General features: G+C 34.4%; 1 protein-coding gene and 4 pseudogenes across 3 annotated transcripts; 2 read left to right on the top strand and 3 right to left on the bottom strand.

The window, feature by feature from the left end:
• The first annotated feature begins 418 nt into the window (after window positions 1-418).
• On the top strand, window positions 419-3,300 carry LOC145092147 (uncharacterized; annotated as a pseudogene). Of its 2 annotated transcripts, none has more exons than XR_013702437.1 (2): window positions 419-565; window positions 1,794-3,300. The product of XR_013702437.1 is annotated as an uncharacterized LOC145092147, transcript variant X2 (transcript). The 2 variants fall into 2 exon arrangements; XR_013702436.1 differs by having other exon boundaries at window positions 1,791-3,300.
• A 501-nt stretch (window positions 3,301-3,801) lies between these two features.
• On the bottom strand, window positions 3,802-5,680 carry LOC145092146 (berberine bridge enzyme-like 8 pseudogene; annotated as a pseudogene).
• A 26,378-nt stretch (window positions 5,681-32,058) lies between these two features.
• LOC145094400 (tetrahydrocannabinolic acid synthase-like) lies at window positions 32,059-33,980 on the bottom strand. Its single transcript, XM_079032612.1, has one exon. The coding sequence runs from the start codon at window positions 33,886-33,888 to the stop codon at window positions 32,272-32,274; it is 1,617 nt and encodes a 538-aa protein (XP_078888738.1). The 5' UTR covers window positions 33,889-33,980; the 3' UTR covers window positions 32,059-32,271.
• Window positions 33,981-38,961: 4,981 nt separating this feature from the next.
• LOC145095213 (uncharacterized) lies at window positions 38,962-45,772 on the top strand (annotated as a pseudogene).
• An 11,690-nt stretch (window positions 45,773-57,462) lies between these two features.
• LOC145095212 (tetrahydroberberine oxidase-like) lies at window positions 57,463-61,934 on the bottom strand (annotated as a pseudogene).
• Between the last annotated feature and the right edge of the window lie 10,155 nt (window positions 61,935-72,089).

The following is a 72,089-nucleotide window of genomic DNA, read 5'->3' as shown; positions in this document are numbered from 1 at the left end:
CAACAAATGTTGCTACAATTAAATAAAAATAAATAATTTGCTAAAACATAATACAATAGGAAGTTTGTTCACATTTAGCCATTGAACTTTTTAGAAGGAAACGAACTTTCAATTTTGTTTACATTTAGTCATTAAACTTTTTTTCGTTATCTATTTGCCACTAAACTATTGAAACTGTTCACAATTTACCCTTATGACCGGCTGTTGCCGGTCATAAGGGTAAATTGTGAACAGTTTCAATAGTTCAATGACAAATTGATAACGAAAAAAAGTTTAGTGACTAAATGTGAAAAAAGTCGAAAGTTCGTTACCCTTTCAAGTCATTATCCCTTCTAATTATTATAAAAATTAATATTTAATAGTTAACTATATTTTTTTATTTTTATTTGATAATATATTTTTGGAGATAACTTAACAAATAAAATTGGTTCCCAATCCAAATCTACTTTGCTATGGAACCCTGAAACCCTAGCAACGTTATTATCCCTTTAGCCATCTCACTGCTCGATCAGGGAATCTCTACAGGCTACAGCGTCTCAGCGATTCGGCGATTCCTCGTTCAAAGGTTAGTTCCTGCGTCAATAATTTTTTATTTCCGTGAAGCAGATTCGCGATTCGTTAAGTTTCAATGAAAATTGCAATTTAGTTGTTTTTCTGTGTTAGTTCTTGTTTCAAAAGTTTTGATTTCTGTAGATACAGATTTTCGATTCATTAAGTTCCAATCAAAATTGCATTTTAGTTGCTGTTCTGTGTTAGTTTTTGCTTCAGAACATTTTAATTCCTGTAAAAGTAGGTCACGGTTCGTTAAGTTTCAATAAAAATTGCATTTTAGGTGTTTTTCTGTGCGTGTTCGCTATGGAGAGCATCCGATAGTAGCTACTTGATGCAAGTGGGGTATTCCCTCAAGAGTTCTACGATTTGTGAGGTCGAATTACTGATTCATGTGATGCTTTTAGCTATGGAGAGCATCTGTTAATGACTTACTGATTTCAATAATACTTTTAGGCTTTAGCTATACGATTTTATTTCATTATATTCATTGAATGCGCATGTGCTTAAGAGTTAGGAATTTAGGATGTAGTGAACTACTGATTCTATCTATGCTAATTACTTGATTTACTTCAAGATTATATCTAATTTTATCCACACATATATATATATCTTGCTTCGAAGTAAAACGGGGACTATTTGATTTTCATGTATTGATTCCTGATTTTTATGATGTTTAAATTGACTTGAGATGATATTTTGACTTTATCTATTGAATGCTTATGTGGAACAGAGATATCATATTCTTATTTTGTTATTCGGTGTAGCAATTTTAATACAACAACAAACATATATGTTTCTCTTAAAGAAGTTACTGAAGTAGTAATTCTTATAATGCTTTAAGATATTTCAAGGCATCATTTGGTTTTATCCTTTCAATGCATCTGTTGCCCACAAAATATAACAGGATGATTTTTTTCCTGCTTTTAGTTTTAGCCATATTTTGTATTTGTAATCATCATGATTTGACATGGGTATGATCCTCACTGATTTATGTAATGAATGTATGCCTCCTTATTTAATTTGTAAACATTAGCACTTTGCCAATTTACATTCTTGATATTAGCAAGACATCTATAATTGGGAAAAATCTACCCAATGATAGCAACATCATTCAATACAAATCAATTTTCATTGCTATAATAGGTTAAATTTTGTTAAGTATATTTGACTATTCTTTGCAAATTTTTCCTTAATTAACGTTATAATTTCAACTAATCTCTACTTTATTTTCTTAATAGAAGATGATCACGAAACCAGCAACATCAATCCTATATTCCCTACTTAAAGATGGTGAAAAACGACCCCTTGAAGACATCATAAACGATTTCTCCTCAAAAATCCCAAAATCAATGCATAGTGAAATCTTCTCAGCACTTGTCATTCTCTTGGATGACACCCCAAAATTCCTAAAATCCACCGAACGATTAGTTGCATTTGCATTACTTCATCACACATATTCCCCCCTTAAATCATCCACCAATCCCTACCTTTCTTTGCTCAAAAACACTGCAAATGACGAAAAAACCGAAACTTTCGAACGTGCATTCATCCTTCATCTCTTATCCTCTCCGGCCACATCTCCAGTGATGAAACTATCTCCGGCGGATTTCATTACCAAATTCGATCCTTCATCTCACCGGTTCCCAGAGCCGCCACCACCGCCGCCGGAAAACCCCCTCCCCAAACCGTTCAATTCCCTCTTCAAAAACACCGCGATAAAAAACGCGATACCGGATCCCGACATCCCCCGCGGTTGTGACATCAACTCGCCGGAGTTTGAGTTCCCGCCGCCAAAAATCGGCTCCAGTGACCGGAGCGAGGCCATAACCGGTCTACTTCAAACTTTATCATTGGATGCGCTCTACCCTCACTGGACCCGTCCTACACCGCCTCGCCTTCCGGTGCTAGACGGTGAGCTCGTCTGGGTTAACCCTGACTCGACCCACGAACCGCTTTGGGACACCGGGATGTGTGCCGACACGAGCCGTGGTGCAGCCGTTCGTGAACTAATCCTAAAAGCCTTAAAAGGCCCGTTGGCTCCATCTCAACAAGAACAAGTTTTACTTGAGTTAACTTCTGACCCAAAACTGGTGTACCACTGCGGTTTAACACCACGGAAGCTGCCGGAGCTGGTGGAGAACAACCCTCTGATAGCGGTGGAGGTGCTGATTAAGCTGATGAACTCGCCGGAAATTTCGGAGTATTTTACGGTTCTAGTGAATATGGACATGAGTTTGCATTCGATGGAGGTTGTCAACCGGTTGACCACTGCGGTTGAACTGCCGACTGAGTTTGTACACATGTACATAACGAATTGTATATCATCATGTGAGAATATTAAGGATAAGTACATGCAGAATCGGTTGGTGAGGCTCGTGTGTGTTTTTCTGCAGAGTTTGATCCGGAACAAGATTATTAATGTTCAAGATTTGTTTATTGAGGTTCAGGCGTTTTGTATTGAGTTTTCTAGGATCCGGGAAGCTGCAGGTTTGTTTCGCCTTCTTAAAACCTTGGAATAATTCATGTTTTTTTTTTTTTGTTGGATATTTTAGTTTTGCATAAAGATTTGTATTTGGTTGTGGTTTAGGGATAATGGATGTTTTGGGAATAGGATTTAGAATCTTCAACTTAGTTTTAATCTATGGAAGTGTAATATAATCAATATTAGCAAAATAGTTGGGACATTGGTACTATTGATGATGAGGGTATTTATGTCTTTTGGACAATCGATAACAAGTCTCTTTCCAACCTTGTTTTCCCATTTTGGGTGGGAGAAAGAATTGCAATTTTGTCCAATTCAATAGATGCGAAATGCAATGGTAACCTTATCAGGTATTGTGCTACTTATAAATGGGTTGAAAATTATTCAAAGTGTATTCAAATACATAAAACCTAAAAATTGCTTTATTAAATAAAAGTTAGATTGTCTTTCTAATAATATCATTTAACATGTCAAAAAATAGGAAATGTACTTTCATGTTTCTGTATATGGAACTGTACTTCCATATTTTTTCTTTTTACGGCATTGTAGTTTGAAGAATATACCAATTATAAGTTATCTTTCTTAGCGAGACCTATCACGATGAAGTGTAATATTGTTAGCCCACATATTGGACCATATATCGCAGGATTTTTGCTTTGCAAAGGTTGAATAAGCTTCGTGAAAAACTTTACACAAGTTTGTTTAACTTTTTGGTTTTTGATGTAGCGTGAATATCCATTTAAGTTTTTAAAATATAGAAATTCTGATGACATTGGGTGATTTGTTTCTTGATCTTCAAGATAAGATCCAACATTGGGGGAATCATTCTACTTATTGAAACAAAAAAAGAAAAAACTAAAAAGTAAATCCGAACTTTGGATCATTTCAGTGGAAGAGCTTGACATATGGGATAGAGAAGTCTAGAAAACAGGGATACTTTGTGGGTATCTTAAGAAATTCTGTGGATCAACTTTAGCCTTGATTTGAATCAACTTCTTAAAATTACGCCTCTTCCAATATCTCTCGCCCCAAACACTTGCTTCTTCATAAGTAGCATTTCCAACACCCAAATCCAGATCAGCATAGTTGGAATACGCCTCCCTTGGGTTCTTCGACACATAAGGCGTCAGTAACTTTTCCAAGCTATCCAACCATGCTATCCTCTTGAGCGCTATAGTTGTCGTGTCTGAAGGTTGATTGTAAAAATTGACATTCTTGAATAACTGGTACAACACCCCAGCTCTATGAGGATACGGAATTGCAGTCTCAGAATACTCCGCCATCTTTCCGCCAAACGGATTGCTCCCAAGAAGCTCCGATCCATCACTTTCCATAATTTTTCTCCAAATCTTTCTGAGCCCACTTTTAGGGATCGGTGTCCGGACGAAGTCGATTTTACTTTTGCTGTTCACCTTGGGTATGCCAGATCGGTTTGTGACAATTTCGATTGGGGTGGAGCTTGGTCTCCCGTGTAACACCCAACTCTGGAAATTTTTGGTCTAGCAACCGAAGCAATGTGTCACTTCTGCCCTGAAAAACTCCTTGGAATGTAATTGCTACAGTTTTTTTAGTGGTGTTGCCGATATATTGACCGGACATCACGGTTCGTATATGCAAATTTTTATCAATAGTCGGTGCAACGTATTGATATTTATGAAAAAGTTCGGTTGCTCCTTCCTCCAAAGTCTTACTCAGCATAAAAACAGTTACTTTTTTCGGAACCCGAACCAACTTCAGCTTCCATGCAAGAACGATTCCGAAACTAGAAGCACCACCTCCTCTAATCGCCCAAAACAAATCTTCTCCCATCGACTTCCTGTTGAAAATATTTCCATTGACATCCATGAACCGAGCATCCACAACATTATCAGAAGCAGTACCGTATTTCCTCATCAGGTTTCCATAGCCACCACCGCCCATGTGTCCGCCAACACCCACCGAAGCACAAAGACCCGCCGGAAAAAACAAGGTTTTGGACTTCTGAATAATACTGTAATAGAGTTCACCTAACGTAGCGCCTCCCTGGGCCCACACCGTTTTCTTTGCTAAGTCCATGTCTACGGACCTCATGTTGGTGAGATCAATCATAACAAATGGGACATTAGCAGTGTAGGAGCGGCCCTCTGCGTCATGTCCCCCGCTTCTTATTCTGATCTCGTAGCCATGTTTCTTGGCGCAGTATAGAGCCGTTTGGATCAGTGTTTCATCCACAGGTGTCACTATGACTGATGGTTTAGGAGTGGAAAGTTTAAGAAACTTAGTGTTTTCAACTGCGACTTGCCAAATGGGTAGGAAAGAAGCATTCACAGAGGTGAAAATGAGTTTAGAGATGGAGGTGACATTGTTGGAGTTGGATTGTATGCAATGTATGAAATCTTCGGAACGTGGTGTTACAGTTACACCATGGGCGGATGATATAGCTGCCCATGAAACAGAAAATGAAAGAGTTAGAACCAAGATGAAGATGGAAGAGCTTAGTAGAGACTTCTTCATGTCTTGGTGAGTAATTTGATGTATAGCAATGTTGAATTTATATAGCGTAGAAAGAATAGGGATGACTACAAATGGGGTTAGAAAATAAGGGTGGATGCATATGGGGTTGGAAAACCCGCTGGATGGAAGGAGGTGAGTTTGATCTATCGCAAATCCTTTTGGACGAAATAGTGTTTAATTAACTTAAAGCATGCATAAAAAATCTCAAATATTATAACTAGATACATATAACACAAAATCCAAAGATTAACTAAATAAGCCAATATAGACTGTAACTAAAATGAATTTAATTCTTAATACAGAAACTGCGAATCTAAATTAGTCAAACGTTAAGAGTCGATTACAATCCATTGTCATTATTGCTCGAGATGCTTGAATCTTAAGTATGCCTGCTCAACGAATTTTAATGTTAAAAACTTGACTTTATATTATTATATGACCATACAGAGTTTAAGCATTATATACCACAGGCTGATACTGGATCATGTTGAGACGACCCGCGTGCCTTTAACAACCTCTCACAATGCGAGCTGCAGTCCATGCAAAATTACACTCTTGTCACTTCCAGTCCATTTCTCAATCCTCAGCCTTAATCAACAATCAATTGTCCTCCGATTAAGCCCCTAAAGTTACCTACACTAAACAAATCAAGTTAGAATTATAAAATGATTATTGTACCTTGGTTTAGTTTGTGGATAAATGAAATCATAGGGGGCGCTGAGGGTGTGCTGAGTGAGCAGCTGCATGAAGTCCAATTGACCTTAATTTTTTTTCTGGTTCGTCCAAAGCCTTTGAGAATATTTAATTTTTCAGGATTAGATATTTCAACATCCCCACAAGCTAAACACAAAAACATTATTCCTTTTGAAATGGAACGCTTAATCCGATTTTTTTATAAGAAAATCATGTTGCATTGTACCCAAAAGAATTGGTTAAATTATTAGCATGTTGCTCTTCAAATTCGATCTTAATAATTTTTAATACTTTTTTTGAAACTTTTTCTCTTATAAAATGTCCATTTCAAAATGTTTAATGTTTTAATTTTTTAACTTTTTATTTTTTGTATGAAACACTGGGTTTAATACCAACTTCACGGGTTCAATGCCAACTTTATTGTAGATTCGATGTCACAAAAAATACTGACTCTTCCCCATGGAAGAGTGAGAAACAAAATATATATATATATATATATATATATATATATATATATATATATATATATATATATATATATATATATATATATATATATATATATATATATTACTTTTCCATGAAATCATTGAACCTCCTACTTTCCTACATATACACAACAACCGGTAACTAAACATTTAGCCCTGCATCAACATATATCCTTTTAAAGCCATAAAGTCACTTTTAAGAATACTAATTCCTCTTACATGATTACATTTCAGAAACCTTAATAACTACAATGCAATCTTAAGATGTGACTTACGTGGACTATGCAAACTGACTTAACACTTGTACAAACATAAGAGCTAGCAGGTGTGTTAATTGTTTGGTAAATTAATTTTCTAACCAATTTCTGAAATTTTGTTATGTTTTGTAACAAATCATCTTTGTTATCAATTCTTTCAAAGTTTGTCAACAACATTAGACTCAAGTGGAGTTTTAACAGGTTTACACTAGCGCATGCCAAACTCATAATACGTCCTTTAAGTTAGGCAAACCCTCCATAAACTTCAATTACTTCAATTCCTAAAAGAAAATTTAACTTGCCTAGATCTTTAATAAAAAATTACAATTCTAAAAAATCTTTAACTTTTGCTATTCCATCAATACTATTACCACTAAGTATTATATTAGCATAAACCAATAACATAACAAAGGTAGAATATTTAGATCTAATATATACATAAAAAGTAATCAATCATACCTTGTTCAAACCCAAAATCAAATAAAGAGGAGTACAACTTCTCATTCCATTTCCTTGGGGATTGTTTAAGGCTATATTAACAGGGGCGGAGCTTCAACATTTGATTCGGGGGACCAAATATATAATATGTAAAAAAATTGTTAAGCAGGGGGGGGGGGAATGACAAAATTTTATATTTTTGGGTATAAAATGTATAAAATGAAACTATAAGGGCTATTTAGAACCAAAAAATCAGGGGGGGCCACAGCCCCCCTTGGCCCTAATAATGCTCCGCCAATGGCTATATAAGGATTTTAAAAGCGTGCACAACCTTGTATCACCCTTTGTATGATAACCTTGTGGTAAAGACATTTACACACTTTCATTCAAGGTTACATACAAAAAAGAATTATTATTTAGATCAAACTTAAACAAAGACCAATTATTATTAATAACAAGAGCAATAACAATCCTAACAGTAACCATTTTAGCAATAGGTGAGAAAGTTTCCTCATAATATATTCTTCACGTTGATTATATCCCTTAGCTATGAGCCTAACCTTATAGTTTTCTACCTCCCCATTTGACTTATATATTATTTTGTATACACACCGACAACCAATTGGTTTTCGATCGGAGGGTAAATCAGTAATTTTTTTTGGTGAAGAGCTTGCATCTCTTCGTTCATTTCTTTTACCCAATTAGGGTCTAATGATGCCTTAAAATAAGCTCGATGCTTAATACTTCAAGGGAAATCCTGATCGAAATAGAACTGCTCTAGCTACATTCAACAAATGATGATGTTTTAAAACCCATCTCGAACCATTCAATTGCTTCTTCAAAACATCATGAAAAAAATGCGATACTGGATCTCTACATCCCCCATAGTTGTAACATCAAGTTGACGAAGTTTGAGTTCACCCTTTTGAAGATCGTCTCCGATGACCGGAGCGAGACCATTACTTATCTAATACAAACTTTATCCTTAGATGGACTATACCCTTAACGGATTCGCCCTAAACTGCCTCGCCTCCCGGTACTAGATAGTGAACTTGTCTAGGTTAACCCTAACTTATCCCACGAAATGCTTTAGTCACCGGGATGTATGCGACACGAGTCATGGTGCAACTGTTCGTGATCTAAACCTTAAATACCTAAAAGGCCTGTTAGTTCCATACTAACAAGAACAAGTTTACTTGAGTTAAAAATACGATCTAAAACTAGTGTACCACTACAATTTAACACCACAAATACTACCAGAGCGAGCTAGCAGGTAGAGAACAACCCTCTGGTAGCGATGGAAGTCCTGATTAAAATGATGTACTCGTAAGTAATTTTAAAGAACTTTACGGTTCTGGTGTGAATGTGGACATGAGTCTGAATTCTATGGAGTTGACAAACTGGTTGACCAACATTGTTGAATAACCGAATGAGTTTTTCCGTATGCACATAACAAATTGTATATCGTCATGTGAGAATATTAAGGAAATTACTTGTAGAACTGGTTGGTGCAACTCTTGTGTAATATCCTAAATTTCAAACCAAAATTGTTATTTTAAAATAAAGATATTAATTCAACTCTCATTCTCAAAATAGTAATAACAATAATTTGTTTTAAGTTTGAAAACCCTAATCAAATTAGAGTAAAAATGGGATAGTGAAATCAAATAAGCAAAAGTCTCTAAAACATGGACATGGATGTGATGCAATTAGACTGTGTCCTTCCCTTAGTTGCCAGAATGATCCGGAATATTTAGACTTAAACGAGTAAACATAAAGCTTAGTGAATTCCCTAAAATACCACAGACCCTGTGTGAATGCTATGGTCCATCCATAGCCTTACACCCACTTTCGTTGCTACAATCCGTATGCCATCTACTCTTTCTCAAAACCAAAAAGCTTTTCTTTAGACTTTAAAATCATAATATCATTGTTCGCGGAAAAACCCGGTACAATAAAACATTTTGCGAAAACTATTTCGTTTTATTAAAATATCTTTGATTAAAGACGTTGTTTCAAAATACAAAAACTTCGAGGATAATACATAATATTGTTACAACGTAAAGACCCAATGGTTGTAATACTTGGTTCCTGGTACGTATTTAAATTCAAGTAATTTCATGTTTTGCTCTGGGACTTGGCGAGTTAGAGGCCCAACTCGTCGAGTAGACTCGATTTTGACCCGGAAGTTTAGTGACCTACTCGACGAGTCTGGGGACCGACTCGACGAGCAGAAGCTGTCTGGATGAAACCCTAATATTTAGGGTTTGTACCCTATTAAACGACTTATTCTGCCTTAACCCAACCCCCATCGTCCCTCCCAACTCAAAGAAACCCTAACCTTGTTTGAGTGATTCTTGAGCCATTTTTGTGCATTTTTGGTGGTTGTGAAGCTTGAGAAGGAAGAAGGAGCTTGGGAGTGCAAGTTGAAGCTAGTAGATCCAGAGGTTGTGTTTCATTTCCAACTCATTTGAGGTAAAAATCTTCAACCTTGACTTTCCATTTGTTAGATCCTCTTTAGGGCTTGAATCTTTTCATTTTTGGGGCATTTCTAAGTTACCTTCGGGTTTGGGTCATTATGTAGAGAAATAACTTCTGATCTGGAACCTAGGAGGGTTCTCATGGCATAAAGGTGCCAACTTTACTTCCATGAGAGCCCCATGCATCTTGAAGACTCCATTTTAGGGCCTTTTGAGCTAAATGGCCCTTGCATGAACGTAAAGTTTGTAACTTTACGTGTATTATGGACCCTAGGAGGTTAGATCTATGGTTTAAATGCTTTGAGACCCACTGAAATTGACTGTATAGTTTTGGACAAAGAGGGACTCGGCGACTTGTTCATGGGACTCGGCGAGTCGGGTCGTATTTCCCATAAAATCCTTCTGTTGATAGACCAGATGCTAAGATAGAAGAACACTCAGTTTTTTAGGCTCATTAGGGACCTGGAAATCATGGAACTCGACGAGTGTATGAGCGAACTCGGGGAGTTCAAGGCAATGTCCCAACCACATGAATACGGACTCGAAGAGTTCAAGGGGAACTCGTCGAGTCATAGATTGAACTCCTTTATACGGATGAAGATGAACTTGATGAGTTCAAGGATGAACTCGGTGACTCTATTGAAGAAGGTCCGATGTGTTGTTGAAGGCGGACTCGTCGAGCTCTTTCTAGACTTGACGAGTCGGGATGAAGTTGTAGCTTTTCATGGACGAGGGTACTCGACGAGTTGGTGAACCAACTCGGCGAGTCTAGTCAACCAGATGTTGACTTTGACCAGGGTTTTGACCTTGAATTTGACTTGGAATTTAGTGACCCTTGTAAGGGTTATGAGTATGAAATGGTAATGTAGAAAGGATATTGTGTAGGGATTGAGGAGTCGAGAAGAGTCGATTTTCACACCGAGGACAGTGCAGACACTACACGACATTGAGGCGAGTTACCTTCCGGTAGAGGTGGGTCTACGGCCACAATGCCGGCCCACCAGCAGAAGTTGTCTTTAGATGATTGTCTTTGTGATAATTTTCTAGGTTTGCTACTACCTGATGTGTCTTATGTGCCAGTATGATATGTTATATGCGATAGTGATAGTAGGAGGGGAATAGTCCCCCGATTCGGTTGTTAGGACTGAAGGGTAGGTTGGACACTCTAGATATGTCTGACAGCTTGATTATGATATGTTATTATGTGATAGTGGTAGGGGGTGAAACAGTCCCCGTGGCCGGTTGAGATAAACCGATGGGTAGGCAGGCATCCCAGAATGGCTTGACACGGGTAGGTCAGCACCCCATAATGGCTTGACATTGGTAGGTTAGCACCCCAGAATGGCTTGACATGGGTAGGTCGGGCACCCCAGAAATGCCCGACAGTATGTATGATTGTATGGTATGTGGTATGATGGGGGAACTCACTAAGATTTGTGTGTATGGTGTTCATTTTTGGTTTTAGGCACCTCTTCTTCGAAGGGGAAGGAGCCGGCAGGGTAGCAGCGCATCGCACACACATGATTCCGCATTTGAGATTTCTGAGATTGTACTATGACATTATTACTATTTGATGATATGGTTTTGAGACATGTAACTATGGTTTATGAATTCATATGATATCAATAATGTTTTCCTCAAACAAATTTTATAAGCAATATAATTAAAACAAAAATTTTTGGTCTCAATTTTTGGGATGTTACAATGGTCCTGAAAACTATTGCTGGTTGTCTCTTAGTCACTCAACATCCTAATCAAGTTCTAGCATCTTTAACCATGTTACTTGTGATACATATAATTTGAGTGAGTCAGGTTGGGAAACTTGGTGAAACACATAGGATTTTCAATCCCACAATATTATTATCATAAGAATTTATAATTATCAAACCTACAAAACCAACTGTTACCGAACAATATAGATATATCCCTTAACTTAGATATCTATAAAACCTTACACATATACATATCCATCCTAATTGATTCTCATAAATCCTAGTCCACGATTATCCTGAAGAATCAACTCGCCCGGTGAATCTTTTAGAACAATGGTTTGACTACATAACTAGGGGCTTCCTTGGATGATTTAAGTCATAAAGGCAATTTATGCCATCAGAGTATTGGATGAATATGGTATCCCATTTCATCTACGTCTGTAGGTTTTGAGCCCACACTAGCAACGTAATTCATAAGACCGTCTAAAATGATCAAGTGTAGTCATCTTACTATGGGAGATGACCATACATACCGTTACAGTTTCTTGATCTGGATCCACCATTTTTGGTCATCCAAAGGAATACTTTATTGTAGTCCGGTATGTAATCCGTACATAGGCACTTGATAAGTTGATAGTGTCATAGAGTAGAGATCTACTCTTCGTTCTTATCACACTACCCTTAATATAATGCTACCCAATATCCAAAGTTAATCGAACTAAGCATCCCCTTTAAGTCCTAGTGTATAACTAGACAAGATTACAAAGCCTGTAGTCAATACAATATCTTGCCTATGTAATATTTTTAAAATACAAGGTGTAACTAACAACTCCTTTGATTTAAATCAAACTAAGCATCCTTTATAAGTCTTATTTCGTTACTAGGTATGACTATAATGCTTATAATCAATTTCCAAAACATTTTCCTACTTATACTATACTATCAAAATACAATATGTGATTGTTCTTTTATCCAACTTAACTGGATCTAAATATTCTTTATATATCTTAGTTTTAAACTTAGATCAGATTACAATCCTAAAATCAACTTTTAATACTAACCCTATTTAGACTGTTGGATTAGTGTCTAAGTCCATAACTATAATTGGTATGTACTTGACCCGACTCGGCATAGTTCATTTGGGTTGCATGACATCAAAACATTTGGATAGACCGTTTGTGAGAAGAGGACATCTGTGACATATTAATATATTATAAGTTCTAATATATTAATATGAAATCATGTTATTTAATTAGTATTGATCAAGAATTAATTTGGACTTAATTTAGTGATCAAAAGAGACTAATTAAATATATGGGGATTGATTGTGTAAATCGTTCATTCTTATATATGTGGGCTTATGATCTATGATTCCTTATGTTGGGTTTAACCCATGTGGTGACCCATGGATACTCCATGGAGGTTAAAACCCATGGAGCATAAGGAATGGGTAATGTCATGGGTTACATGGTGTAACCCTAATGTGCACACTGTATAAGGACCCCTTTAGCTCAAGAAATGGGCACTAGTGGTACATATATGAGGTCTAGCCGATTTGAGCATGAGTGTCTTCTTATCATGGTTATTCCAAGTGTTGATGATGTTGTGTGAACTATTTGAGGTATCACACTAGGGGCACTAGGCTCTCGAGCTTCATGGAGTCAAGCTACATCAAGAGGTATGTATTCTAACTTGTTATATTACCCAAGTATCAAAAGATTGTATGCTAGATAGGGTAATACTTTGGAATATTCATATTTGCATGTATAATAGAGAAAAAATAGATCCAAGGTATTTAGGGTTGCATGTACACTTAGGAGTGTTAGAATGCTCATAACCCAACAGTGGTATCAGAGACTAGGCTTGTTTTCTTGTTATACTTGCAAAATTGGCTTAAAAATCGAACTTTGTTGCTGTCTGCTCACCAGAATCGCCGAGTCCATGAAGGGACTCGACGAGTCCAAGGCTAAACTCATCAAACTCACCGAGTTGGTTCATGCACTCGACGAGTTGGACCCCCAGACAACATATATTCGACTGTTTTGGCTGGAATTGGACTAGGAACATTACCCTAAGCTGTTTTTCAATTTCTAAACCTGTTTTTTATGTGGTAATGTTCATGGTAATCCAATTTCAAAGATAATTGTCAATAGAATCATGTTTTATATTAGTTTAATGGTTAGGCTAATTACATGAAAAAGTTTGATCAGATTATCTTGTTCTTATGAGTTGCTTAGATTAATAGAAAAGTTATGTGAAATTGTTGTTTTCAATCCAAATTAATCTAAGAGTTGGTTCTAAAATGTGTTCTTGTAACTTGTCCTTAAGTTATATGAAAAGTCGCATTTAAGATTCATAAAACTCATAAATATTTCCATAGGTTATGAACAAAGAAAAGTCATATTCTTTTAATAGTTTAAACTCTTCCGTAACTTGTCCTCAAGTTATGGAACTTGAAGAGTTTTTGAATTAAAACTATTTTAAACACATAAGTTATGGAATTGAATAATTTTGAATAGTTTCAAAACTTGCCCTCAAGTTTTGGAATTTGAAAAGTTTTCCCTTATGAATACTTTAATACCAAGTTAAGTCCTTAGAATTTTAAATGTTAAAATTCAACCCTTATACTTTATAATATTATAAGTTAATAATATATATATATATATATGTATATATATATATATATATATATATATATATATATATATATGTATAAGAGCAAGTCGTCTTACCATTAGTAGGCCTCATTCACGTCTATAAGGGGGGGGGGGGTATAAGGTTACTGCCTATAAAATGGTAGTTTAATGGGTGTCCACTCTCACCCACCGCTTCCTTGACTAGTGGAGGGTTGTTAGCCGAACGGGTAGGACAAGGACTACAATTCTCCCTTCATTAAAAGTATTAATGATAAATATAAAGTAACTAAATGTTTTTTAAAATTCCCAATCTTAGTTACTTTAGGAAAAAGTGAATAAGGTTCTAATCCATGAAATTGCACTTTGCACTTTGCTTAAGTCGGTTACTGGAACGCGTGTGGTTAACCGGCACACTAGCTGGACTTAACAAGATCGGCAAAGGGTAACTTAATATTTATCATAGCATCGGTGGAGCACGTGTGGTTAACCGACACATCGATTGAGGGGTAAATACTAAGGGTACCAAGTAATTTTCATGGTTACTTCACACCTTGTTTTGTGATCCTCGGCATCCCAGTCACAAAACCTGAAGGGGACACTCGAGATTGAAACATGACATTTAACAGTTCAATGAATCTCAAAAGATCTAGGAGTTTCAAATCCAAGTAAAACCTAATTATATTATTTCGTTTTCATGGTGCCAATTGGTGAATCGTCATTCCTCTACCTTCAAATATTTTATAGCTTGGATTACGACATTCCTCTTCCAAGTTATAAAAGTATTGTGTTCGGTGTTATATTAAGGACTTTAAATCAACTATCTTGAATATCTCCCAAAAGATGTCTAGTTCAGACATCTATGATCTTCCCAAATCTCTTGGAACTTCACTTCCTCCACCTCCTCCAATTATTCTCCCTAACCCACAAGTTTCAAGGTTACTCAAGCCCTAATGGCAAGCAAGGTCTATATGTGATCACATCTTGGAGATGAAGTCACATATTGACAAGCCGGGAGAGTTGGGTGTCAAAGTCTTGAGAAAGTTGGTTGTTCAATCACTTTCTAAGTCGCATAGTGAGTTCCTTTGGGACTACTATGTAAAAGACTATGACATGAACCTTAATGATCTTATCTATTTGCTTGGTGCTGCTAAATCAGCAATGATTTGGAGCACTGGTAGAGAAAATTTGATTAAGAAGATCAATTTCCCAGGCTTCCATGGACATTGACAATGGTAACATTGGATATCTAGAAAAGCCTTCTCTTCCCTAGGAAATGGATTGACCATAATCAACTCGTTGACCAAATGGTAAAGAGAAAGGCAAGTCTGCGATAGTCCCCCGTACCATTCCTAAAAAGTCCATATGTTTCTATTGCCAAAAGGAAGGGGCATTGATTTCAAAGCTGCCTATTTACCTGAAAGATCATAAGGTTGATCAAGTCAAGAAATTTGACTCTACTTCAGGTAAAGTCCACTATCTAACTCTGTTAAGTTTCTATTTTGAGATTCTTATTACATGATGTGACTGGGTCACATGTTGATGGTTGAAGAATCAAAGAAAAGTGAAGAAACTTAAAGGAAGTATATCTTGATTCTGATCGCGGAGATGGATTTCGATCGTATGGTTCGGTGATCAGAATTTTGAGTTGTTGCTTAGGAGTTATGATATATTGCTTAGGAATAGATAACAACAAGTGTTTCATATGCTTTTGCACTGTAAGGATAAGTGTTTTCGCAAAACTTTAAAATAAAAGGAAAAGTTTTGATTCCGTTTATTCTAAGTATCCTTACAATGACATCTGTGAAAAATTGTTGCTTATATGATTCCTTTGATAACAATAATGGAAATATGAATTTGATTCTTTCATTTGTGGTAGTGTCTAAATTTACCAAATAAGGAAAGATTCTCATTACCCAAGTTTTCAATTGGATAGAAACTTGGAATCATACAAGTTGTATAGTATGATGAATGAGATTTTTTTGGAAAACTAAGACTAATTTCTTGTTCACATGTATATGTGAGTCAAGTGAATGACTAAGGGATCGAGTACACATTCTTGTGCATTGGTCAAGTCCACCACAAAAGATCAATAAGACTATTCATCATGATTTACTGAAGTTTAGTAAATATGGTTATACTTACAAGTTTAATTCTAATTCTGAAACATTGGAAAAGTTTCGATGTATGGCAGAACGAATGAGAAGAATCAAATTAGGCAGAAGGATAAAAGTTTCTCAAATCTGAAAAGATGGGAGAGTACTTTAGTATCATGTTTTGTGATCATCTTAATGATTAAAGAATCATATCACAATTGGTTCTCTAAGGACATCTTAGTGCATTCTTATGGCTAAGAAGAGGAATCAAGAATTGCTGAAATGGTTAAATCAAGAAGATGAGTCACACTTCGTTCCAAAAAAAATTCTTAGAGTCATACTCCAAGATTATAACTTGGGTGATATATCATAAAGAAAGGTTTATAACACTTTTCAAATGTAAGAGTAAAAGTGTCCTACTCTTGTACATTTGAAATTGGTAAGTTGTGATGTTTTGGATAAAACAAAGACTAACTAAGGCCAACTGTGTGAAGTGTTTGTCTTGATAAAGAATCCACACTATCTCTTGAATATTTGGCAAGAGAGTCGTATATGTCAAGAAGACAGTGGGAGTCTTAAAGATCCTAAAAGAATTTCAAGATCTAATCAAGAGTAAGACATGTAGTTTATCACTAGCGCACGACGTGAGGTTTATAACCTATCGTGTTGACATAATCCTATTTCTGTGTCCATTCCAGTTAAAGTTGGCTTTGCATATGAGTTCTGAGAGTTATCAATTGGTTGCATAATAACTTGGAAGCAATGGAAGGCCCTAGGGCTGGCAGGTGGCAAGAAGTTGAGACTGCACAAGTTCAATCCATATGAGTTTGGATTTGTCATTATCCTTGTCTTGTGATTATGGTTTTTGACAAATTCACATGGATAGGAACACATACACCATAAAATCTAAGTGTCACAAGGTTTCTTTCCGATTCATGAAAATGATGGTGAGGAAACACTTTTACTAAGTAGATTTGAAGTAGATAACACTTGTGATATTTTCATTCTCAAAGTCGTTAGTAGAGCATGTGTGGTTAACCGACATACTAACATGGATTTGTGAGAAATGAAAAAAGGTCTAAACAATTGAGACTATGATTACGGCATCCCTTTTCATAGTTCTGAAATTGTTTAGATACACATGTGTGCTATCTAAGGAAAGGTTTATGATTTTGAGTAAGTTTTTATCAAAGCATCTCGTATCAGAAGTCTGAACTTTGGTAAGAAAGTCAATAAAGTATTGATTTCTAGAAGTCCAGCTGATTTATGAGTACATGTCAAATCTAGTGAGAGCATAAGTGTTATGCTAATAATCATCATGTTAGTGAGAGCATGATAATTATTATTCATATTGCAAGATAGCAATGTTAATTATAGAAAACAAAAACTTCAATTGGGAAAAAGTTGTTTTGCTATAATTAACGGAGAGGAAATTATACTTCATCTCAAATCTATAAGCTAAGATCGTGAGGTTTTAATCAAATTTAGTCAAGTATATATATGAATGTTATGTTGGAATGGCTCAACATAAGGAAATTCTATATATGGGTACATTATTTGCGTTCTAAAATTCGATTATGGTTACGACATCCTTTTTCATAATCTGAATTATGAGAACTTGGCAATTAAAAATATTGTAGCAAAAGGACTGTTCTAGTATTTATGTGAGACATCATGAATCGTGTCCCATATGCTTTGGATATAGGATCGATAGCATGTGTTATAATATTCGTCCTTTCTAAAATTTTCCGAATGCTTGGGTCATTAAGAAGGGAAAAAGTCTAGAATTGGATATGACTAAAATGATTAAGCAATTGTCGAGGACAATCTAAGGTTTACCAAAGATTGGTTGCTCATGGATAGTTGGAAGTATAATGTTAAATTTGGAAGGACCATATTAACATATTCTGAAAAAAGGCAACTCTTGTTCAGAAGTGATAGTCAAAATGGGAATATGGAGTTGTTCCCATAGGTGGAAGTTATTCATTAAATCTGTGTAAGATTAGGAAACTTACTGCAAGAAGAATGTTCAAAGGCAATGAACTTTGAATATGAGACTTCGGTTTCATGGAGTAGGTCTCCATTGGAATACTGTGTAATGTATGTTGACAAGTCTTTATGACTTTGTGCATAATCATTACAAGAGGACCAATGCATATACGTTTAGAATCTACCATATTTAGGTAAATGGCAGGAATTTGGAATTCTTGCATTTGCGATATGGATTTGGGATTGTGAAATTGGAATCATTGGAATTATGTTTAATCGATCTATTTCACAAAGTAAAGATCATATAAAAATATAATGTGCATACTTGGTGTATGGCATGACTAGTGTTTAGAAAAACATAGTGTGCATGGTTGATGTATGGCATGACTAGTGTTTAGAAAAACATAGTGTACATGCTTGGAGCATGGGACAACTATTGATTTAATTCAAGTATAAAGTTGATAGTTTGAAACAGTATGCAATGAATGATGGGTAATCAATATGGTGATAAATAAAAGATGTTTTATTTATATTCATAAGTTCTGAGACCATATTTGATTCGATTATTCTTGTGTATCACTTCACATGTTTTGACTTCCAGAATAACTGGGTCGTTTTTCCTGAATTACTAAGTTATTCAAACTATCCACAGTCGGTCATATGTTAGAAGTAGATATGAATCAAGACTGTCATGAAGCTGGATTGTAGATGTCCAAGGTATGGGACATAGCAAGTGGTGCTACAACATTCATGAGTACTCATAAGTTTTGAGTATTGGATTCAACCCACACTCATTGGAATCACTTCATGGATTTCATTGCAAGTGATCATGAGACGATAATATCTTATATTCTTCAAACCTAGAGATATGAGTTGTTACTATGAGTTGGCTATACATTAATTGCACGAAAACACATTGGTACCTCAATGTTATAAAATATGTCTTTGTGTATGATTCAACAAGTAGTAGAACAAGCCATATGAGTCGGAGTTTATCCATTCCTTTTACCTTCAGGATAAAAGCGATATCTGTGGGCCCCTCGATGATTTAGTGATGACACCCAGAAGTGCTTGGCCAAGCCAGGTTTAATGTGATTTGTTCAATTAGTCGGTCATCATGAATCGGAAATCAGGAAACAACAAATGGACAGAGAGAATGATTATAATCCATGTCTCAGTCCATATGATATCTACAATGGAGGAATATATGATCCCTTATATAATGGACAAGTCATTGACAAAGGTCAGAGTTCATCGACAAGGTCAGAGTTCAACAATGGCTTTTGAGAGCTACGATTTCTAGTTGGTTTTTGAAGTCATACACAATAATAGTTTTAGACTTATCCAAGTGGGAGACTGTTGGATTAGCGTCTAATTCCATAACTATAATTGGTATGTACTTAACCCGACTCGGTATGATCCATTTGGGTTGCATGGCATCGGAACATTTGGATAGACCGTTTGTGAGAAGAGGACATTTGTGACATATTAATATATTATAAGTTCTAATATATTAATATGAAATCATGTTATTTAATTAGTATTGATCAAGAATTAATTTGGACTTAATTTAGTGATCAAAAGAGACTAATTAAATATATGGGGATTGATTGTGTAAATCATTCATTCTTATATATGTGGGCTTATGATCCATGATTCCTTATGTTGGGTTTAACCCATGTGGTGACCCATGGATACTCCATGGAGGTTAAAACCGATGAAGCATAAGGAATGGGTAAAGTCATGGGTTACATGGTGTAACCCTAATGTGCACACTATATAAGGACCCCTTTAGCTCAAGAAATGAGCACTAGTGGTACATATATGAGGGCTAGCCGATTTGAGCATGAATGTCTTCTTCTCATGGTTATTCCAAGTGTTGATGATGTTGTGTGAACCATTTGAGGTGTCACACTTGGGGCACTAGGCTCTCGAGCTTCATGGAGTCAAGCTACATCAAGAGGTATGTATTCTAACTTGTTATATTACCCAAATATCAAAAGATTGTATGCTAGATAGGGTAATACCTTGGAATATTCATATTTGCATATATAATAGAGAAAACATAGATCCAAGGTATTTAGGGTTGCATGTACACTTAGGAGTGTTAGAATGTTCATAACCCAACATAGACAACACTATCGTAAGTTAATGTATATTTTTAAAGCATAGTATCAAGTATTTTAATATACCATAATCTTTTAAGTAATAATATTTATTTTTAAATTTTCATACAATAATATCATATAAACATTTAACACATAATTAACCATATCTGGTTCACACAATATATGTTGTCAAATATACATTTAACAAATATCTAGATAATAAGCAACTAATTCATAAATAAACTTTCAACAGATAATTACTACTTTAAATAAATACTTTGTATTAAAATCATGTTCTTGAAACTAGCTATGCACTTACCTTATGCAGGTGGAAGACTCGTAGGAAGGTCCGCTCTTTGACTGACACTTTAGATTTACCTTTAAAATGATCTAAACACAAATATTATTAAGTCTTAGTATTCGTTTGTATTTATAAACTTTAGTCGTTATAATGTTTTTCTCAGACTTATCAATAATCCCAAAAGAAATACTGAATTATAGATGATAAGAACCAACAAGGTAAGATCGTATCGGAGTTAGGATCCGTTTGACATATAAATATATACTGTTTGAAAAAATCTACTTTAAACACCTCACAAATATGGCTTAGACATCATTCCTATGCGTAGATTGATTAGTATAACGATTGGTATTACTGATAAATCTTATTTATAAGTTCATGATAACGTCTATGAACATAAATATAAGTTGTACTTAAAGCATAGTAAGTGCAACTTAACTTACCGAGTTTTCTAACAAAAGTTCAGAAAGTTCATGGGCAGAATTTCGACTTTGAAAACTTCTTTTCGTCAGCTCTCTTCGATTCTCTAATGACTCAGAGCTTCGATGACATACTTTAAAAACTAAGAAGAATCGGACAAGAAAGAAAGAAGAATTATAAATAGAGTTTAGAGGAATTGAGCAAGGAAAGATGTAGAATTTGTCCTTTATTTATAAGGGTATGATCATGGGGTAGGCCACAAGTTTCGTCAGTATAATCCCTAAAATGTCTAGGATGAATTTGCGGGTGTTACAGTCCTCCTATAGTCTTTCTTGTTATGCCCCCGTAGTCTTTCATGTAAGTTCTATGGCCCCCCATAGTCTTTCATATAAGTGCTATGGTCCCTAATAGTCTTCCATATATGTGCTATTGTCCATATAGTCTTTCATATAAGTGTTACGGTCCTTCTATAGTCTTTCGTATAAGTGTTATGTTCCTCCATAGTCTTTCATACAAGAAATTCACAAAACAATATATCATACATTAACACCTAGTGTCCTACATACTATAGTTAGAAGACTCACATGAATCACAAATTCGAAATACCAGCACTCACGTACTCAAACAGATCAACAACACGAACCACCTAATTTACAAATAAGTATCAAATCAATTCCTTAAAGTCTGAAAAAAGTCAATGGTCAACGTGCGACAACTAGCTCTTGGCCGCACCGTGTCCACTAGGAGAGAAAACTATCGCCATTAGGTATTGTGAATCGCGTTGCAGTTTCTTATTTTTTGCGTGAAGCTTCTCGGCCAGTCAACCACCTTCTCATTAAGCTCTTACAAACTCAAGTCAGGGGTTCAACTTTTAATATCTGAAACGTATAATGGTCTCAATGGATAAAGTTTCCAACTTTATCTTCAAACAAGGCTTAATCACTCACAAAAGTAAACCCTAAGTCGAACAATCCATTTAAAATGCCAAAACCAAGTGCATGATTCAAGGAAAGCACAAGCATGACTTTTTTCTCCAACAAAGCAAAGTTTAAAAGCATAAAAATGTTCTTCCAAAGCTTTGGAGTTCCTCAAAATCCAAGAACAATAAGATTAGGGGACTAAAATGACCACAAAAACCCTAATAATCTAGATCTAGCATGCAAAAGCATTAAAGATTGGATCTTAGAGACTTACAGAGTTAAAAAAGGTCACATGAAGGTAGATTACTTTAGAAACTTGCTTCCTAGGACACCAAATTGCAATCTTCTTCTTCAAAAATCACACAAAGGGAAAATCAGAACTCAAAATCACCAAGGTGCTGTTTGTTTTTTTGTCTGCAGATCTGCGTGACCACTTCTGTCTGCGCCGCGCAGACCACGTACAGACATATGCCCTCGCAGACCGTTTGTTTTTTGAAAGTGTGCGGACCTAAAAACGTCTGCGTGAGGTCTTCTTGGCACAGACATGGACCAATGTCTTTTAAAGTCTTCACAAGTGCAATAAACCTAAACCAAAAAAAAAAAAAACATACATATTTTTTTTCTTTTGGCGCCTCCCAATCCATATATTGAAAGTATAAGTGATTATAATTTTTTTATTTTATGTTTATTTAACTATTAATGTATATATCTGGTTATTGATTTTTTTTCAATAATATTAAAAGAAAAGAATAGATCATTAAAACCATGTTTCTACTTTTATGATGTACGATCAGAATTTAAAAAAAAATGTGATATGTCTATTGTTTAAGACCAAAAAAATGAGTTATATTAAAGTATTTATAAAAGCATTGCATTTTGATTCTAATATGAATTATATAAGCCATTAATAATTTTTGTATTTATAAAAGCATTGCATTTCGATTCTAATATGAATTGTTATTGTAAAACCAAACTTTTTTTTTTGTATGACTAATTTAGTTGCATGAATTTTATTTTGAGTGTTATATGACTATTATTATTAAAATTTTGGCGTTGAAAAATCATTTAAGTTTGTAAAATCATTTTATTTAAAATTCAGTTTATTTCAGCAGCCTACAGACATTAAAAAACAATCAGTCTTCTTACTGTAGACTGCAGATGTTTGGTCCACCTCTTCGGCTGCAAAGGTTTGCAGATGTGGTCCGCAGACTACAAACATTTTGGCTTCAGAAAAACAAACATCACCGAAAAGAGGCTTTGAGTTTGGATAGGAGAATGTTCTCTGGAGGCTGACAAATAATGAAACCCTAGGGATTTGTGCCCTTAAATAGGCCGAAAAACCGAGGCTTTTAAGGTTTGGTGTATCAAGCTGCCATGTTGCGGTCTTCATTAAGGGTCGCTCTGCAACATAGTTCATGCCATTTTACTTAGTCCATCGTGCCGCCACCAAGAGAAAACCCCAAAAACTTGATTAATCCAAATACATACCAACAAATGAAAATGGGTGTTACATCGTGTGTTTTTTCTATAGAGTTTGATCTGAAACAAGATTATTAATGTTCAATATTTGTTTATTGAGGTTATTGTGTTTTGTATCGAGTCTTCTAGGATATGAGAAGTTGCAGGTAGGGGTGAGTACGGTGCGGTTATTGGCCAAAACCGAACCGCAAACTGTAAATACGGTTATTTTAGCCATAAAACCGAATAGCGTTGTTATTTTAGCAGTATGATTTTTCTCTTTTATTATGCGTTTTAGTTTCATGCGATTGCCGTTAGACTTTTAACCGCGTAGATTTGGTGTAATTTTTTATGTGTTTTTGTGCGGTTTTAATCCACAATTAATCATTTCAAATTTCACATAACTTGTTTGGGCATTTGCGTCTTATTTGCGGTTTTAAGAGTTCAAAGACTATTGTTTTTTACTTGTAATAAAAAACAATAAGACAATAAATTAAAACACTACCAAATAATTTAATATTAGTCGTGAGATCGGGAGAGATTGAGAGTTGGGATCGTTAGAGTGAGGAGTTGTGCTGAGGGCTAGGGCATTTCTAGGATTAATTGATTCACTACAAGAAAAAAGGCCTTTTACGACGCTCATTGCGCGTCGTAAAAGGCTCAGACGACGCGCAAATGCGTGTCAAGGAAGGCCCTGTCATAAAGAGAGACGACGCGCTTTCGCGCGTCGTCTATAGACGACGCGCATTTACGACGCTCATTTACGACGCGCAATTACGACGCGCGTTTACGACACACAATACGTATCAAGGAAGGCCCTGTCATAAAGGAAGACGACACGCATTCGCGTGTCGTAACCTTACGACGCGCGTGTTAATGACACGCAATGCGTATCAAGAAAGCCAATGTCAAGAAAGGCCGTGTCATAAATGAAGACGACACACATTTTTGCGTATCGTAAATTTAAATGTTTAAAAAAAATAAATTTATATATTTATTAATTTTTAAATTAAATTTGCATTTAATTTCTCATAATAGAAATAAAATACCATATACAAAAAATACAATCAATTGCATAATATAAAATAAAATTTCATACTCAAAAGATAAAATAAATTGCACAAATTATAATGTCATACAAAGAATCATTCAAATGTTAAACAAAAATAATACATTGCTAACATAGGTTATACATTTCTATAAAACTAACAAATAATCATACAACTCTGTTTGTTACTGGAAAGGAATGTCGTTGAGAAGGTTACCTAGCAACAGAGAAAAACACAACATCTCTCCCACAATCACAACATCATTTACAAAGAAAGAGTTGTCAATTACTTTCATTAAGACTTTCATTCAATCACAAAAATATTAAATAAAAGGGTGAAAAAGTAACTTACTTTTGATAAGTTGATCTCCCTTAGAGCAAACACAGCTAAAGCATTGAACAAGACCCTATTTCAAAATTTTATAAATACACAAATCATGATACCTAATATTGGAATACACACTTTGAGACATGAATTAATACGATTAGATTAACCTGGATACATAGGAAGTAAAGATGGAAGGTGCCAGAACTCCGGGGGCATTGGGTTGGTTCATTCCCACTCGCACACACCAAGCCAAAACTCCACTTAATCCAGCACCAAAATAAGCCTGCATTCAGAAAGCTGCAGGGGTGAGTCACAATTCAAGAATCTGTTAAAATTTGAGGAATAACATGTTCAACCAAAACAATATTAGAAAATAGGGTTAAATGTGAAACATAGCAATGTAATAATTATCAAGGTGCTGGAATACTTGAAATCCAATTCCAAACACATTAAAAAATAAAAATAAATAATGATTATTGCAATAGATGCAGGAATCTTGATTCTTGGCCTGCAAACTACATAAAATCAGAAATAAAGACAAAGTGGAGCTTTAATCTTACCTTGAAAACAAACCAAAAATCAAGAATATACCATTCAAACCCAAGCCCAACAAGAATAAGTGACATGAACTCCCAAAATTTTATTGGTTGCATATTCGTTATAAAGTAAGCCTAGAAATTTGAAAAATAATAAAAAAATCCATATATTATATTGTCTCAAGTAAAATTGAAAACGTTTATTTAAATTACCTCTCCTGCAGCTCTCTTTGAGGCAGATCCATCTGAAGCTAGAGCTCTTTCAGCACATACATGAGCATGTGCAACATTCTCAACATATGTGAAATCATACATGTTTGTTCCATCCCCTATAATAAAATGGTAATCCAAAAATCAACCAAAGAATGTAAAAATTAAAATCAGTTTCAATTAAATAGAGACTCATTAAAAACTTATATAATCGAATTTCAGATTACCTTTGATTTCCCTGCCCTTGCTGCAGCTAAAGATGGAACAAGCAACTTATCACCAGGGCCAAAATATTATTGGATAGTCAGCCTTTGAATATTATTAGTGGTGTTGTAGATGAGATCTTGACACTTTCCCCAATCCACCAGGCCACCACGAAAGAAAAGATTAAGAGAGTGGAAACAAAGTTGAATTAGAAAATACGAAAAAGTATCAAAAAGTGGAAAAACAAAGAGAAAAGGGGGGATCTTTATATAAGAACAATCCATTTCATGTTACTTGCTTTGCTTGAAGTTAAAGTAGGACTATGAAGGACAAACTCGTCCGTTTGGGGATCAAATGTTGCAGTTGTTTCAAGACTAGGAGCTTTTTGGTCAAATAAGCTTTAGACTAAATCAAATCTCCTATCGGAAAGCTATTTTAAACCCACATCTTGTTCACACAGGTTTCTGCAGTTACAAGATCAAACATAGGAGGTTTTTCATTGTTTTTTCTTTATCTTTTATTCTTTTTATTTTATTAATTACATGTAAACATTCCTTTTTTGTTTAATTTAATGTAAACTAGTATATATTATACTTAAACTTACAAAAAGCTTTTTTTGTTATATTTTAAGTGTTAGAAATTTAGTAACATTTGGAGATACATAAATATTAGAAAACTAACTTTAATCTAATTTAAAACATAAGTATTTTATTTTAAAAAAGTGGAAAATTAGAATTTAATTTAGAAAACATATAAAACTTGTATTTTAGTTCTATACTATTAATTTATTTTGGTTGAATTTCGAATATATCTATTTATATAAAAGAGAATAAGATATATATATATATATATATATATATATATATATATATATATATGTATATATATATATATAATTAAAATTAATGGGAATCATAAAAAGGTTTTTGTTATTGTAGATATGTTCAGTGTTTTAGTTGTTGGGTTGACAATGACGTGGCACAAACAAGTTGTACTAAAAAAAGCCTCCTATGTGGACCAACTAAAGTATTTTAAGCGAAAACCTGTTGCTCTTTTCTGCACAGAGTGTGTCTTAATTCTTCCAGAGTTTGAATTAGCATATATTCTCATTCCCTGGCCTCCTTTAGGCCAATCTCTAGTTCAGTTCTAGCTTCATCATTTACTCGTGCCTCTGCTACTGCTTTTGCTTCCTTGGCTACACTTAATGCATTCAGATAGTATTCCTTTTGTATTGCAACTTCAGACTGGTTTTTCTCTATTGTTTCTTGCAGCAGTTTCTCTGTGGCTGCTTTCGTACTCTTCAAATTTTCCACTTTGTTCTCTTCAGCCTGAAAGTTATTGAAAAAGTTAAATAAATTTAATGATGAGAGAAGAAATCATAAAAATATGACAGGACATTGAAACAAGAAAGAAGAAGAAAATTCGGGTATGATGAACTATCTGTTATTCATCTTATACTCTACTTGTGGCCCAAAATAATAGAACCAAAACCACAAACATTTGTTAGATGTAATTCATCCACACTCATGGCCTGTATGTAAAATATTTTGTGGAACAAAAATATAGTCGTAGGGTAGAGAAGTAATTACCTGTAGCTTGCTTATAAATCTGTTGTGCCCCCACCACTCAAATTCACGTACAAGAGAAGGAATAACAAGAAAAAGATTCCCCATGAAGGAAGATCCACTAACCTGTCCAGCAGGTCTGCAGACGTAGTGGGAGAACAAGGGCAATTTGGGAATTCAGGGCAGTAGCTGTCATTCTAGTCTTTTTATAGGAGGGAACAATCTGAGATTAGTATCGAATTTTATTCATAGAAGTTTCTTCTATTGGAGACCGTAGCCTCTCGAATCGCTACTACTATCCTGTTCTATTACCATTGTTGTTCATCAAAGTTTCTTTTGCTAATGCATTTCTTGTTATTTTAATAATCCATTACAAAATCCTTTCTTCTCTTCTTCAAACTCTCTAATCTAGGGATCTCACAAAACAATGTTCAAATAATAAGAGAATGTACAGCTGAATATTTATAGGGTCCAAAGGAAAGATGGTATATGACATAACATACCTGTGCCCGTAGTTTTCTTATTGTAGACTCTTGAACAACTTGTTTCTTTGAAAGCTTTTGACCTATATGAATGAAAAAGGAACAACATCATCATCTGTAGTATAGAAAATGTGGTCTTTGAAAGCTTCATCTAGAACTTGGGAAACCTCTTTTCTAGCAGTTAGCTATTTCATTACCCTCTTCCATAACTTGAGTGATTATGTCATCCTTTTCCTTTAGAAGCGCAGTGGCATCACTTCTTTTATTTTGCTCTCTATGTAGTGTATCCCTTTCTATTGTAAGAGCATAAACCTTAGTCATTGAAGCTGCGTTAATATATAGCAACTAAACATCAAAAATATTAGTTATATGGACGCTTGAACATTGGATCAATGACCAAGTTATGTTTTTCCAAACAAACATCCATAAGCATGTTCATAACTAAGACTTGGGAGTTGGGAAGGAAAAGAAATTACCCAGTGGAGATTCAAGTTCAGCCATGTCTGAAATCAAACATACCGTGATTTCAATGGGCACACGAGTAGGAAATAGAAACATGAAATGAATATGACCTGTGAGGTTCAAGAAAACCCCATCCGTTTACCTTCAATCACCAAAGACCACCACTTCTTCATTCTTCTTCCTTCGATATCTCCAAACCCCAAAGGTCCTCCGATTTCTACCGATGACGGAGTCTAAGAAGCCAAGGAAGGCTCACCGGGAACCAATAATTTCCTCCTCCTCCTCATGAATAGATCGATCATCCTGATCTACCAGTCGTTACTTTCCCTACTCCATCGGACTAGTTGAGTCCCCTCCCTACATGTAATCTGCTGGCGACAAGGAAGAACGGCTAAGGAGACCGCCGGAGCACCTCCCCCCCCCCCCCCCCCCCCCCCAAGTTGTGGCAGAAAAGAGAAGCATCGCTGCTTCTCCCTTCTCCTTTTGTCAAATCGATCCGGCACCAGAGGTGCTTCCCCTTTCTCGATTGTTTCCATCATTGAGCCACTATGGCTGCTTGCGTTCCCATCTTCCTTTCTCGATAGATGAACCACGACCACCGGACCAAAACTCCCGCTACCTTCGTCATTCTAATTCCCCTTTTTCGATTTATCTGTGGGGAATAAGAAATAAACGAGAATCAATATTTGGATTCTAATATTGAGACTTGAGAGTATAATACTTAATTAGGGCTTTTTCTGAAAATTTCAACATCGAGTGGGGAATAAGAAAACTATTGGCGAGTATTCTCAATAACAGCAGAGAGATGAAGAAGGTGAAATTACAGCAACGATGAAGTAGAAGAATGGAAATCAGAAGCCCTTTTTCTTGATTAAGATGATGAAGTCGAGAGATGGAGATGAAATCGTAACCTTCGATCTTTGATTGAGAAGTTGCACAACAGTGTGAGGAGAATGAAAGATGCGTGAAAATGATTAGGGCAGGGAGGGTAGCGGGCTTTTCTAATTTTTTGGCTTTTCTTTTCCCGCTTGTAACTAAGGAACGCGCGTTCATTAAAATTATAAAGCGACACATATAGAGGGCGCGCATTTAAGGTACAGCGCCCTCCGTGTTTTTAATTTTTTTTCTTTTGACACTAATTTAAAGGCACGCAATAATGCGTGACCTAAATCCTTAAATTTTCTAAAGAGATGACACTTTTTTAATGTCACTCTCGTTTGCGTAACATATATTAGTGAGCGTCGTAATTTGCGCGTCGTAAAAGGCTATTTTTCTAGTAGTGATTCAATATCCCACAAAATTTCGTTCTCATATCCTCTTTTTAAGAAGTAATATATTAATAATTAAGTAATAATTAATTAAATACTGTATAAAGTTATTTTCTTTTGACTTTTGTATGATATTAATAATTTTAGTTATCATCGTACAATACGTGAGATGGAAAACGGACAACAAACTGCACCGCTAGCCTTTTTATATGGTAAAGTCAATTCTTTTGAAGACTATATTTATAGATATAGGAGATATAATATTGCTATGTACGATCTGTTGTACTTTATTAAGAAGCTCCACCGCATCCGATGCGAGGAAACCAAACGTATCAAATGCGAATGGTATGAACACGTGTTGATTTTCCATGCACGATTTCTCATGTTTGGTGACTTTGTCTATAACAACTTTTAAAGCAGCATGTCCCGTCGTGAAACTCTCAGCCCTCAAGTCCACGAAGGGGATACCCTTGTAAGGTCCATACATGCGTGTTTCCCTCTAACCCATCAAGAAATCAAAGCGTCAGCCGATCTAAGGGATGACCTTCATTCTATCGAGCCTAAACGAGCCTCCATGTATATGTGTATATATATATATATATATATATATATATATATATATATATGTGTGTGTGTGTGTGTGTGTGTGTGTGTGTGAATGTATGTATGTGTGTGTGAATGTATGTATGTGTGTGTGTGTGTTTGTATATATATATATATATATATATATATATATATATATATATATATATATATATATATATATATATATATATATATATATATATATATATAGGCTCGTTTAAGCTCGTTTAGGCTCGCGAGCTCACTAACTGAAGCTTGGCTCGAGCTCGTTTAATAAACGAGCCTTATATTTAGGCTCGAGCTCGGCTCAGGCTCGTTTAATTCGATCTCGAGCCGAGCTTTTAACGAGTCGATCCCGAGTAGCTCACGAGTAGCTCGGCTCACTTACACCCCTAGTTTTAACCTATGGAAGTGTAAAATAATCAATCATATAAGAAAAATACTTGGATATTGCTATCACTGATGATGAGGGTATTTATATCTTTTGGACAACCGAGAGCACGTCTCTTTCCGACCTTGTTATACCTTTTTGGGTGGGAGAAAGAATTGCAATTTTGTTCAATTCAATGGATGCCAAATGCAATGCAGCCTATTCTAGGTATTGTGCTACTTATACACAGGTTGAAAATTTTTCAAAGCGTATTCAAATACATAAAACCTAAAAAATGTTTTATTTAAAAGTTAAATTGTCATTCTAATAATATCATTTAACTGTTAACATGTCAATCATGCTTAGTAGTTAAGGGAAGTGGCAATAGCCAAGGAAAAGTCTCCAACATAAATTACAAGAAATTGTGATCACTAATTAGTAATATGTATGCCAAAATAAACAGTTCAAAAACAGCCCCATAAGTAATTGGAAGTTACTGGGGTGGGGGTGCTGGTGGTGGTGGGCAATGCCCATGATTTAGCAGCGAGAGAAGAAATTGGGGGTAAATTTCTCAAATTTTGTTGTATGAACCTACAAAAAAAATTGCGAAGTTAGAATTGTACAACAATTTATTTATTCTTTTTCCTACTACAACATTGAACAATGAAAAATTTACCAATTATCGCAATGTCATCCGGATACAAAAGTGTAATTGGGAAGATTTTTAAAAGTACAATTCCTTGAAAAGAAAATAATTGGAAGTGCAATGCTGTAATAGAAAGAAATGAAAGTATGTTGTTGTAATGGGATAAAAATATCTTAAACCAATCATTTCATATGGTTCAGCAGCAAAAAGAAGATAATTGTATCTTTTGTCAAAAGATACGATTCTCTACCCATGAAGCATAAAGGAAAATCGATTACTTTAATAGGCTAAATGCAAAAAATAGCAATGCACTTTCATTTCTTTCTATTACAACACTGTACTTCTATATATTTTTTTTATGGCATTGTAGTTTGAAAAATATAACAAATATATAATTGTACCTTAAATGTTGCTTTCTTGTTATATCGGTAAAATTGCTTTGTGTTTAGATGGCATTGCTATAAATATAGTTGGTAGATTTTTCTCATTAAGACATTGTACTTTCCGCTTAATCTAATCATCTCATATCTCTCAATGCCTTAACTCAAAGTGACATAAATATAAGTACTTTTTGGATCACCAGGTGCACAAGTCCTCCTTATCATGAAACATCAATAGCTAATAAGAGGTAGCTAGCTACTGATGAGACTTGGGTGGGAGTCGGACATGATAGTTGTAGTGCCATTACACCTTTGCTTTGTGCAAAGGTTATGCTCCAGTAAATAAACTTTGTGAAAAAACTTTATCACCATAGAAGTTTGTTAAACTTTTTGGTTTTTGATGTGCCTCGTGACATCGAAATATCTATTTAAGTTTATAAAATAAAATATAAGATAAGAAATTATGATGACATTGGGTGAAGTGTTTTTTGTACTGTATATTAGACTAGGATAATATTATGAATATATATCGTAGTCTAATACTTTAAGATTAGGTCCAACATTGGTGAATCTACTTATTGAAGGAAAAAAAAAGAGAAAAACTAAAATGTAAATCCAAACTTCGGATCATTTCAGTGGAAGTGCTTGACATGTGGGATAGAGGTCTCTAGAAAACAGGGATACTTTGTGGGTGCCTTAAGAAATTCTTGGGATCAACTTTGGCCTTGATCCGAATTAACTTCCTGAAATTGCTTCTCTTCCAATACCTTTCTCCCCAAACACTCGCTTCTTCATAAGTAGCATTTCCAACACCTAAATCCAGATCCACATAGTTGGAATACGCCTCCCTTGGGTTCTTCGACACATAAGGAGTCAGTAACTTCTCCAAGCTTCGCAACCATGCGGTCCTCCTGAGCGATATAGGGGTTGTGTCTGAAGTTTGACCATTAAAATTGACATTCTTGAACAACTGGTACAACACCCCAGCTCTATGAGGATATGGAATTGCTGTCTCTGAGTACTCCGCCATTCTTCCACCAAAAGGATTGCTTCCCAAAAGCTCTGATCCATCATTTTCCAAAATTTTTCTCCAAATCTTTCTGAGCCCACTTATAGGGATCGGCGTCCGAACATAGTCAACCTTACTTATGCTGTTAACCTTGGGAATAGCAGATCGGTTCGTGACAATCTCCACCGCGGTAGATCTTGGCACACCCCAAAACAAAATGGTCGACTGGAGTGTTGTCATCTCTTCACAAATGTCTCGTGTAACACCTAGCTCTGGAAATTTTTGGTCCAGCAACGAAACCAATGTGTCACGTGTGCCTTGATAAACTCCTTGGAATGTAAGCACTACAGTTTTCTTAGTGGTGTTGCCGATATATCGGCCAAACATCAGAGTTCTTATGTGCAAATTTCTATCAATAGCTGGTGCAACATATTGATATTTATTGAAAATTTTGGTTGCCCCTTGTTCCAATGTTTTAGTCACTACAAAAACGGTAACTTTTTTTGGAACCGGAACCAACCTCAGTTTCCATGCAAGAACGATTCCGAAACTAGAAGCACCACCTCCTCGAATTGCCCAAAACAAATCTTTTCCCATGGACTTTTTGTTGAGAACATTTCCATTGACATCCATGAAGCGGACATTAAGAACATTATCAGCAGCAGTACCGTATTTCCTCATATGGTTTCCATAGCCACCACCGCCCATGTGTCCGCCAACACCTACCCCGGGGCAAAGACCTGCCGGAAAAAACAAGGTGTCGGACTTCTGAGTAATGGTGTAATAGAGTTCACCCAGCGTAGCGCCTCCCTGGACCCATGCAGTCCTCTTTGCTACATCCACTTTTATAGACCTCATGTTGGTGAGATCAATCATAACAAATGGAACATCAGCAGTGTATGAGAGGCCCTCGCCATCATGGCCCCCGCTCCTTATTCTGATCTCGTAGCCATGTTTCTTGGCGCAATATAGAGTCTTCTGGATCAGTGTTTCTTCCACAGGTGTCACGATGATTGAAGGTTTATGAGTAGACGGTTTAAGGAACCTAAGGTTTTGGACTGCGACTTGCCAGATGGGTAGGAAAGAAGCATTCATAGGGGTGAAAATGAGTTTAGATATGGAGGTTACATTGTTGGAGTTGGATTGTATGCAACGTATGAAATCTTCAGAACGTGGTGTTTCATCAAGAACATAGGACGCAGCTGCCCACGAATCAGAAAATGAAAGAATTAGAACCACAAAGATGAGGGAAGAGCTTAGTAGAGAGATCTTCATGTCTTGGTGAGTTTGATGTATTACACTGTCGAATTTATATAGCCTATAGAGAGCATAGGGATGGAGTTAGAAAAAGGGTGGATGCATATGGTGTTGGCAAGCCCCCTGGATTAAAGGAGGAAGGATATATGGTGGTTAATATTTATATCTTCAACCTCTTAGTTTTGACTATTGACGAGCTACCTTTTAACGTGACTAACAAGTTTATGTAACATTATACTATTATTTTTCTCGAGCTCCAATGCCGGATCAACAATTTAAGACACTTAAGCAAATTAAACATCAGGATTAGCTAGAGAGCTTTAAACAAGGCATATTGCAGATCAATTCGATTATATATATATATATATATATATATATATATATATATATATATATATATATATATATATATATATATATATATATATATATATATCTTGTGATTTCATTAAAACATGTGATAATTATTGAATATTTGTTTTTTTAGTGGAAAGACCATCACCGGGCTAGTGGCCTTTAGTATAGCGTTAAGAGTAAAACAGTACCACACGTCCACACCTAATTTTACGTAATGCCATCGAATCGAAGCATGTGAACAAGTTATAGCTGGTGCTAGTGAATACATCCTTTTAGTAAACGGGGAACTTTTAGTTTAGTTTATACTCCACCGTATAGAATTCTTAATCATTCAAACGACATACAAACAATATACTAAGGAAAATGTACGTAGGATAATAAACAAGATAAAATATTTACATGGTTCACAGACTTGGTATCATATACTATTGTGCTACTTAGAGCGAACTAAAAACATTTATTATTGATATTAGGCTGGAGTTTACAATTACATTGAGACTCTATACAGGGGCAGATGTATGTGGAGCCCCGGGGTCCTGCGCAACCACTCCGATTTGGTTCGTAAGTGCAACCCCTTTGAATACCAATGCTACTACTATTTTACATTTATTAGTATTCTTTAAGTGCCACCACTATTGAAGCGGTGGTCTGTGTCCGCAATTGACTCTATATATAGAGCTAGGTACATAAATCAGTAGGATGTCCTGTTTAGTCCTCTGGAATGCATTTTGATTGTTACAACAAAATATACAATCTTCATGTTTCAATTTCACCTATGATAACCTACTTCTCAGATTTTGCAATGGCTATTTATGCTTCTTTCTTGGTTTCAGGAGCAAACATTCTTGTGAAGTGTGACCATCCAACTAATTATATAACCTAATAGTGAACACATAAATTGTAGCGCCACTAAAAGAAAAATTATGGATAGCTACATAAAGTTTCTACAAAAACTGCTGTAGGATATGCTACTGGTATGGATGTTTTGGAGATGAAGAAGTTGTGTATGTAAGATTTCCATATATATATATATATATATATATATATATATATATATATATATATATATATATATATATATATTTTGGGGGGGGGGGGGGGGGGGTAGCGTGGTCTTACAATAACACCAATGTAATTATTCAATGACATATTACAAGGGCATGATGCAGAATCCATATTTACGATGAATATATACAATACATGATATTATCTTTCAGAGGGTATATATCCTGAACACTATGATAGTTAAACGTTTTCCACATCCGATTGATCCAAAGAGGACCAAGTTCAAAAAAAACACTATGATAGTTAAACGTTTTCCACATCCGATTGATCCAAAGAGGACCAAGTTCAAAAAAATCCAAGGGATGAAAGAAAGGATGTTGAGAGAACCATTGGTGTTCTTTAATCTCATTGGACAATTGTATGAGGTCAACAAATTGTTGTCAACTCAAGAACAAAAAAGGCAGTGGCGAATCTAGAATGAAATAGCATGTGGTTCCTAATTAAATGAAGATATAAAAACCAAAGAGTCAATGCTATATGTGACAGATCGGATCGGGTCGAAGCAATAAAAAAAGACTGGTTGGTAAAAACTCGAGTTCAACCGGACCAATAGAACAACTAAAAATTAGTAAAATTTGTGTACTTAACCCTAAAACCTGACTTTTGCAACAAAAAAATTAATTTGCATGACTCTCTCTCTCTCTCTCTCTCTCTCTCTCTCTCTCTCTCTCTCTCTCTCTCTCTCTCTCTCTCTCTCTCTCTCTCTCTTAAAGAGTTCATTTGCAACAATCATTTTGTACAACCAACAATATGAAATGAGTTGTGTTGTTTTTTCAATTTTCTAATAACCATTTATAATTTTTTTTTAACATCAAATAACTTCAACTAGATCTCTTTTTATCTCCGATGTGTGATAGGTTTTGAAAATATTAATCATTTGCTTTGAAATTTAAGTATTAGCCCTCAATTATTTTTTTATTTATTTGTTTTCTTATATTCTCAAATAGTATTATGTAGATCCTAATTTTTTTCAAGGTAGTTTCTAATTTTTTTTTCTATATAAATACTACTAGTATATAAAATAAAAAAATTAGGTGGGTTCAAGACCGACCTTGTTTGTATTGCAACACCTATGCATAAAGGATGTAATGTATTCATGCATTGTATCTACCCTAATAAATGAAGCATGCCACAAATATCATTTTATGATTATTTTGAATTAATTTTTTTTTCCACATGTCATTTTATAGGGTTTTCTATTTTAATAAATTTTACATAATATTTTAATGTAATAATTACAATAAGTGTAGTAATAATTGAATATCAATTTTATTAATAGACTTACCTTCTTATTTCAAATTCTCATATTAAAGTTCATTAGTTTATTTATCTAAATTATTTGTTTACATTTAAAAGAGAAATAAAACACTTTAATTTTAATAATTCAATACTTTTCTAATTTTTCTTATAAATTCAAACCTTTTCAAATGTTTAGAATTTTCATATTCATTTTTCTTTTAAATGAACCCAAATAATACATGAGTCTTACACCTAGTTGTATTAAATAATATAATTGTAGAAGATGAAGGAAAAACGATTTGTAAGTGGTCGGATGACGTTCATTCTCCATTCGTATGTATTTCGTAGGCCCTGCACACAAAATTCAATATAAAGTTTTAAGAAACTCTAAATTATATGATAGGGAGGTGCATCTGGTACTTCAATTTGATTTATTTGGGCTTATTTAGGAATGTATTTTTTTTTTTTTTTACAAAATAACCATCGAAATGAATATATAATTTCGTCAAGGGCCATGTAATAAAAATAGTATTATAGTTCGTAAGCGATATAAATTGGAATCCTATGAGTAGTTTTTTTAAATTAAAAACTGCAATTTTTTTGTCTTTATAATTTCTTAATTCTTATGATTGATTTTTTTAATTGTACTTAATTCATATATGTTTTGATAAAAGATTAAGTATGTATGTATCTTTCAAGGGGTACAAAATGATGTTAAGGCATTTATGCAAAATAATAAGAGATATTTTATTGTCTTTATAAATTCATTATCATCGAAAATTAACAAAAAAATCATGATAAAAAGGAGATATATACAAAATATCAAGACATCCAAAATTAAAAAGCTTGAAATTTAAAAAGGACAAAATAGTTAAAAATATATTAACAGAATAGTATAATCCTAATTCTAATAAATAAGTAGAACTCTGCCACGTGTCACTCTCTAAGGACCCCCAAAATCGAGTTTTCCCGTTCATTTATTCATCTATATTTACGTAAATGCCATTGAATCCAAATTGAATCAAAGTTCAAACTGATGCAATAAATCCGGAAATTTTAGCTGTCAACTGCATTGAAAATATTCAAACATTAATTTTAAATGAATAAAGATTATGGAAATAATTTGAAAAAATATGTTAATCAATAATCAGATTCGAAATTCACGATTAAATTTGAAAGTTTGTTTATTTTGATTGCAAATTAAATATATTGCAATCATTAAATCCCTAAAAATTTGCAGTATTTTTTCAGCAAACGTAAATATCATTTATACGGTTATTTTGTTTTTACCATTCTGCTCCATAACAATTCTGCTCCATAGAAACCACATCAAACGTATTCTTCTTCATTCTTTGTGATTCTGCAACGCTTCAAGAATTAAATATCAGGTTAGTGTATTCAAAAATCAGAATTACAAATATTTCTATTCCCTTCATGTTCTTATTTATCGGTATCTATCACGTTCTCATTGTATGATTTCTATTCTTCTTCTTCTTTTTTGTAATTCTTCTTAATCGTCTACTTCTTCTACCTTTTCAGTTTAAAAGATGAAAAACTAATGAACATTACAAGTTCATTTTCTTTAAAAAAATTAAAAATAGTCTTTTTCAGATGTGCACAGTAACTTTTGTTTTGATGGTATGAAATTTTAAAATTTGTTTGTATTTATCTAAATACAATCTCAAAAAAATATTGAATTTAAAAATTTATGAGTATATTAAGTCAGTTGTTATTGTCATGTGTTGATTTTTAATTTTTCTGTTTTACTCATTGTTATGTTATCTGTTAGTGTTAGTATGTTGCAGGGGCATTTTCGGTATAATTGTCGTTTTCATGTTAATTTTATATTTGTGTTCCATCTTATTATATAAACTTTTATTCAATCTAAAACATTATTTCATATGAATTATTTGTTTTTGTTTGTATTCCATTTTATTATAAAATGAATTATTGAATCTAAAAATTTATGAGTATATTAAGTCAGTTGTTATTGTCATGTGTTGATTTTTAATTTTTCTGTTTTACTCATTGTTATTTTATCTGTTAGTGTTAGTATGTTGCAGGGGCATTGTCGGTATAGTTGTCGTTTTCATGTTAATTTTATATGTTAGTGTTAGTATGTTGCAGGGGCATTTTTCGGTATAATTGTCGTTTTCATGTTAATTTTATATTTGTGTTCCATCTTATTATATAAACTTTTATTCAATCTAAAACATTATTTCATATGAATTATTTTTTTTTGTTTGTATTCCATTTTATTATAAAATGAATTATTGAATTTAAAAATTTATGAGTATATTAAGTCAGTTGTTATTGTCATGTGTTGATTTTTAATTTTTCTGTTTTACTTATTGGTTAGGATGTTCTGTACATTCTAAAAGGTTGCTAATTTTCCTTACAATTCTATAATGATTAAATTTATTGCAGAAAATGGAAATAGGAAATAAGGTTTACCTAAATAACATTGACCAGATAGATGAAAAATCGCATATCAAGGTTCGGGTGCTTAAAATTTGGAAATTTGTCAGAAATAATAAAGTTTGTTCGATTGAAATGATCATCATGGACGAGGAGGTTTGTTGTATTTGATATATTTTTTATTCATCATTCAATATTAGACATGTTTCATGAACATAATAATTTTTTTTTTTTTAAACAGGGTACACAATACCAAGCTCGCGTCTTCAATCAAAATTTCTCCAGATTTCGTCATCTTTTAAAGGAAGATGAAAGTTATATAATTATAAAACCCAATATGACTGCTGTTACTAATGGTTTCAGTTATACAAGTCATAAACAGACCTTAACTTTGGATTGGAAAAACATCCTAAAAAAATGTGATGATTTCTCGGGTCCGATCAATGGATTTATGTTTGTTGACTTTAATTCTATCATAGAACAAACATGCCCAAGAGACACATTCTTTGGTTAGTCATAAAATATTAATAAAATCATTTTTTATCATTTGTTTTTTTGGTTATACATTTTATTATATAAATATTACGATTTTAATTCAATAGTTTATGTTGTGTTATCTGTTGTGTAGATGTTATTAGAAGAAGGAGAGTCTACCTTCAGATCGTATTTTTCAAACCTGACTATGACCAAATCGGATGACGACACGGCATCGTAGATGAAATATTCTACTAACCTTTCATTCTTTGTTGATTGCGATCGATTATGGGGGAATCGATGAGATTCTTTGACGGCTAATCTTCGACGACCATCTATGGAAGATTGTAGTCGTTCTAAACAAGCATCCAAATCTCAGAATTTATTTCAAACAAATTGCTTTTTTTCCTTCCTGGTACGAAAACACAAACACAGAGAGAGTGAAATAGATATAGTGACTGATGAATAAGACTTTTGTAGAAAGGTATTTGTTGGTAGATTATTGAAACTTCTTTTGCTGGATTAATTTGTTTAAATAATATACGTAGCCCTACAGGAAACCACAAGTGACGGAACAATCAAATACACAATCGTAACACATATATTTTTAAAGATTATTGAAGAATTACACAATATAAACAAATATAAAATTTTTAATTCTATTTTATATTATTTAATATTCAAAATTTTTCAATTGGATATTTTGTTTAAAAAATATTATAAATGAAGAAATTAATCTTTTCAAATTTTGTTATGCATTTTAATAAACGAATTAATAATGGTAACTTTTTTAGATACATTTACTTTATTATTATTATTTATTTCATTTTAACTAACTTTAATTGTATTATATAAACATATTATTTACCTAATTTCACATTTCATATCCTATCCTATGTCTTCTTATGCAGAAAACAACAGTAACATGTACCACATGTAGGCCAGAGAGAAAAGAAGACAAAGAAAAATATATTTGGAAAATAAAAGATCGAAGAAAATAAAAACAACATCGAACGTTCCAAGTACATCATTACAGTATTTGTTCAAAAATACTGTTATATTGTTCTATACATATATTTACAAGTTTTATAATTTATTTCTATTTGCAGATCAATCAATCAACATTGTTCGTCAAACTCAAAATGTCAATACATTTGAAACACCTGCAAAGCATAACACAACCATACAATACTGGCCTTCCTTTACAGATATTAGAACTCCATTTTCTAACATTACAAATGTTATAAATCCGTTATCTAACAATAGAAATGGTAATTATTTATGGTTTTTAAAATATACTATTATCCATTATGTATATAATCGGGATATATATATATATATATATATATAATTATTTATTTATTTAATATATAATTTTTTTTTTGGTCAGATATCATCAGTTTCGATAAATATACCACTTCCAAATTAGCAAACAAAAGACAGTACCATGTACTTTCAAATGAAATGACATCAAAAAATGCATCCACAGTAACAACTTCTTCATCATCAATCAAGTTAAAAACGAAGACAAGACATTTATCCTCTATCCCATTGATTGATCTGACAGAAGATGTAGAAAATATACATCAAGTGAACAATGAAAATTTTATAGTTGGTATCTCAAATGGTAATCAAAAAATAATATCCATTTTACATTTCAAATACTATGTTGTATATAATTATAAAATTCATTGATATTTTATTCAACGCTTTTATTTTATAGAATATTTGGATCATGGTGATCAAGTTGTTGTATGTCAAACATGTCGTGCAAAGTTATGGAGAAATGAATCCATTAGAGGTAAAGAAAAGGGAAACACGGATTATTCATTATGTTGTGGTTACGGCAAAGTTCAACTTCCAGATTTAAAGAATGCACCCCCGACTTATGAAAGAATGTTCCGAAATATGGACTCAAAAAGCAAACATTTCATGAAAAACATTCGACGTTACAATTCAATGTTTTCTTTCACGTCGATGGGTGGTAAAATTGATTCTTCAATCAATAGAGGAAACGCTCCATACATTTTCAGATTGGGTGGTCAAAATTATCATAGTATTGGAAGTCTTTTGCCAGCAAAAGGATCGGAACCAAAATTCTCTCAGTTATACATTTATGACACTGACAACGAAATTACAAATAGACAAAGATGTTTTCGGTATTTTCTCAAACTTCTTATTCATAATTTAGTATTATTATTATTAATATATATATATATATATATATATATATATATATATATATATATATATATATATATATTACTCATATTATTTATAAATATATTTGTTTTAGTGGTGAAAAGGATCAATCAACATCAACTGATAGTGATATTATTGAAGATATTAAGGTGATGTTAGATTCAAATAATGTGTTGGTTAGATCTTATAGGATGGTAAGAGATACTTTTGAGAAAAATCTAGAAGTTGATATGAAATTACGACTTATCGGGAGAAGGGAGCAAGATGGAAGAACATATAACCTACCGATTGCTTCTGAGGTTGCTGCTTTAATAATTGGTGACATTTCGGATTCAATCGAGAAGAGGGATATCGTCGTTCAAACAAAAAATGGTTGTCTACAACGTATCAGTGAATTGCATCCTTCGTATCTTCCTCTCCAATATCCATTGCTATTTCCATATGGGGATGATGGTTATAGTGTTGACATTCTTCATAGAGGTGTGCCATTTACGAACAACAGCAAGCGTGCGAAATGTACAATGAGAGAATATTTCGCTTATAGGATTCAAGACAGAGATCATTCGTTTTCTCTCATACTTAATTCAAGAAGGTTGTTTCAACAATTTCTGGTAGATGCCTACACTATGATGGAAACGGAGAGAATGTACTACATACGTAGGCAACAACATGTTCTTAGATGTGATTCTTATGAAAATTTACGTAACCAAAAAGCTCAAGGAACGACTGATATCTCGAATGTCGGCCAACGTGTCATATTACCTTCATCCTTTACCGGAGGTGCACGTTATATGCTGCAAAACTATTTGGATGCCATGTCACTATGCAAATGGTTTGGATATCCTGATTTCTTCATAACCTTTACGTGTAATCTCAAATGGCCTGAGATTAAAAGGTTTCTTAAGGATACTTCACTTCAACCAAAAGACAGGCCTGATATACTATGTAGGTTGTTCAAGATCAAGCTTGATGCATTCATTAAAGACTTAAGGGATAATCAAATTTTCGGCAAAGTTCAAGCATGTAATTAAAACAATATTTTTAAATTTTTTATAAAACATTGATCTTATTATTATATTTTAAATATGTTTTAATATCTAATCACATTTTACTTTTTTTTGGCAAATTCTTTTACAGATGTTTATACAATTGAATTCCAAAAAAGAGGTTTGCCGCATAGTCATGTATGTCTATTCATGCATTCTGACAACAAGCTACCAACTGTTGAACTTATCGATCCGATAATTTCAGCAGAGATACCAGACAGAATCGAAGATCCTGAATTGTATTCACTTGTAAATGAGTTTATGGTTCATGGTCCATGTGGAGCTGAAAATATGAATTGTCCATGCATGGTGGATAAAAAGTGCTCTAAAAACTTTCCAAAACAATTCAATAATCATTCGTCTGTAGATCAGAATGGTTTTCCGTTATATAGGCGAAGAAACGATGGTTATTTTGTAGAAAAATCAGGTGTAAGGTTGGATAATAGAAATGTTGTTCCATACAACAAATATCTATTGAAAAGATATCAGACACATATTAATATTGAATGGTGCAATCAGGGATCTTCTATAAAGTATTTGTTTAAATACATAAATAAGGGTCCTGATAGAGCTACAGTTGCTGTTGTACCAACCAACAATGAATGTGAAAATAATGATGCGGTCGATGAAATAGTTGAATATTACGATTGTAGATATTTATCAGCATGTGAAGCATCATGGCGAATTTTTACATATGATGTTCATTGCAGATATCCTTCTGTTGTCAGACTGCCTTTTCATCTTCCTAATCAACAACAGATTGTATATGGTGAAGACGATGATATTGATGATGTTCTTGACAAACCTTCTGTTGCGGCTTCAAATTTCACAGCTTGGATGAAATGTAATGCAATCGACAGTGAAGCACGAAAGCTCACATATGTTGAATTCCCTACAAAGTTTGTTTGGATATTAAATGGTCGGTTTTGGAAGCGAAGGAAAGTAGGAAAAGCCATCGGTAGAATTCATTCTGTTTCACCTAAACTAGGTGAGGCATATTTCTTAAGGATTCTTTTAAATAAAGTAAAAGGACCAACATCATTTGATGATATTCGCACGGTAAATGGTCAAACACATTCTTCTTTTAGAGATGCTTGTTATACACTCGGGCTATTAGATGATGACAAGGAATACATTGATGCAATTAAAGAAGCAAGTCATTCTGGATCTAGTTTTTATCTACGCTTTTTATTTGCTACATTGTTGATGTGTAATAGTATGTCAAAACCAGAGGTCGTTTGGGAAAATACATGGAAATATTTGGCAGATGAAATTCTATATAGACAACGACAAAGATTTAAGTCTGCAGGTATAACATTTTTTCTTATTTTTTTAAAATTAATTTATTTTTATTATTCAACAACCATTAAATCATTATTAATAAAATTATTAAATATCGACGACAAATTTTATTAATTATTTAATATTTTTGTGCAGAATTGTTACTCGGAGTAGATGAACTTAAGAACTTAACTTTGTTCGAAATACAACAAATTTTACTTCGAAACAACTCTACACTCAAAAACTTCAAAAACATGCCATACCCAGATGTTGAATCCGTTTCTTCTTCAAACAATCGGCTTATCACCGAGGAGCTAGATTACGACGTTCCCGTGATAAAGAATGACTATGATCGTATGTTTCTTGAATTAACAAATGAGCAACGTAATATTTTCCTAAACATCATGAGTGCTATTCAAGAAAATAAAGGAGGTGTCTTCTTTGTTTACGGTTATGGTGGAACGGGTAAAACTTTTTTATGGAAAACAATATCTGCAGCAATTAGATCTGAAGGAAATATTGTATTAAATGTTGCTTCAAGCGATATTGCATCCTTATTATTGCCTGGTGGTAGAACAACACACTCTCGATTTATAATTCCATTTGAGCTTACAGAGGATTCTTTTTGTAACATAAATCCAGACGGTGAGTTGGCAAACTTAATAAGAAAAACCTCTTTAATAATTTGGGATGAAGCACCTATGGTCCATAAGCATGCATTTGAAGCTTTAGATCGAACTTTTAAGGATTTACTAAGGTGCGTAAATTCAACAATCTCAAATATTCCATTTGGAGGGAAAGTTATTGTCTTTGGAGGAGATTTAAGACAGATTCTACCTGTTGTTCCGGGTGGCAGTAGACAGACCATTGTAAATGCTTCTTTGAGTTCTTCATATTTATGGGAACATTGCAAAGTCCATAGATTAACAAAAAACATGAGGCTAACTGTTGGAAGGGATCAATCAGATATAGGAAAAATAAGAGGTTTTGCAAATTGGTTGTTGGATATAGGAGAAGGAAAACTTGGTGGTCCGAACGACGGTGAAACGATTATCGATATTCCGGATGATATTCTCATTAACGATTCACATGATCCTATAGGTTCCTTAATTGAGTTTGTATATCCTTCAATTTTAGAGAACTATAGCGATATAAATTATTTCCAAGAAAGAGCGATACTTGCTCCGAAAAATGAAGTTGTCCAGGAAATAAACGACCGTTTGCTTAAGAAGTTTCCAGGAGATGAAGTTGAATATTTAAGTTCAGACAGCATATGTGAATCCGAATTTCTCCATGATCAATTTGATGCAAATCTATACTCTCCTGATGTATTAAATGGTCTCAAAGTATCCGGTTTACCAAATCATAAGTTAGTTTTAAAAATTGGTGTTCCAGTAATGTTCCTGAGAAATATTGATCAGAAAAACAGCTTATGTAATGGCACAAGACTACAGGTGTTATCATTGGCCAAACGTGTTATTGAGGCACGTATAATAACTGGAACTAATATTGGAAATCGGACTTTTATTCCAAGAATGTCTTTAACTCCATCAGAAAAAAAGATTCCCTTCAAATTCACAAGAAGACAATTTCCTTTGGCCGTATGTTTTGCAATGACTATTAATAAAAGTCAAAGACAATCGTTATCAAAGGTTGGTTTGTTTCTGAAAGATCCAGTTTTTTCACATGGATAATTGTATGTTACCTTATCTAGAGTTCAAAGCAGAGAGGGATTAAAATTATTAATTTTAGATAAAGATGGCAAACTTATAAATAAAACTTCCAATGTTGTTTATAAGGAAGTTTTTCGAAATTTGTAGTCAACTTTTTTGTAACGTCGTTTTATTCAATTTTAGCAAATTACACTTAATCCATCATATTACTGTATTTTTTTATAATTACATATTGTTGTATTTTATGTTAATTTTATTACACACATTGGTAATGCATCATCTGCATATGTCCAACAAGAATCATGCATAAAAAAAAAGAGTTTTCAAAAATCTTCATTCCGAATTAAATACTTCTCATTTACTTTGTAATTAAATACTTACAAATTAAAAAATTTATTGAAATATTCAATATTACAATTTATAAGTTATAAGAATTATTGAAATATTATTTTATTAAATAATTAATTTTTAAATTCAATTTAGAAATAGCACCCGTGGTTCCACATCTAATCCTAATAAAAAACTCCTATACATGCCACTTGTCATTTTTTTAGATTTTATATTTGCCACGTTTCCATTTTTTGTTCACCTCATTTTGGTCTTCCCGCTCATTTATTCTTCCTCTAATATGCCATCCCAAAAAATCAGCAATCCAAATTTAAAAACGCTACTACTATCCCAATAAACCAGCTAAGTAATCATCTATTGATATGAATTTGACAGATTTTCCTTTCTCATATACTAATCTTGGTAAAAAAAAAAAACTATCGCAGCTCCTTCCTCTATATTCTAATTTCTAAATGTCAAAACCCTAATAATATCAACAGAATCGGCACATCATTTCACTATTTGCAAAGCAATATGATTCGACTCAGTTTGTATGATCGTGAATTTAGGATTTCTGGAATTAATGCGGAAAGAAGGTACACAGTAAACCATTATTCATATTTTCTTTGCATTCTCTTTGCTTGACTGTATACGATAACTAATTTTGATTAATATTTTTGAAATGCAATATTTTATTTCGTTTCAGGATTGGTAAATCTCATCTGGATTTGCATAACCTACTCCCACCCAAAAAGAATTTCGTACTGAGAATTAGTCCGTAAGGTAAAGGTACGTTAGTTTATTATTCCTTGATCGTTTATTCAATTATCCAAAGTTCATATTTGTTGAGTTACATCAATTTATATCCAAAATGTGGATAACCATTTGATTTGTGATGCTTTCCTCATGCAACATGCTCGGGTTGGGCTTTTTATTGCTACCATGTGATCTATTTCATTAATCTTTATCAAAATGTCCTAAATTTGAATCATTATATCTTGATAAATTTAGTGGAACTTGGAATCAAAGAACCAACACCAATTCAAATACACTCCATCCAAATATTTCTATCTGTATGTTCTTTTCCATAACAAAAAATTTGAAACTTATTTTTAACATCTTTTCTAAGCCCCCTTTATCCCATTTTTATTTTAGGGCATAGAGTGCTTTGCGTTTTCTCTAATCGCTTCAGGAAAAACATTATCAATTTTTGTCATATGCTCATGAAACTAAAGGTACTTCCATTTGATATTGATTATAAGGGTTTTAGGCTTGATGTTGTCATTGTATATAGTTAATTTATTTATTTATTTTTGTCTTAAACAACTTAATGATTGTAACTATAATGCAGCAATGTGTAACCTCTAGCCAATTCTAAGTATTTCTGATTAGAGATGGATTACCAATTTTTTGTCTTTATATATTACTTGCAAAGTTGAGGCCTAATTTTTTAGTTCCTTAATTGTGCATGTTTTTTTTTATGAATGGGTTCTTAAAATATTAATCAGAGTGTTTTTACGTTAGAAATTTAGATGATTCATGGGTTTGTTTTAATTTTAAGGTGTAAATAATGGTTTGACGTTGTAGTAGTGGTAATTGGTTTGTATATTAACGACATCATTATAATTTGGTACATTTTTCAATTTAGAATACTATTTAAATTTAATTACATAGGAGTACCTTGCTATTGCTTACATCTCAGCAATCAAAAAAGTCGAAGTGCAACATACTTCCAAGATATAACATTATACTTCCATTTTAAAAAATGGAACTGGATTGAATAGTTTCCTCTAATGACAAAATTTTGTTTTGGGATGTCATGTAAAGATGTGTTCTTTTGGGATCAAGGTATTAGCCGAAGATATCTTTCCTCATATTGAGGAAGTATTGTTATAGTTGATAAACTCTTCATTATAGATAGCGATAGGATATTGTATAAATATGAATTGTAAATCATTGGAATGATACGGGAAAATTACCAATTAACATGGTATCAGAGCACAAATATCATTAACCCTACTTCGCCTCTTGTTCTTCCCTGTACGCCATTTTTTTTTTCTCTTCTTCTTCAATGGACCCAAAATCTCACCCAGCCATCACAGTCACAAACATACGGAACTTCATTCCGTTTATACTGGAGATGGAGAGCGGACAGTACACCTCATTGGCAGAATTATTTCGCATCCATTGCAGGGCTTTTCAGGTTGCAGATCACATTGATTCTACCATCATCCCTCCTTCAAAACCACCTTCTTCTTCTTCTTCTTCCTCCACCTCAACAGAAGCTGATAAAACCTCCACTGAAGCCGACAAAACTAAAGCATCAGAGTTTGCAGCATGGTCACGACTCGATGCTATTGTTCTCCAATGGATCTACAACACAATTTCTAATGATCTGCTGCACACAATTTTGAAACCAAACACCACTGCGTGTCAGGCATGGACTGCCCTTGAAAACATTTTTCAAGATAACCAGAGCACTAGAGCTGTCTATCTTGACAGCAAATTCGTCTCTACAAGACTTGACCAACACCCTAACATCTCCTCCTATTGCCAAGCCATGAAGATGCTTGCTGATCAACTGTCAAATGTGGGAAACCCGGTTTCCAACCAACGTCTTGTTCTTCAACTAATTGCTGGTCTCAATGAAAGTTATGAAGGGGTCGCAATGATCATCCAGCAAACAACACCCTTACCTGATTTCTATGAAGTTCGCTCCAAACTCATCATGGAAGAAGCACGAAAAGCTCATCAGGCTGCTGCCACTGCTGTATCCCTAACCGGAGGCACCTCCGTTACCGCCTTGACTGCTTCAGCACCAATGACTCATCCAAATTTTGGAGATAGCAGCCGCCTTAACCAACAACAGGCAGATCCCTTTTCCTCTCATGGACGCGGACGGGGTTGAGGAGGACGCGGTCGTGGACGATCTTCCAACGGGCGTGGACGCAGTACCAACAATAACCAAACCCAACAGACATACAATCGGGGGTCCCGTCCCTATCAGCCATGGACTACACCGCCACCATGGGCTTTTCCCAACTATACACCATGGGCTTACCCCCCTTGCCCATATCCGACTCAGCAATATGGATCCTCCAGACCTCCATCAGTTTCCACCGGGATTCTAGGTAATCGACCTCAGCAGGCCTATCCGGTATCAGAAATCAGCCACACACCAACCGATCTTGAGCAAGCTTTTCACACAATGGCATTACACCCACCTGATCAGACTTGGTATGCTGATATCGGAGCAACGTCACACATGACTCCCAACACAGGTAACTTCACGTCTTATATCAATAATGGTCTTTCTCAGAATGTTATTGTCGGTAATGGTTCCACTATTCCAATTCAAGGCACCGGTAATCAAACACTTCCTTACCCTCTTCCTCCTTTTATTCTAAAAAAATGTTCTTCACACTCCAAATGTCATTAAAAATCTTTTATCCATTCGTCGCTTTACTATTGACAACAATGTTTCCGTAAAATTTGACCAGTTTGGTTTTGATGTGAAGGACTTCCAGACGCGGACTCCAATCCTCTGTTGCAATAGTACCGGTGCTCTCTACCCTTTCAAGCTCCAGTCAAATTCCCAAGTTACACAACCTTCTACTTTTGCTGCAATTACAAGAGACCTATGGCATCATCGCCTTGGCCACCCGGGCGCGGATGTTTTATCTTCTTTACGTTCTACTTTAAATTTTCCTAGATCAAAACCTTTTTCTTCTGTTTGTCGTTCTTGTGTGTTGGGTAAACAAATAAAACTTCCTTTTATTACTTCTCAGTCAATAACTCATTTACCTTTTGACATTATTCATACGGATCTATGGACCTCCCCTATGTTAAGCTCTAGTGGTCACCGCTACTATATTTTATTTTTGGATGACAAAACCAATTATTTATGGACTTATCCTCTAGCCAATAAGTCCCAAGTTTTTTCCATCTTCATCCAATTCTTTGCTATGGTCAAAACACAATTCCATTACACTATTAAAACCATACAATGTGATAATGGTCGTGAGTTTGATAACCATCAATTTCACAATTTTTGCTCTCAAAATGGCCTTCAATTCCGCTTTTCTTGTCCGCACACATCTCCTCAAAATGGAAAAGCTGAACGTAAAATACGATCCATTAATAATATCCTTTGCACTCTTCTCACCCACTCAAACGTACCCATGCATTTTTGGCACCATGCACTCCAACATGCTACGTACCTGTTAAACATTCTTCCCAGCAAACTTATTGCCAATCTAACCCCTACACATCTTCTATATAATCTTCAACCCTCATATTCACACCTTCGTACCTTCGGTTGTCTATGTTACCCACTTACTCCATCTCCCACCATCCACAAACTCCAAAAACGTTCCCGACCCTGCATTTTCTTAGGCCACCCCATCAATCACCGAGGGTACAAATGTTTTGACATGCAAAATAAAACCATTATTATATCCCGCCATGTAATATTCGATGAAACTATTTTTCCCTATCTTAACCTATCATCACCGACCCCTACAACCCAACTACCATCAGACCCACACCCATTAATGTGGTTCGACTCCATTCAACCAACCCCCAACGCAGCTACGCCTCCCCCATTGGTTGTCAACAATGCTCCGGCAACCACCTCATCACCTCCCCTAATCACTTATTCACGCTGTACAAGGCCTACCCTTCAACAACCGCCTTCCACAACAACAACCCCTTCGGTTCGAACCCCCTACCAATCACCTCACAAACACCTTCTGTTCCTCCTACTCGTACCATCCACACCAGAAGTATGTATGGCATTTCGAAACCCAAACAACACTACAACCTCCATACTTCTACCTCTATCTCCCCTATCCCTCGAAACCCAATAGAAGCACTTAAAAACCCGGATTGGAATAAAGCGATGACAGACGAGTTTCAGGCCCTTATTGATAATAAAACGTGGGAGTTAGTCCCGAAACATAACAATATGAATATAGTGCGTAGTATGTGGATTTATCGTCATAAAACTAAGTCTGATGGTTCTTTAGAGCGATACAAAGCTTGTTTGGTTTGTGATGGCAGGTCTCAAAAAGCAGGTATCGACTGTGGTGACACTTTCAGCCCCGTGGTAAAGCCGGCGACAATTCGGACTGTTTTGTCCCTAGCTATTTCTAATGAGTGGCAAATTAACCAACTCGACGTGAAAAACGCGTTTCTACACGGACATCTACATGAAACGGTTTACATGCATCAACCCCCCGACTTTCGTAATCATTTGTATCCAAATCATGTATGCCTGCTTAAAAAGTCTCTCTACGGACTTAAACAAGCACCACGAGCTTGGTACCAAAGATTTGCTGACTACGTATTCACTATGGGGTTCAAACATAGCAAATGTGACCATTCACTATTCGTATACAAAAAGGGAACCCATACGGCCTTCCTCCTTCTATATGTAGACGACATCTTACTCATCACCTCCTCACCCGGATTACATCATAAGTTTATGGTTTTATTAGCAAAAGAGTTTGCCATGAAAGATCTTGGACCCCTAAGCTACTTTCTTGGAATTTCGGTGTCTCGTTATAAAGATTCAATTTTTTTGTCACAACAAAAGTACGCCACCGAAATTTTGGAACGAGCAGGCATGACCTCATGTCACCCAACTTCCACACCAGTTGACAGTAAGGCCAAATTAAGCAGCACCGATGGAACTCTTTTGCCTGACGAGGGAATACAATATCGCCAGCTGGCAGGGGCTCTCCAATATTTGACCTTCACACGGCCAGACATAAGCTACGCAGTTCAACAAGTTTGCATGCACATGCATGCACCCCGAACATCTCATTTTAATGCTCTTAAACGAATTTTGAGGTATATTAAAGGTACTCTTTCTCACGGGTTGCATCTTCACAAATCACCTTCTAGGAAACTTATTGCCTATACCGATGCCGATTGGGCAGGTTGCCCGAACACGAGACGCTCAACTTCTGGTTACTGTGTCTACTTGGGCGATAACCTAATATCCTGGTCCTCCAAGCATCAACTAACACTCTCCCGATCTAGTGCAGAAGCAGAATACCGGGGAGTTGTAAATGTCGTTTCCGAAACATGTTGGATCCGAAATTTGTTGTTGGAGCTTCATGTCCCTCCAACTACAGCCACACTAGTCTATTGTGACAATGTCAGCGCCGTTTACTTATCATGCAACCCGGTTCAACACCAACGTACCAAACACATCGAGCTGGACATTCATTTCGTTCGGAAAAAGGTCGCTTAGGGTCAAGTCCGTGTATTCCACATTCCCTCTCGCTATCAGATTGCGGATATCTTCACAAAGGGTCTACCTTTCATTCTCTTTGACGATTTCAAGCACAGTCTCAACGTTCGTCATCCTCCCGATTCGACTGCGGGGGTCTATTAGCCGAAGATATCTTTCCTCATATTGAGGAAGTATTGTTATAGTTGATAAACTCTTCATTATAGATAGCGATAGGATATTGTATAAATATGAATTGTAAATCATTGGAATGATACGGGAAAATTACCAATTAACACAAGGTTATTATTATTATTATTATTTTACCTTTTTTGATAAAAACACATGCAGTGGACATTATTCTGCAAATGACAAATACAGTTAACTAGCTTCTATTTTTTTTACCAATAGTGACAATGTTCTTTTGGGATGAAGTATGTTTTTGCAATGACCCGTCTAACAATGAGTATTTATATTTGCTGAAAACAAACTATCTGTTGTTGCCACATTGCATGGTTAAACTAGGTGAAACATGAGACATCTGACATTCAATAAACTATTAAACCGATGGTGACAAACTATATGTTTTACAACTACATATCAAATATATGTTTTAAAACTATATGAAGATGATATTAATGAGGATAAAAAAACATTCTATAAACTATTAAAGCATGATGAAAGATCTTTTTTGTATGACTAACAAGTGTGTTTCTTGCTGTTTGTAATTGTATGTTGGTAGGATAGAGTACATTTATGAGATCAGAAAATGTGATTGCACTCAATTCAATGGATTTGGTTTCAAACACCTCCAAAAAACAACACAAAGTTTATACAAATTTGGAATTATAGTTGACTTGCTTCTTTTATCAATTTCATGCAAACTTTCTTTTGGGCAATAATTTCTATGGGGTGTTTCATGCGATCTAGGGAAAACATATAACTTTATGTCTATTATTGAACATTATATTCGAAGTGGAGCACAAAGCATGTTACATGTTGGAGATTATTATGATGATATCTACTCTTGTACATTTTGTATCTTTTGTGTGAATAGGTACTTAAACAATTCCAACACATACAACTTTAAGGTGATATAAACCCAACCATAATAGTACAGTTGCAGTGACTCGATCACTCTGAAATCATTCTGTTCAATGCACTTGTAGATTTGAGGAGTTGAGGAAAATTTGCATTTTTTATGATTGATATTATGTGATGTAAGCATAGAAGAATTGAATATTCAATGATGTGACAACTAGAAAATTTTGGGTCAAACAAGGTCTTGTGTATAAGTGTACCCACAATGTATATCTATGTAACGCAATAAAACTTGAAAGCCAAAGGGGCAACATTTGTGGGATTAGATATTAAGATATATACATATATAAACTTTGAAAACCATGACATAGTCAACCTTTAAAAGCTAAATCGTTGGAACATAAAATCATGAACTTGAAACATTATTTTTAATGGTCAAGACCCCACAAAGGATGAGATTTCGGTCCTTCTAAGGCCGAAATCACCCTTCCATGCAAAGCAACAAAACTGAAAACTCTAGCTAGGTGAGTCTAGGACCGAAATCACTCACTTAAAACCCACTAAGGCCGAAACACTCATTTGTGGAAGCCTAGGACCGAAATCACTTGGTCAAGCCAAGCCTAGGACCGAAATCACATGTGATTTCGGTCATACTAGGGGTTTTTAGGAGTTTTCGGCCCAAGTTAATGTAATTTCAGTCATACTAGGGGGTTTTTAGGAGTTTCTGGCCCAAGTTAAGGAAAAGATAAAGTTAGTTGAATTTAAGATTTGATATCTCATTCCTTTTCCCATGCAAAGTTACAGTAACCCACACAATAACCAACATACATCCATGTAATAACCAACAATTATCAATGTAAATATCACATCAATTTCCACTCCCTATATTTGGACTAATTCCTTCCACAAGCCCCATTATTCTTCCATTCTACTTCCTAATCTCTCCTTATTCTCTCAAGAACATACCTAGAATCTTCCAAGTTCAACATTCCCCAAGCATCATCCTTAGATTTTGGTTGTAATTTTCGAGATTTCCTAGTGATTCTATACATTTTTATGTTGGTTTCACTCTATTTACACACATTAAAATGTGTTAAAACCTCTAGGATAACAGTATTCTCAAGGAAGTTCATCAACTCCATTCAAGAGTTTAGTCTTGGAATCTTCACTTCATCACCTCAAGCAACCCACAAAAACCATTCAAGGTGAGTTCATACCCCCGTATTTTTAAGCTTTTTCATGTTTTTAGGGGGGGGGGGGGGGGGGATATAAGTAAAACTTTGTTTAGCACACACATAATACATGTTTTTATCTTTATGTTAATGATAAGATATTATTTGCATAGCATATGGTTAATACTAGTTTTCGTATAATTATATGTGATATATATTAGTTTGAATTACAAAAATAACTAAACAAACATATTCTATGTTATAAAATCATAGGAAAATTATGATTTGTAAAACTACAAGATTTTTGGAAAATTTTACTAAAAGATAGTCTTTGTAGCAAGTATGGTTACATTATAGTCATTTACTATTTTGTTGGGTTTCAACCCAAAAATATTATGTTTTGATTTCATATTTTGACACTAGACAAGATAACAACTTTATATTTATATAACACAGTATATAAATAGCCTCAACAAACACACAAGATAAACTATAACTAGTATAGTTTGGAAGTCATAAACCACACTTTCATTTTCAAAAGAACCATATAATTATTCAAAGGTATAATTATTTTATTTTACAAGAAAAAGGAGTCATAGTTCTCATGGATCTGTTAATGCTCTTGTGAGACATTCTCTTCACCATACCTACCTAGAGTATACCTTAAGTCCTGCATTATAACCAGAGTCTCCTTGAGGGAGAGCGAGATAGTTGTGTATAGATCTATATAGGATTGACAACCCTACACCTCAGCTGTCCGCTACAGTTAGACCGACAAGTCTAGGGTGACAAAAGTCTACCAATTCTGACGCCTGAAGAACGTCGTTCAGGCATATTAGTCATATTAAGCATGGTTATAATAACTCACATAGGGATTGACAAAACAATTTGGTTTATGGAGTAACTTACACTTCCTTAGTTTTATAAAAAAGATATAACTACATACTATTGTTTAGTACAACAATACTTATACATTTTTGGTCTTAGAGTTTAAGACTACATTTCATACTTAAGAAAATATTGGATTTTCTGGAAACATACATCATCATTTTACAAGGAAAGATACAAAAGAAATACATACATCTACAACTTATTTAAGAAAATATTGGATTTTCTGGAAACATACATTATCATTTTACAAGGAAAAGATACAAAGGAAATACATACATCTACAGGTCATTTAAGAAAATATTGGATTTTGTAGAAACATACATTATCATTTATAGTACATATTATATAAAATATCGGATTTTCTAGAAGTATACAAATCATTTTTACACGAAAATGTTACAAATCCTTCTCACACAAAAATGTTTATGAACTCACCGACTTAATTGTTGACAATTTTCAAAATCACTTGTATTCTCAGGAAACCAGTAGACATGTATTAAACCCTTCTTGAGGGTCAGTGTCATAGTTTCATGTTTTCTACTTTTCAGTTATTTGTATTCAACTTGTGAGTAGACAAAGTTTGTACACAATGTAAACTTAAATTTTCAATGTATTAATGCTTGCGTTGCTATGTTTCATTTATATTCAACTGTTATGATACTGTACATAAAGTCACTCCATCCACCCCCAGACGTTTCCGTCGTTCTGGTTTGGTGATGTGGCAGATTGGTATCATAGCATTGTTTATAGTGAACTAGTATATCAAACATACATGATATACAACTATAAATACAATGCGACTAAAACACTCTCATCAAGAGTTACTTTTAAATATAATAATATTTTATAGAATTATACATATGTACATACTAGAACAGTGTCATAATAAGAACAAAACAAAAGTATTAAGATAAGTTGGACACTCCATCGGCCCTCAAACGTTTCTGCCGTTCTGGTTTAGGGATGTGACAAATGATTATGTAGGCATTTGTTTATTTATTACTTTTATGAGGAAAAGCGTTGTTACTTTTTGAAGTATAGCAGATTATATAATCAATTTAAGTTTCAATTAAGATATGCATATTTTTTTTTTTCAAAAACAATTATTACTTTCGATTTTTATTGGTTGTTTTCCTATACTTGTAGGATGGGTACTAAAAAAAGCTTTCATATTTGAATCTTGTTACTTCATTCCAATTTTAATTTTATGCACCCAACACCTCTATATAGTATATCGATCTAAAATATTAATAAAACTATCATTACTTTGATTTTCCACGGCCACAAGTTTAATTCTTAATTAACACCCTTATCAATTAGATTTCATTGCTCTAAGAAATACTAAATGGTCATACGTGCAGTATCTATATATGGAATATCTAACATTTGATTTTATTCAATGAAATTTTTTAAAATAAACTTGTTATTAATTACGTTGTTTTTAATCTGCTTTAGAGAGAGTTGTATGTAAGCTTAAAAAATTAGACCAAAATAATCAATGCCTAACATTCTCCCACCAACGTACATCTATTATTACATAGTTTTTAGATCAATGAAAGACTGAGAGTAGGTTGTTATTCAAATGCTCTACCTACAAATAACATTTTAACAATCAGTTATATTATTTTAGTTTCAGTGGTTTTACTTATATAAATAGCAATGTCGAAATGTATTTTCTGTTTAAATGTTATCAAATTTACGCATTATATTTTCTAGACTTCTATTTATCTAACTAGCAGTATACTTTCTGTTTAAATTTTCACAAATAGCAATATATAATTGCACTTTTTGATTTTATGTTTTATCTAAATAGCTTTGTACTTTTCTCATTAATCATGAATTAAATAAGATTATTTAAATTTTCTAACCGTTTTAAATATTATTTTTCATAACGATCCTAAACATACCAATATACATCAATTATTCCATAGAAATTTTTGTTTCCAATTGTATTTTTTTTTTATTTTGCTTTATTATATACCGTGTAGCACATGGGTTATAACCTAGTACCTAATGTAAGACATTTATTTAAGGAATAAAAACTTTATTTTTTCACTGAATAGTTCAATAGAGTTGATGTTATGTAAAAATAGACTGTCCGCTGGTTTCAAAGAAAAAAAACAAATGAAGAAAATTCGTATTTTTGATCTCTTTGCAACCAAAGAGCTTCACTTGTCGGAGAGTGATGTTGAGAAAACCGGAATACTTTGTGGACGCCTAAAGAAATTCAATGGATCAACTTTGGCCTTGATTCGAATCAACTTCTTGAAATTGTCCCTCTTCGAGTACCTCTCCCCCCAAACACTTGCTTCTTCATATTTAGAATTTCCAACACCAAAATCCAAATGGATTAATATTATAAAAGCCCTAAATTTTTAATGCGTGATTGGGAGAAACCCTAATATTTTTTTTATCAATGCTATAACCACAACTTTCTCGCAAAATTATCACTCTAGCCCACTTAACGAGTTTTATGGTTAATTTGGTTAACTTTTTTACAAAATCAGTCATAAAAAGTACAAATTTAGTCCCTGGGTTTGCAAAAAATTACACCACATGATTTTTTAACTTTATTTTTCATTTTTTGTATACTTTATTTATTTTCGTTATTTTTAATAGATATATATATATATATATATATATATATATATATATATATATATATTCATTTTTTATTTTCTTTTTTATATACTTTATTTATTTTCATTTTTTAACTTTTTTTTTTCAACAATTTGATTTTTTTTTTGTCTTTTTACCTTTTGTTTTCTATTTTTTTACCCTATTTTAGTTATTTATGGTTTTTCTAATGTTTTTATTTACTTTGATTCAAGTAAACAAACTTGAATTCAATATAAATTACTATAACAAGTTTCTTTTATAGAGACCGATTTTTTTTTGTTTTTTTTAGTCTATTATAAAATTGAAAACTATTATCTTGAATTTAATCTATTGATATCACATATAGAAATATGATTTAATTTGCAAGTTATATAACATATTAAAATACTAATTCTCAGTAAACAACCTAATTTTTTAATTTTCATTTTTTCGTAACATAAATATAATAATACTAAGGAAAAAAAGAATAAAAAGAAAATAAGTTGGACAGAAATTACAATTATAAAACATATCTATTTTATTTACTTGAATAAAAATAAAAAAAATTACAAAAACTAGAAATCATCAAAATTGTAATATACTCTAATATATTAATACATTATATATTTTTTGAAAAAGGTCAATAAAAAGCTAACACTACAAAAAAACAAAAACAAATAAGAAAAAAAAATAAAAAGATGAAAAAATAAAATATAATACGAAAAGAAAAATAAGAAAAACTAAAAAAACTCTAATATACTCTATATATACACTAAAAAATAGAAAACAAAAGGTAAAAAGGTTAAAAAAATTGTTGAAAAATAAAGTTAAAAAATGAAAATAAATAAAGTACATATATAAAAAGAAAATAAAAAATGTACATATATTTATAAAAAAATCGAAAATAATTAAAGTATACAAAAAACAAAAAAAAAAGTTAAGAAACCATGTGGTGTAATTTTTTTGCAAACCTCAGGGACTAAATTTGAACTTTTTAGGACTGATTTTGCAAAAAAGATAACCAACTTAACCATGAAACTCGTTAAGTGGGCTAGAGTAATAATTCTGCGAGAAAGTTATGGTTATAACAATAATAATAAAAAAAAATATTAGGGCTTTTTCCAATCACGCGTTAAAAATTTAGAGCTTTTATAATATTAGCTCTAATCCAGATCCACATAGTTGGCATAAACCTCCCTCGGGTTCTTTGATACATAAGGTGTCAATAAATTTTCCAAGCTTTGCAACCAAGCTATACTCTTAAGCGACGTAGGGGTCGTGTTTGAAGGTTGACCGAAAAAGTTGACAGTCTCGAGCACCTAGTACAACACCCCACCTCTATGAGGATACGAAATTTCTGTCTCTGGGAAATCAGCCATCTTTCCACCAAAAGGATTGATCATTAGAAGTGTTGATTCATCATTTTCGAAAAACTTTCTCCAGATCTTTCTAAGCCCGCTTATTGGGGATCGGTGTCCGGATATAGTCTGATTTAACTTTATTGTTCCACTTGTCTATGGAAGATCGGTTTGTGAGAATCTCAATCGGGGTGGAGCTTGGCAAGCCCCAAAACACAAGGGTTGACTGGATGCTTCTGATTTCTTCACAAATCTCTCGTGTAACACCAAGCTTGGGAAATTTTTGGTCCAACAATGGAAGCAATGTATCTCTTGTACCTTGATAAATTCCTACGAACATAATTCGTATGGTTTTCTTTGTGGTATTTCTGATATATTCTCCAAACACCTGAGTTCTTATCAGGGGCGGATTTAGGGGGTTCCGGGGTGGCACCGGCAACCCTTAACTTTTCCGGTCGTAGTGGAAAAATTTTCGAAAATTTTTAAATTTTTTTATGTTTTCTACTATCGTGCAACCCTTAACTTTCCCGTGCAACCCCTACTATGAAATCCTGCGTCCGCCCTTGGTTTTTATGTGCAGATTTCTATCATAGTTGGTGCAACGTATTGATATTTATGGAAAATTTCAGTTGCCCCTTGTTCCAACGTTTTATTTCCGTAAAATTTCATATATACCCTTATTAAATGTTAAAATATCATATTTGTCCAACGTAAAATTAAAATTTCAAATTTATCCTTTTTAATTATTTAAAATATCATATTTATCCAAATCAGTTTTTTAAATGATTTTTATTAATTTATAATTCCTTTTTATGATTTTAAATCATTAAAATTAACAGAAAATACTTAATAGACAATAATGCCTTCTAAATTCTAAATGACAGGATTATTAAGCAAGATCTATTTTTCTTGTGGGCCATCTTCCTCACGGCTTGTTACTTCGTCGTCACGATGAACACGATCACCTCAGTAACCAGCTTCTATCTCCCTCCACCGTAAATTGGTCATACCATCCCCACAAATCAGTAATGAAACCCACTTCTATCACTCCCCTACCCGTTTCCCCACTTAAATTTGTTTTCTCCGTCGCTCTCTAGTGTTCTGTCTCCATGCCATCACCACCATTTCTTTGTTTCTTCTCTGTTGGTTGTAATTCCTCCACTCCTCCCACCACTATAAATATCAAAGTGCCCCAAGAAAATCTTGCTATAAAAGTTGATGCTGCAATTGAGTTTATCTTTCTTAATCGTACTGGCAATATGATGGTTGTTTTACTTAAAGTTGTTAGGAATTATATTCAAGTTATTGAGCGATCATAAAGTATTGATGATAAAGGAATTATATTCAATTTATTTGAGCGATCATAAAGTATTGATGATAAAGGAATTATATTCAATTTATTTGAGCGATCATAAAGTATTGAGTGATTAAAAAACTGATTTTGGTAAATATGCCATTTATATGGATTGTTCTTCCTAATGACTTTAAGCATTCCAGACAGTTTGTACTTTAAGATGCTTTGTGTAAATACATTTGCTTGAAGCATTCGGCATTACTCAGGTTTATGATGAAAATTCTAATACATTCAGATTCCAGCATTCAAGATTCATTAATGAGGGTTTTCAAGCATTCAAGACTTAGTAAATATAGTCTCCTGGTTGATTATGTTGCAAAAACGAAGGGAATATAAGGAAACGGAATTGTGAAAATTTATATTAAAGCAACAATACATAAGTTTAAGATCAAGTGTCAGCATGTATTTCAACACATTCACGTGGAAAATTTGATCAAAATCATGAACATAGATGGAGAGAGGGAAAAAAGGAATACATCGAATTACAATTACCTGGTGGGTATTCTTGATTTCAAGAAGGAAGGTACGACAGGCAAGACGAGGACGTCGAGGTTAACACAGGCGATCGTGAAGAAAAGGGCCACAAGAAAATTGATCGTGTTTACTAAATCCTGCCAGGTAAGGGCATTATTGTCCATTAAGTGTTTTCTTTCAATTTTAATGATTTAAAATTATTAAAAATGATTATAAATGAACAAAAACCATTTAAAAAATGAATTTGGGTAAATTTGATATTTTAAAATATTAAGAATGGCAAATTTGATATTTAGGTATTAGCCCGGACAAATATGATATTTTGACGTTTAATAAGGATATATACGAAATTCTCCCGTAGTATAAAGATGGACGGTTACTATTTCTGGAACGGGAACCAATCTCAGCTTCCATGCAAGAACGAAACTAGAAGCAACACCTCCTCGGATCGCCCGGCCCAAAACGAATCTTCTCCCATTGACTTCCGGTCGAGAATATTTCCAATAATAACAAAAGGAACATCAGCAGAGTACGAAAGGGCCTCGAAGTCATGTCCCCCGCTCCTGATCCTGATTTCATAGCCATGATTCTTGGCGCAGTATAGAGTCGTTTGGATAAGGGTTTCTTCCACAGGTGTCACAATGACTGATGGTTTACGAGTGGAGGGTTTAAGGAACTTAATGTTTTGGACATGTGCTTGCCAAATAGGTAGGAAAGAAGCATTGACAGGGGTAAAAATGGGTTGAGAGATGGTAGTGACATTGTTGGAGTTGGAATGTACGCAGCTTATGAGTTTTCCAGAATCTGGCCATGGTGTACCATCAACAAGGTTACAAGGGAAGAAAAGGTTGTCCATAAAACAGAAAATGAAAGAATTAGAACGAAGAGGAAGACAGAAGCGCTAAGCTGAGATTTCTTCATGTTTCATTTGGTGAGTCGTAGCGTATTTATATATAGAGTATTTATATCTAGAGTACGTAGAGAGCATTGAGCTAACTGCAAATGGGATTATAAAATTGGCGAATTCATTTTTCTAGGAACACTAATTACAAAATAATACAAGAATAATCTCATATACAAATTACTTATATTACTATAAGCCTATAATTTATTTATAAGCGAGATTAATTCTTGTAATTTGTGTTTTCAACATTACCTTCCATTATTTAAAAACATTACTAGGAAATGGATTTAAAAAAACCTCACTAGGAAATGAAGAGGTAATGAAGTGGTTTGTTATTGACAACAAACAAACTAAAAGGTTAAGTTAGCCGTTTAACTTTTGATTGAATTGGTAACTGTTACATTTTTTATGCTAGTAATTGTAAATGTAATGCTCGTTGATAACAAGAAGCATATATTTTATAAGTTTATTAGAAAAAGTCAACAACACAAAATTACCTAAAAGTATCCGTCATCGCATGCCATCAAAACCTCAATTTTCTTGTGGAAAAGAAAATTAGTTAAACGAAGCCGAGTGCATCGTAGAGCCCACTTGGATACTTCATGCGAGTTAGAATGTCCCGTCTCATTTTATTCAATAACTTAAAATAAAGATATAAACTAAACCAAAGATGTTACCAATGATTTTTTTATTTTTTATTTTTTGTTTTTTTATTTAAATTACAACCACATACCTTTTGATTCTAATTTTAAATGTACATATCATAGTGGTTGATGAACATATTTTAAACTTAGACCACGACTCTTTATGAATGCAGTTATCAATAGAAATTATTTGTACAAGATTTGAGTTGTATGTAGAGTAAAACCATGATTTTATACAAGAATCAATTGCCTTTTAATCTTCATCATCATCACCTTTTGGTTGGGATTTTATGGTGATGTGGCCAAGAATTTTAGCACATTTGCACATATAAAAATTATACGATGTTGTAAATTATATTTAGAACCATCTACGTGCTGGAAATTATGATGGATAATTGCAAGAATAAATTGCATCAAATCTTGGGTGTTTACACCGAAGCTTACAGCCTTAAAACGATGTAAAAACCTTTAATGAGATGAGATTCTTCGTATCCGTGTAGTCTAAATGAATTGAGACCAACAACTTTGAGATTGATTTTGTTTTACTGTTTCTTCTTTTAATTTCATGTAATAACGGGACAGTCTGCTTCTATCCTTTCTTATAATCAAATTTGATCAAGAAGGATCGACCTGGTTTGAAAGAAACTTGGTAATCATAGTAATACTAATTAGATTCATTATTCGCAACTAATCGACATATTATTCTTAATATTATTTGTCGGTTTCCTTGCATGTCTATTGTGTAACACCCAATTTTCACGTATGATTTTTATGCTTTAATTTTGTGAATTTTTGGTGGCCACGACACAGTGGAGGAGGATCACCACGACGTGGCAACATCTGATGAGTTACGTTCTTTTTAAGTGGCCATGACATGGTAATGTATTGGCCACGATGTCGTGACGTAGGGGCTTAGAACCCTTGATTTCAGGCATTAGGCCATATTTAAGGGATATGATGACTACTTTTCAGTGGTTACTCATCGAGATGTTCATTTCACCTCCAGGTTCTGGAGGAAGTTTCATCAGGAGTTGGGTACTCAGCTACTTTTCAGCACTGCATACCACCCTCAGATTGACGGACATAACGAGCAGACTATTCAGATGCTCGATGATATGCTTAGAGCATGTGTGTTAGATTTTGGCGGGAGTTGAATTCTTATCTTCTATTTGATGAATTCTCCGACAACAACAATTATCATGCAAGTATTAATCGATCTCCATTCGAGATGTTTTACGGGAGGAAGTGTTGGACCCTGTTTGTTGGGGTGAGGTTGGGTATTGAGTTGTGGGGAGTACTGACTCAAGACCACTAAGTTGATACAATAGGTGTGCGATCGGATACAGATCACGCAGAGTCGCCATAAGAGTTATATTAATCAACGATGTTTAAACCTCGAGTTTCAGGTCAGAGATTTTGTGATTCTGAAGGTGTCATCCGGTTCCGAAAACGATGAAAGTTGGCCCCATGTATATTGGTCCCTTCAGGATTATCGTCCGGGTGGGCAAGGTTGTGTATCAGTTGGATCTTCTAGATGAGCTTAGTCAGATCCACAACACTTTAATGTTGGTTGATGATTCTGCAGTGGTGTCCTTCGACGACATTCAAGTTGATGAGCTTCTGGATTATGTAGAGAAAGTGATTGCAATTCTCAATAGGAAGATGAAGACCTTGCGCAACAAGGTAGTGAGCTTTGGTGAAGGTGTAATGGCAACACCAGAAGGGTTCCAAATGGAATTGGGAACAGGGCCGACCCTAGAGGGAGGGCAAGTTGGGCGACCACCCCGGGCCTCGCCAAATCTCGGGGCCCTAATTTTTGTAGATTACTATATATATATATATATATATATGTGTGTGTGTGTGTGGTTTTAGATAATATATAATATATTAGCGGAAAAGAATCAAAGGTACTAGCAGTTGGGATGGTTAAACCCATGTAGACTTTGAAGCTGATATTAGATGCCTGCGTTCGATCCTTAGCTTGTGAAGTTTTTAAAATTTTTACATTTCTTAGTCATTTTACATATTTTTTGCACGTCTCTTACTCGTAAGCAGGAAAAAACGGAAAGGACCCTCACAGTCTCTTAAATCTCCCAGTTCTCCTCCCACCTCGCAACACACTTCTCAGTTCTCAAGAAGCAATTGAATCTACTTCAAAAAGATAAGGAGAATACATATTTATTATTTTGAAAGCCCCTCTGATTTCTGATTTCTAAAATGAATAATTTGGATATCAGCATAAAGGTAATTTATTGCTTTTCTTTTCCTATTTTCTTAGTTTTTCGATAACTACAATGTTTCGATTTCTGATTTTTGAGTTTGATTATGCCTTTTATTTCTAAAATGGGTTGTGCGTATCAACCTAAAAGTAATGTATTGCTTATCAACTTATATTTTCCCATTTTCTTTGTTTATCGATTTATACATTTGATTTATGTTCTTTTGCACAAGCTTATTTGATTATTTCCCTCCAAAAAATTTAGGTTCTTTTGAACAAGCTTCTTCCCTTTAAAAAAATATGTGATTTTAGTTGTTTATTAATTGTTTGATGAAATGTCATAATGAAATCTATTCTATTATTAAAATGCCATGTTTTTATTGTTTGCTAATGATTTTGTTACATAAATGACTTGTAACTATTTTCAACAGGTAAACCAACAGTTAACCAATTAAGCAAGAAGAAAAAGGAAATGCCAAGTGGAGGAGAAAGGCTTGTAATCTATTATCGAGGCACAACTCGTAAGAAGAACCTTTAGGTACTCTTACAACTCTCCCCATAAATAGTATAATTTTGTAGAGTCTATTAATTTTTTGTTATGTGCAAAAAAACACAGATTAAATATTTACTTATCTTGTGCTTGGTCCTCTCTTTCACTGGTGGAATAATATAAGATTAAAAGATAAATTCCAATACTTGAAAAGGTGATATTTTGGGGTTATGAAATTCTTAGTATTAGAAAGGTAACCATTCATTGGTGCATCAACAAAGAAACCATTCATTGGTGCATCAACAAAGAAACCATTAGCATGTATATTTATATGTATATATTCTCTAAACGAGATCTATATACGTTGGGGTTCTTACTTTTTATAAGTTACATGACTTAGTATTACTGTCTTATATATTTCAAGTATGCAAGTACCTTCATCTGTCATGTTTTTGTGTCTTGCCCTTTTACAAATAGGATGTGTCCTAAAAATAGAGGTGAAAAAACATGATTTTCCCTGGATCTGAATCGTATTTAAAACCATATCAGATAGCTCAGAAAACACAAGCTAACTTGTTTCTATTTCTTTTAGTTAATGTGTAGGCCATGTTGTTGAAGAATGGGAGACTACTATCGATAAATAGATAATAATCTGCAAAGTAATACATGTCTACTTGTTTGTAATCCTCAACCCCTATTGTATTAATTATTTATGATAATTAATTTTTCCGTAGGTGCCACCCTCTTTTTCCAAAAGCATTTTTAGTGAATTTGCATATGTTATTGTTTCATACATTAGCTGTAATTATTTGATTATAATTTTTTTTACATAAAAGAGCCTCATTTTTTTTTATTTTACCCCGAGCCTCAAATCGTTTTGGATCGGCCTTGCTTGGGAACCCGATAAGGAGATGAGGGAGCATTATCCCTAGTTGTTTGCGGCAGCGGACTTCGAGAACGAAGTTTGATTTAAGTGGGGGAGAGTTGTAACATCCGGATCCTCGAGGTATGAAATTTTAGGTGAAATATGAGTTTTAGGTGGGCCACGATGTGAGGGAAGCATCATCACGTCGTGACATGGCCACAGGAGATGGGAGTCTCATTTAAGTATTACGACGTGACACCATGATGGTCATGACGTGACACTTGATCATGGGTAAACCCTAATTTTTAGACTTGGATCCTACTTAAAAGAAGTGAGGGGATATGGTTTCTTTCACTCCCCAGCCTCCATCACCTCCAAAACCCTCTTGAAGAAACCCAAATCCATCTCCTCCATTTTGAGCTCATCTTAGTGCTTTTGGTTGCTTTTGAAGGAATAAGAAGGCTTTGGTAGTGTTGTGTGCATCTTGACAAGCTTTGGGACTTTTTTTGGGCATCTATGGACCTTTGTAAGTGTTCAAGATCCAAACTTTATTGTTCTAGGTTGCTAGATCTAAAGTTTTGTCCCATTTTATTCAAGTTTGAGCTAGTCAGAATGGAAGGATTCCATAAAGTTAGCAACTTTATGGACCCTTAAGGTACTTTTACTGTTTTATGCTTTGGATATGAAGTTTGCTAGTGTATTGGACCCATACATGAGATTATTGGTGTTGTTTCCCCATTTTGACCTAGTTTGAGCTTTAGCCTCACAATAGGCATGCATGGATAAAAAGCATCGATCTTTATGTGGTATCGGACGTTAGGAAGCCTTTTGGAAAGAATGGATGGATGGCTTAATGGATTGAGAGATGAATCCATTAAGCTAAGAAAACCCAGTTTCATGATGTGATAGCCTCCTTGTCACGACATTAGGACTGGGGGTTTCCTGGTTATTTGGGACAAATCGTGTCACGATATGATGACCTGTCCATCTCGACGTAATAATAGTTTGCATCGAGACTGAGTTGGATCTTGATAACATTTGGGATCGCGTTGAGTACATTCCTTACGACTTGACCATGGACTGTTCACGACGTGAGGGTCAGCTGATGGTGATGTTGTCCATTGACTTTGACCTTGACTAGTGACTTGTTGACCTTGGTTGACTTTTGGTCAAATTGCTAGTTCTAGAGTATAGACTAAAGGTGGGACCTTGTTTGATTGGTGGGTTTTACCACCTATTTCATAGCTTCGAGCTGTGGGTTATCTGACTGCATGAGAAATGTGGGTCTTCTTACTATACTATGTAGGATGCTAGTTGTTTTTATGACTATTACATTGTGTGTTGGACGGGGCCCGTTTGTATGCTGGTCGGGGCCTGTTTGTATGTTGGACAGGGGTTGTTATGATGGGTGGGGTCCGATATGTTATGCGGGGCCCAATGTTATATATGGTATGTGGTATTTTGAGGAACTCGGTAAGCTTTGTGCTTAAAGATTTGTGGTTTAAACATTTCAAGGTACTTCCAATTCTAAAGGGATGGGCCCGACTTTAGTGCACAACATCCCCTGGTGATTTTCCACACTGATGATTGTTATATTAGTTTGATGATTGTGATACATTTGATTATGACTAATTTTGGAACAAATATTGTGTGAACTTGATGATTTGAAAATGACAATTTTTATCGGTATTTTTGGGATGTTACATAAGTTGTAGCTTACGAATTTGTTGGGCATTAGTATTACATTAACGTAATCGTAACTAGATGTTATAAAATTTAGTTCCATGTATGGCATGATGAGTAAATGTTATAATTATGTAGTTAAGGTTTATTCGTTCCTTTTGCCTATTAAAGGAAAAACGATATCTTTGGGTTGCTCAGTGATTTGATGTTGATATTATAGTGTTGGGCTGAGCCTGGACTAAATTGATGCGTTCAATTTGTATTCTAATAAGGTCATCATAAATCAGGAATCGGGAATCGGGAAAAATATTGGACTGTGAGATTGATTTGTATTCATGTCTAGTATCCATATAATATCTTGAAGAATGAAGGAATAGTTGATCGTTTATCTTAAGGTCAATGTCTGGTATGATTCATAGTTCGTCAGTGGCTTTAGCAAGCACACTTTGGTGTTTTTTCAAGGGACACACTTGCAATTATATTTAAAGACCGATCCAATTAGGAGATTGCTGGATTAAGTGTCTAAGGTCATAACTAAATTAGTATAACTTTATGGAATAAAAGCAAAGTCCTTTTTGGGTTTCCCTCAAGAACTAAAAATAGCTAGAAACAACTTTAGGATAGTGAGGAAATAATTTGTTAATTTAATATTTGGTTAGTAAATTAATTAGAACTTGTTAAGAATTAATCAGAACTAATTGGAAATTAGCTTTTGGATTAATTGGAATTAATTGAAGGCACAAGAGTTGAATTGCAATTGTTCAAATGTTGATCCAGGGAGGCAATTCTAGAACCTCCCTATCTTTGATGGTTTAGGTAGGATATAGAAAGATTATGGAAGACTCTTACAGATGATAAGGAAATTGATTTGAATAGGTTTAAAATATTATTATTTATTATTTAAATTAGGGTTTTCACCAGCTATAAGTAGAGAATTTTGTTATCCATTCTGAACCCTAGCCTTGAAGACCAAGAAATAAAAATCTTTTCTTCCCTCCTCTCTCCTATTTTCGTTCCTAGGGTATTGAGTGTGAGTTATTAGAGACATCAACACTATTTGTAACATACCGAGTTCTAGGTATAAAATTTAAAGCTTTATATTCATATTTGTAGACCTACTCGACGAGTTGGCTGCCGTAACTCGTCAGGTAGAAACTGATCAGGCCACGTGAACTTCAGGACCTACTCGACGAGTTGGAGGACTTAACTCGACGAGTTGAGGCTGTGCTTGAAAACCCTAATTTTTAGGGTTTACACCCTATTTAAAGGACCTTAAGTCCTCCCTCCGGCCTCCCTTACCACCATCACGTCCAGAAACAAACCCTAATCGAGCTAACCTCTTATTTTGAGTGTGTGTGAGGATAAAGAGTGTGTGTTTGGTGCATTTCTTGAAGAGGCTTGAAGATTGAGAAGCTTGGAACGAGATGGAGCTTATAGATCCAACATCTACTTCGTTTTAGCATTCATTTGAAGTTAAAAAGTCATTACCTTGATCATTATCTTGTTAGATCTCTCCATTCCAGAGTTTAGTGTCATTTCTAGCTTATTATTGAGGCATTTATGGTATTGAGCATGTTTTGAAGTGAAGAGTTCAGATCTGGATTCCTCTAGGCCCTCATGGACATAAAGTTCTCGACTTTAGCAAGCTTTGGCCTTTCTCCATGCCCTAAACGTCTTCCTAAGGCTAGTTTTGGGTGTTTTAACCTCTTGAGGCTTTACATGCACGCAAAGTTAACAACTTTACGTGGTAACTACACCCTAGGAGGCTAGATCTACATTTTAGAGCCTTGGTTTCACTTAAAAGTGTCTGAATGAGAAAAGGGCTGAAGGAACTCGACGAGTTGCATAGCCAACCCGACGAGTTGTTTATGGTTTTCGTGAATCTTCTGGACACTGCATGGACTAGATGAGTTGTTTGGTAACTCGGCGAGTTGACTCGGTTTTTCGCGAATTTCTGAGTTCTAAAAGAACTCGACGAGTCTATAAGCTGCACTCGACGAGTTGGGTCAACATGGACTGTTGACCTTGACTGTTGACTTTGACCTTGACAAAGGGTTTACCAAGGTTGACTTTTGAGGGGTATTTTGGTAATTTGGGTCTTGATAGAATTGGTCCTATGATGATTGTAGGTGGTTGAGTTTGAAGCTGTGTTTGGGAGTTTGGCATTCTCATTCAGCACTACTTGTGAGGTGAGGTTTCCTTACTATACTAACAGGGTCGAAGGCAATAATTCCGACCCTTTTGGATTGGTATGCTGGTTATCGCATGATGATATGCCTAGTGATCTATTAAATTTGTATCCTGGTATATAGGATGATGCTATGTTTAGCGACTTGTTAGGTCGGTATCCTGGTATATAGGATGATGCTATGTTTAGTGACCTGTTAGGCCAGTATCCTGGTATATAGGATGATGCCATGATTAGTGATCTATTAGACCGGTTTGAATATTTGTAGATGCTAGCATTTGTTATCTATGTGTTGATTGTATGCTTGTGGGTGGGTTGAGGTGGTCCTGCTTTGTGTTGTAGGCCAACATACCCAGGGCAGACCGGATAGATTAAAGGCCCAATGGGGCGTACCAGTCAGGCCGAAGGCCTAGAACGGTCCAGACAGGCTGAAGGCCTGGTAGGGCGGACTAGACATGCTGAAGGTTCTGAGAGTGGGCAAGTTAGACTGAAGGCCCAATGAGGGCGGTCCAATCATACTGCAGACTCTATATACATGCTGTTTGTTATGATATGGTTATGGTTTGTATGGCGTTGGTATTTTGGGGGAACTCACTAACCTTTGGGCTTACAGTTTTAGATTTTGTTTTAGGTACTTTGGATGATCGCGGGAAGGCGAAGGCTTGATCGTGCACATCCTTGGATTTTATGATTTTGATTTCTGGGATAATCTGATATGAAACTATTTTAAAAATATTTTGTAATAAATAATGGTTTTTGGATGCTTGAAAAAGCTTTAAAATTTCATGAATTTTATGGATGTTACACTATTGGTGCTATCCTTCCAAAGGAAGAATTGAAGATCTAGCTTGTTGTATTCGATTTCAACAAAGGTATGTGTTCTAATTCTTGTAAATTTTGATTATACATAGATTAGCTGATTGCTTCATAAGTATGTTGCTATAATGAGAAAATCCATTGATCTATAGGTTGAATGTACCCATAAATTGTTTTATGTGAATTCCATTATGCAAATCTTTATCTTGTAACCTAGAAAACCCATCAATAAGAACTTCTTTAAAAGACATGCATAGTCTTGATGAGTTGGGTCGCGGAAGCCTGGAGGCTGATGCATGTAAACAATCTCATGAAGATTTCCATGTAAGAAGGTGTTATTTACGTCAAGCTGGTGGACAGGTCCTTAGCGGGAGACAACACTGCTCAAGACGGACCCGAGGGTAGCCGGTTTGACAACATGACTAAGAGTCTCATCGCAAGATACCCAGTCTATGATTTTTTCTATTCGCCACGAGACAAAATTTGTACTTGTAAAGAGAATCATTTTGTTTGTATTCCTTCTTAAATAACCACATATATCAAACAATATTGGCCATGAGAGGCATCAAAACAATTTTCCAAGTTCCATTAGAAATAAGAGCATTAAATTCATCCTACATGGAAATGGTCCGGTTAGTGTTACAAAGGGCATGGTAGTAAGATTTAATTAGGAGTGTGTGAATCAGTGTAAACATAAAGGTTTAGACGGTAAATGAGTTTAGTGATGTTGTGACGAAGTTTACTGACCATGAGATGACTCATAGGGGGGTAGGAAGAGTGGGAGAGCCAGCAGGAGAAACCGAGGGGGTGGGGACCCCTCGGTATAGATATGATGGGGGAAGGAGGGCTTTTGGAGTTGAGAGTAGGGGTGGAAGTAGAGGGAAATTTGTGAAAAGATCGAAAAATAGAGGAAGGATCATATCAGTGATCAAGGAAGGAATAGGAGGGAGATTGATCCAAGTCATTGATCAGTAAGTGAAAGATGTATTGTCAAAAATAACGTGACGAAATATGATGATCTTACAAGAGGAATATTAAGACAATAATACCCATGATGTTGATATGGGTAATCAAGGAAAACACATGAATTTTATAAGGTGTCGGAATATAGGGGTGGAAAAGTCATCCAAAGACATGAAGATTCGTATAGGTTGGCGATTTGTGAAATAGTTTAGTGAAGGATATTTAATTTTCGATTGATGT

Source organism: Lactuca serriola, chromosome 3 (genome assembly GCF_051521515.1).
Source record: "Lactuca serriola cultivar US96UC23 chromosome 3, Lser_US96UC23_V15, whole genome shotgun sequence".
Lineage (NCBI taxonomy): Eukaryota > Viridiplantae > Streptophyta > Magnoliopsida > Asterales > Asteraceae > Lactuca > Lactuca serriola.
The sequence above is the reverse complement of the archived record's forward strand: the minus strand, read 5'-3'. Positions and strand labels throughout refer to the sequence as shown.

Bases quoted from the DNA above. Each gene is read 5' to 3' on its own strand.
- LOC145094400 (XM_079032612.1), bottom strand. From the start codon at position 33,888: ATGAAGATCTCTCTACTAAGCTCTTCCCTCATCTTTGTGGTTCTAATT.